The sequence below is a fragment of the Telmatherina bonti genome, assembly GCF_933228915.1.
Source record: "Telmatherina bonti genome assembly, chromosome: 16".
In the NCBI taxonomy this organism is placed as follows: Eukaryota; Metazoa; Chordata; class Actinopteri; order Atheriniformes; family Telmatherinidae; genus Telmatherina; species Telmatherina bonti.
Genome location: NC_136614.1, coordinates 27,518,817 through 27,590,905, shown reverse-complemented (window position 1 = coordinate 27,590,905; position 72,089 = coordinate 27,518,817). Strand labels below are relative to the sequence as shown.

The 72,089-nt window shown below is 38.2% G+C and overlaps 1 protein-coding gene across 1 annotated transcript; it reads left to right on the top strand.

The window, feature by feature from the left end:
• Window positions 1-40,340: 40,340 nt before the first annotated feature.
• opn8b (opsin 8, group member b) lies at window positions 40,341-69,883 on the top strand (the record flags this gene model as incomplete). Its single annotated transcript, XM_079254987.1, has 4 exons — window positions 40,341-40,410; window positions 61,087-61,380; window positions 67,510-67,835; window positions 69,539-69,883. 4 exons carry the CDS (start codon window positions 40,341-40,343, stop codon window positions 69,881-69,883), a joined length of 1,035 nt encoding a protein of 344 aa, XP_079111113.1.
• Window positions 69,884-72,089: the final 2,206 nt, after the last annotated feature.

Here is a 72,089-nt window from a genome sequence, read left to right as displayed (position 1 = left end):
TTTCATTTTGTTGTAACTTTGCTGCCATATTTAAGAGTCCAACCAAGTTTCAGCTGTCAGACAGGCAGCTCATAGTCAGAGACTCTGGAATACATTGATATATAGATGAGACCATGATCAACTCATTGATTTCTGATGATTGGGGAGGCTGGAATGAAATTAGGCATGCTGATGAAAAAAAGGTTGATAACATTAAACCCTGAATCAGCTGGTTATGGTAATTTAAAGACTTGCTAAACAAATGAAGATGATAAAAATGAATACTAACGATTAATGCAAACACGGGCACATAAATATAGTTTACCAGGCTCTTCTCCAGAAACAGTTCAGAAGTGCCAAAGCTGCACTGAGCGATAGTTAGCAGTACAGTTAGATAGCTGAGACACAAGGATGGGTTAGACAGCAGACCATCAAACTAATTACAGATGTAGAAAGTACTCACAGACCATCTGATCACTCACTTGTCTGTAACCACACATAAAATCTGAACACTAAAAAACAAAAGCATGCCTGGATCTGGGACATAACAGCAATGTTACAATAACTAGAGGAGAGAAGTGACTGCAGTTTATTAACGCTTTTCATGAGCAGGCCAACCATGTTGGGTTTTTAATTCAGCATTTGTGAAGGTCTCCAACTTTCCAGTTGGGAAATTAGATTTTGTTCCAATTCAATTTCCCAGCGGGGAACAGGGAAATTCCTTCCTCTGAGTTCAAATAGATTGCACAGTAAGAACTTTTTCATATAAATCTCCATATTAGATGTTTTCCTTCATCAAATATAATAAGGCAATCACAATAATTATAAGAAGCTATTGAAGTCCACAGTTGGTGTCTTTATCTGTAAAACAGTCAGGCGGCCACTAACTGGACTGGGTTCAGTCAAGGGATAATCACATTACAACCAGCACTGTCCCTGGGCTCCTATGGCTTCACCTCTTGACCTGCCAATGATGATTGTCTGCTTAAATCTGGTCCAGGCTATACTGTAGCAGATGCACACTGACATTATACAATACCAGATCTTAGAACATAGTCAGAGCAACATTTCTCCAATAATATTAATTCTCTGTTCCACCATCATCTTTTAGTGACAGAAGCCGAGATATGGAGGGGCCAGAGACACAACAATGCTAAAAATGACATATATGCCCAAATGGCTAAATGGTTGGTGTGTGAATGGCTTTTGCTGTATTTATCATGATTTATCGACCTTTAATTTTCTGACTTCTTACTAAAATCAAGGCAAAATACCTATATCATTTTTTTAACACTTTTCCACTTCAGAAGTCAACTTTTTCCTATCAAGACACATACAATTTAAAAATAGTGCCATACCCATGTATCCAAAGACATAACATCTAAAAGGTTACTTCTGAAATCTATGAAACAGCCTTAGACTAACCTGTAAAACACACTGTTTTTGAAGTTGTCCGTTCTTCACTGTGCTTCGGTTTTTCCTATTTATGAAAGTCTAGAAAAGATGGTCCATCATTTTTTTTTTTTTTTTTGCTCAATGAAAACTTTCCATTAAGTGTAGTTAGTCCAGGGTTTTGTTAGGGGACTGTAAACCAGACAAACATGCTGTGTAACAAAGTAAAGGGGCTAAATAAGTATATATATATATATATATATATATATATATATATATATATATATATATATATATATATATATATATATATGTGTGTGTGTGTGTGTGTGTGTGTGTGTGTGTGTGTGTGTGTGTGTGTGTGTGTATGTGTGTGTGCCATATTTAACTGCATAGAATAATTTCCATCCTCATTCTCCAGCGGGTTAAAGGGGTGCTATGATGGTATTTTAAGTTTTCTGAGCTTTCTACAGTGTTACAGTGTTGAATCCTCATCAGACATGTGAACGGCACCGTTTTTTATCACCTAAACGCATGTTTGAGTTTGAGTTTGAGTTTCAGCACGCTCTCCGTTCGGTATCCATGGCAACGAAAAACACGTCGTTTTAGAGAGTTTTTTTCTACTTGGAAATCCTTGTGATGTCCCGGGGGATAAGGTTCGGTGATTGGTTACCTTCTACTGGTTAACAAGGGCATGTACAAATACATCAGGCGGGTGGAAAATGTGGGATAAAGTTATTTCCAACGATGGCTGGTGAGTTTACCAAAGAGAGACATCCTGCTGCATTCGTTGCTGTGGGTTGCTGTTTTCCACTTTGTTTTCAGGCTCTGATTCAGGTTCCAACATGTAGGGCTGTATGCTATGTGTTGACATTGTATTTTTTTTTTTTTTTTTATTGAGTTCATATTAGCCTAATCCTTCTGTTTATGAGATGTTACAATGACAGCGAAAGCAGGTGTGGTGCGCGCTCCCGATGTAGTGCAGTGGCGGGAGGCGGGGCTTAATGCGGAAGAGTCTCAATCCACTCGTTTTGCCCACAGGCTGATCTGACAGCCTACAGAGAGGGTCCGTCTGAAGTAAATAAAGCGATTTGTGGCAATAACTCGATCAATCCCAGCCCTTCTGGTCTCATAAATAAAAATAAATTAGCCTGAAATGCACAGAATAGTTCCACTTTAAGCAGCCTTTTTTCTGAGGTTCTATTAAAGCGAAGCTCTTTCTTTGGGAAGGTACCTGGAACACACCAATAAAATGTTGCTTGAAACTTTGACGACCACTGAGTATATGGAAGAAATTTAATTGATATGTCATCCCTTGCCTTTTTAATACATGTTTTAAGTAGTAAAGAGACCCTGTGTCATCTAAAATCCATTTTTCATTATGGATCTCCCACCAGAACAAACCAAAAAGAGTTTGTTTTTTGGGGTTTTTTTTTTTTTTTTGCACATTTGCACATGGTGTTGATGACACAAAACAAGCTTGAAACATCCAGAACTTTCCTCACTTGCGCTACTGATCATTTCCTAGTATCACAAATTATAAATAAACTTAAGCAGTTAATCCTTTGTAACTTATTGTACATTTATAAATGTGTTGGATTTATGCCCTAAATAAAAGAAGCAGTACAAACTATTAGTATAAATTCTTCTTGGCTTCGCAAAGAGGAACAGACAGAGGCTCCTATGGCTTCACCTCTTGACCTGCCAATGATGATTGTCTGCTTAAATCTGGTCCAGGCTATACTGTAGCAGATGCAGACTGACATTATACAATACCAGATCTTAGAACATAGTCAGAGCAACATTTCTCCAATAATATTAATTCTCTGTTCCACCATCATCTTTTAGTGACAGAAGCCGAGATATGGAGGGGCCAGAGACACAACAATGCTAAAAATGACATATATGCCCAAATGGCTAAATGGTTGGTGTGTGAATGGCTTTTGCTGTATTTATCATGATTTATCGACCTTTAATTTTCTGACTTCTTACTAAAATCAAGGCAAAATACCTATATCATTTTTTTAACACTTTTCCACTTCAGAAGTCAACTTTTTCCTATCAAGACACATACAATTTAAAAATAGTGCCATACCCATGTATCCAAAGACATAACATCTAAAAGGTTACTTCTGAAATCTATGAAACAGCCTTAGACTAACCTGTAAAACACACTGTTTTTGAAGTTGTCCGTTCTTCACTGTGCTTCGGTTTTTCCTATTTATGAAAGTCTAGAAAAGATGGTCCATCATTTTTTTTTTTTTTTTTGCTCAATGAAAACTTTCCATTAAGTGTAGTTAGTCCAGGGTTTTGTTAGGGGACTGTAAACCAGACAAACATGCTGTGTAACAAAGTAAAGGGGCTAAATAAGTATATATATATATATATATATATATATATATATATATATATATATATATATATATATATATATATATATATATATATATATATGTGTGTGTGTGTGTGTGTGTGTGTGTGTGTGTGTGTGTGTGTGTGTGTATGTGTGTGTGCCATATTTAACTGCATAGAATAATTTCCATCCTCATTCTCCAGCGGGTTAAAGGGGTGCTATGATGGTATTTTAAGTTTTCTGAGCTTTCTACAGTGTTACAGTGTTGAATCCTCATCAGACATGTGAACGGCACCGTTTTTTATCACCTAAACGCATGTTTGAGTTTGAGTTTGAGTTTCAGCACGCTCTCCGTTCGGTATCCATGGCAACGAAAAACACGTCGTTTTAGAGAGTTTTTTTCTACTTGGAAATCCTTGTGATGTCCCGGGGGATAAGGTTCGGTGATTGGTTACCTTCTACTGGTTAACAAGGGCATGTACAAATACATCAGGCGGGTGGAAAATGTGGGATAAAGTTATTTCCAACGATGGCTGGTGAGTTTACCAAAGAGAGACATCCTGCTGCATTCGTTGCTGTGGGTTGCTGTTTTCCACTTTGTTTTCAGGCTCTGATTCAGGTTCCAACATGTAGGGCTGTATGCTATGTGTTGACATTGTATTTTTTTTTTTTTTTTTATTGAGTTCATATTAGCCTAATCCTTCTGTTTATGAGATGTTACAATGACAGCGAAAGCAGGTGTGGTGCGCGCTCCCGATGTAGTGCAGTGGCGGGAGGCGGGGCTTAATGCGGAAGAGTCTCAATCCACTCGTTTTGCCCACAGGCTGATCTGACAGCCTACAGAGAGGGTCCGTCTGAAGTAAATAAAGCGATTTGTGGCAATAACTCGATCAATCCCAGCCCTTCTGGTCTCATAAATAAAAATAAATTAGCCTGAAATGCACAGAATAGTTCCACTTTAAGCAGCCTTTTTTCTGAGGTTCTATTAAAGCGAAGCTCTTTCTTTGGGAAGGTACCTGGAACACACCAATAAAATGTTGCTTGAAACTTTGACGACCACTGAGTATATGGAAGAAATTTAATTGATATGTCATCCCTTGCCTTTTTAATACATGTTTTAAGTAGTAAAGAGACCCTGTGTCATCTAAAATCCATTTTTCATTATGGATCTCCCACCAGAACAAACCAAAAAGAGTTTGTTTTTTGGGGTTTTTTTTTTTTTTTTGCACATTTGCACATGGTGTTGATGACACAAAACAAGCTTGAAACATCCAGAACTTTCCTCACTTGCGCTACTGATCATTTCCTAGTATCACAAATTATAAATAAACTTAAGCAGTTAATCCTTTGTAACTTATTGTACATTTATAAATGTGTTGGATTTATGCCCTAAATAAAAGAAGCAGTACAAACTATTAGTATAAATTCTTCTTGGCTTCGCAAAGAGGAACAGACAGAGTCAAACTTCTGCACGCTTCCAACCTGTCTGTTCCCAAACTCAGCCTTTTTATTGATCGTTGATGCAGTTTCATTGGTTACATAGTCATGGGTCTTTTCTTCAGTTGTTATCAAGCAGGACCAAACACAATCATTCAGTCAAACGTCAAGATATTCCCAGTAAATAACGGTTTCCAGATAAGCAGAAGTGGCTGAGGGCGTTGCCTCCTTCTCCTTACTCTGAAATGTTGACTCTCTGCAGCTGAACTTCTGTCCCACACCAAGCAAAGGGCAAACATTATAAATCAATCCCATTATGTGATTAGATTAATTAACAAAATGATGGTAACGCATTTTTCCAACAAAATGCATAACACATAATATCATGTACTGTTTAAAAACACATGCAAGAAGTAGTATTTTACATTAATTTGGTCCATTCTTTGAGAAATTTTACCAAAAAATGTTCAGTTCTTCTGAGTTTACTCAGCAGTTATCTATTACTGACTGATTTCATAGTTTGTTTGTTTTTTTGCATTACTTTAATTCAAATAGTCTCCAGGTGCAAAATACACACTCATCACACTGTCTATTTGCTTTGTTTACAATTCAGTTTTGACACACTTCTGTCAAAGACTAATAGCTTCATGAGCTTTATATAAAAAGAATAGAAGCTGATCATCTTTATGAGGACAGTAGGATTTAAGCTCAAAAGTACAGAAGGATTTAGGCTTTAAGGGCTTTAGGATTTAGGCTTAAAACAACGGCAGGATTTGGACTTGAAACTATGGATAAGGAAAATATGTTTTATATTTAGTTGAAGCAGGTAAATTCCAGAGTATCTGACAAAGTCTGGACGCGATCTCAGGCTGAAACTAGCAAATTAAATGAAGTAAACCAGTGTTTCCATTTTTTGTCACAGGCATGTTTGTGTAAAAGGGCAAACACACACACACACACACACACCTCTCCTTGAAATTCCGAGAAGTCTTGAATAATTTTATAGAAAACATGTCCTTTGGGCAAATGCATCACTTACACACTGCTGTCACACATTATCTAGCCAGCTCTTTTTCTTTCATTGTAACTGCAGGATTGCTAGCCCATGGCAGGAACTGTTACTGCAAGGCAACCTTTTTGGTATTGATGCACAAGCTGAGGCAATTTATAAAGCAAGAGGCCTACGATTAGCCTGGAGTATTTATTTGTGAGAAGACTGTAGATGTTGTTGAAACGCTTTCCTCTCACAGCACAACAGTACGTGACTCCACTCTCATGAGTAACATGTCCATTGTAGCTGAAACTACATTTAAAACGTATGAAATCCATTAAGAAGCAGTCAGTATAAATAGAGATATGATCATCCCTGTTAGTGAATCATAAATAGTGATGATCCATTTTTTTATTTAGACCACATACATTTAAGATATTAATGTGATATTATGGGGTGTGTCACCCTAAAGCTGTGGATTTAGCACCCAAGACTGATCGACAAGTAAATATGTCAGTTCTGATATAATGCTAAACTATTAGCATGTTATAGCTGTCGCAAGGGCAAGATAGCAGACCCAAAGAGCAGACTCGGATCAAAAGCATTTATTTTGTAGGAAATAAAAAAAAAACAGTCCAGAGAACTGGTGGGTTCAGTAAGCAGGCAGACAGATGATCCAAGATTTGTTGGCTTGGTCTTAAAGAGGAAAGGTATCGCCAAAAGTTTTGGGACCAAAAGGATCAAGCGGGTTTCATGATATGTTGGTTCAACAATGTGGAATGACGAAAGGACTGTGGCAGGTATACTGCTGGTGTAATGAGCACATGATTGGCAGCTGTGCCCTAGGAACCTGCCAGCAGAGGAAACAGCCTCACCCACACAAACACACACACGAGGGAAAGGAAAGGGAAGAAACACAGAGTCCAGAGATCCATGACGAACAGATACGACTATCAACTTGAGGCAAAGGCATTGCAAGTTCCAAGAGGCTTTCCATTGTAATTTGATTCACTAATCAATGTCATATTCACCAAATATTAAATGTGTATAATAATAAATATATATTTGACATGCATGCTGGACTAATTGTGACTCATAAATAACCATCTGAAAAGAGGTTAATTTATTAAATGTTTTTTTTTTTTATTTAAATGGCAGGGATCCCCAATCCTGGTCCTCAAGGACAAGTGTCCTGCAAGTTTTCCAAATGACCCTGCTGCACCACACCTGATTCACATCAATGTGTATTTAGCAGACATGTGCAGAGCTTGTCTGAGTCTGAGTCAAGTGTGTTCCAGCAAGACCACTTGGACCACTTGCAGGACACTGGTCTTCATGGACCAGGGTTGGGTAACCCTGGTGTAGGGCACATGTGTCAAAGTCCAGTCCTCGAGGGCCATCCTGCAGGTTTTTGTTGTCGTCTTGCTCCAACACACCTGACTGAAATGAATGAATAGTTTGGCAAGAAGCATGTTTGATCTATGTGATTTGACTCAGGTGTGTTGGTGCAGGGGAACAACAAAAACATATCAGATACCGGCCCCTGTAGGACTGGAGTTTCCTACCCCTGGTGTAGTGGAACTATATGATTGATCAGGATTTTATCAGTTCCAGCCAAAGACACCACTTTTATCCCTCAGACGCACAACATTTACACACAAAACAAAATGAAGTTTGGTCGTATCAATGTGACCAAACTTGCTTGCATAAGTCATCCATGATGTATTTCCATGTATTTAATATTAGCTGCCATTTCTGTATGCTTGTTGTGTTGTGACAGTCTATGTCTGTTGGTAAGTTTTCTTGTAGTCCATCATGCGATGGCGCTGCCACCTTGGCTAGATCACTAAGAAAAGAATAGTTTTAATGCAATAAGGTTTTATCTGGTTAAATAAATTGAGAGATACAATTAAAATTAGTTGTTTGGTCAATCCTGCTGCGATGGACTGGCGACCCTGAATTGGATTAAGCGGTTCAGAAAATGAATGAATGAATGAATGGTCAATCCTGTAGCAAGAAAAGAGCTAACTTTTCCTCATTGTGGTATTTTAAAATATAACCAGGGTGTTGCTGTGTTGAAGTTGTAAATGAATAAATCATTAAAAGACTAAATGAGAGGATGAAAGCTCTTAATTAATATCAGCCTCGGTTGGGACGTCCACCGTTGTTAAGATCTTCTGATAGCTGCTGCATCAAACAAAATCCAAATCACAATCCCTGCAGGTCCTGAAGTCCACTGACAGAGGCCACTGGGAGCAGCTTACACTTCCACCTACATGGTTTCACATTGAAATGTCATGTCATTTGCTTCTCCATGGGAAACAATTCAGAAGCATTACCTCCTTCCCTGCAGTGTCAGATTCTCTAATAGTACCATGTCTTTAGGCCACCCTTTCAACAGTCCCCACAAACATAAGGGCAGTGCTTAAAATGTGAAGCATATGGGTACCATCTTAGTTTGTTTTTTTTTTTCTGTTGGTTTTTGCTCTGGCACAGATGAGAGAGAAAACACACCATGCAAAATGCCCTAAAGTCAGGTTTACAGTAAGAGAACGTTGTTACAGAAGATGCTTTTGTGCTAATAAGGGCAACATCCACGGCACTTTATCCCATTTATTATGAAACTGGTTGTCAGCTGGATTTAAGCCTGCCCAGCTTGAGTTGATGGTGAGAACTTCGCAAACAGATACATGAGTATAAATTGGCCCTAACACTGTAGTACTGGTAATAGGAGCAGTAGGCATAGAAGCACATTGCTTTAGTGTTGATAAGCAACAAAAGGTGCTTCATGACTGAACAATAAAAGAAAATACAAACAAATACAAACCATGTACAAACTAGACTATTTTTCTTCTAGCACAAAACAATATAAACAACTCAGACATGGTGCCCATAGAAAGAGTGGTTTCTGACCAAACTCACAAATAAAACAAAAAAACAAACAAATAACATACAAAGTTTTCTGTAATTTCAGTTGTAGTTTCATCTCCACCTGTTATCACAGTCAGTTCCCAGACAGACGGTAAGCTAATGACCTTTGTTTCCAGTTGCAGCTCAGGGCAATGCAGAGATAAATTAATAAATCATAGAAAAGCAGCCCAGGAATAAAAAAAAAAAAAAAAGACTGCACAACCAAACATGTCCTGACATAACACAAGGTTTTATGTACAGTGCCGGGAAAAACTTACACAAAAAAACAAAACATTACTGTCTGGATCCATTCATGTCTCTACTGTCTATACCTGCTTATTCCAGTGTAGGGTCACACGGGGTGGGGGTAAAACCCAGCAATCACATGGTCTAACTTGAAATATACTGGAATCATTAACATCTTTAGATGGCATTAATGTATTTAAATGATAAAGTAACTATCTTCTCATTCATCTAAAAAACCTGGTGAAAGACATGCTGTAACTGGTCAAGATTATTGGTCTGTATCAAGTAAAAGAAAAGCAACTGAGTTATCTAAATGTTCCTAAAACTGGCTTAAAAACTGTCCCTAACATGACTAAAACTTGAAAGGATTGTGGTGAATCATCAACTTCAAGGAAGAACTGTGGACAGAAGAAAGTCTTGCCTGTTTCAATATAAATGAAAAAAAAAGGAATTTAAGAGAGTTTCATAATAGAAGTGTTTATTTCTACTAACTGTCTGGATTAAACAGCCTTAAGGAATCCATAAGTGAGACTTTAGCTTCAGTTTGACTGTGAATAAAAAGACTGAACTCAACTGAAGTTGGCTGACTGGATTTTTCAATCAGTATGTATTTATTCGGCTCAGTGACACCAGCATATTCCAAGATTAATCTCGTCCAAACACCAGAACACTCTGTTTATGTTGCAGATAAGTGATATATGTCTTTTAATAAGATTAAATCTGTACCTTGTTATATTAGTGAGGCTCACCAAAAGCAGTCTTACAGCACTGTATCTTATTTTCTTGGTGTCATACATCAGAGAGGAGAGTTGTTTATTGTATTTATGCTTCCAGCACATTCACAGTAACTTCATTATTTAATTTTCTCGAAAAGGGACACATGGTTGATCTAATTGCAAATGACATTTCTGCACCAATAAACAAGTAATGCTGTCAGATAGCGATGTTTTACATAGTGGTCCTCAGGTTGAGTGCAGAGCTGCAGGATTGTTGTTTTTCTGTCGGTACAAGTACAAACTGTCACATATAATTTTCTGTTACATCAACTTTGTTATCTTCAGGATTTTCCAGTGTTACTGCCCGATAACAGTATTGGTATTATTTTCCCTGTAGATGCATTTGCCTATAGTTCCTCCCCCTCTCCAATCAAACAATGCAAATAATAAATGAGGCAAGAGGTAGTGAGAACAGATGTTCAGTCTCTCTATTGTGGGATGGGATGAAGAGAGATTACTCATCATCATGTACTACTACTTGCATTAAAAGTATTTCCGCTACTTATACAAATACTTACAAAAGACTTGAACCACTTTTTATCTCCCTCAACAGGTATGTGGATATGAAACTCAGTCCTGTTGCATTCGATGTACCTTCAACAGATGTTTAAATCCATGTTTTTCAGAATTAAGAGAGTTGAACCCCTTCAACATAATACTGAATAACAAGAACTTTATCATTTTTACATATATTTTAATCATTTTAAGAGAAAAATTAAAAAAAAATGTTAAAAAGAATATTAATAGTAACAATAAAAACATTTATAAAAACCTGCAACATGATCATTTCCACAGGGAAATCAAGGCGAGGTCATATGGCAATTAGTCTGGACTCCATTATATGACTGTGAAAAAGATTATAGACAAGTGGAAAACAGACTTTAGCCAGGCTCTCAGAAATGGACATCCTGGTGGGTTTACTGCAAGGTCAGTGCATGCAAGGTTCAAGGTTATTGCAAAAACTCAAGAACTGTATCTTAGAAGCCTCAGAGCTGTAAACATTAAAGCTCGTGTCAAAAAAGATTGCATGAAGAGGTATAGCTTGATAGGAAGGTTTGTTTGGAGAAAGTCTCTGCTCTATTCATCTGAATAAACAAAATTAACTTCAGAATAATTTTCTTTGCCCAAATAAGACTAAAGTCAAGTTGTTTGTTCAATGGAAAACACTCAGTTTAGTGTAACCCGAAGATTTATAAAGTCAAATGTGAGGCCATCTGTTTGCCATCTGAAGCTGGGTGGAAACAGACACAGAGGCAAATCTGCAACAACATTATGCTTAGTCATGGAGGAGACGAAGGTGTTGCAACGATCCTGATAAAGTTCAGACCTCAACTTGACTCAAATCCATAAGAGCCGTTCATGACCAAACTGACACAACTGTGAATGAATTCAAGCCGGCTAAAAAAGTAGAACAGGTAAAGATTCCTTCACAGCGGTGTAAGAGGCTGACGGCATCACAGAAAAAGATTACTTCAGGTTACTGTAGCTAAGAGTGATTCTACAAGCTGTTGTGGTATTAGACTTTTTTTTTCCACACTTATTCTGCCCTTGAGCTTATTTTTGTTAAATAAATAAGGATGTTGGACTCGTGTCTCAGCCATCCAGCTCATGGGGATCCTCCTAGATTGAACTGAAGGCAACTCAACTTCTTTTTTGTCCCGCATCTGAAAGGCTTCGCTTCACAACTGACTGGTGCGAATTTCCAGGTTTGTAAGCTGCAGGTTGTTCATTCAGGCTGGAGAACTGCTGAGTCTCATTGTTGCCAGTAAGCTGCTTACCTGCCCGACAGGTGAAACTGGAGGCACCTCCTCTGTTTCATGTAGGTTTGTCCTGATAAACATAGGTGGCTTCTTTATTCCTCTCTTTACTCCATAAAAGACACAAAAGACGGTCTGTCTTTGTCCTTAAGATGCAGTTTGACCCTGCTAAATCTTACCCTGAAGAGCAGGCCTGTCTGTGTCGTGTCAGACCTAAGTGAAGTGGTGGTTTAGTTAGCGGTCTGTGCACTTCTTACTGCACTGCACTGCAACTGTGCTCATCTTGTGTTTGGATGTTTTATCTTTTGTGTGGACCGGTTTTGTCCACAGAGTATTTCTAGCTTTAAAATGAACAGAAGATCTGTTCTTTGGATACTCCAGCCACGTGTGGAATGATGATGTTCTTGCACCGGTTGTACTTTTCTTCATTGTTTGATGCTCTGATTACTCTGCAGACTTGACAAAAGTGCAGCTCATAAATGCGCAGGTTTAAGTGCTTTCATGACATGTTGGTGTTTCCTGACTCCCACTTCTGTCTTAGTTCTGCCTGGTGGTGCAGACATCTGAAAAAGGAGGATTTATGTCTCAGTGGGTTGTGGGAGTCAGAGAACAGGTATTGGTCTGTGTGTTGGTTTCTGACTGACACCCTTATCAGATTATACTGCCATGTGCAGAAAAGGCAGCTTGCTGTTTTTCTCATCTTCCCTGTCATACTTTCTGTCCACTGAGCTGATATGTTTGGTGACAATTTCATCTTTAATTTTTTTTCTCGTTTGGATTTTGACCCAAGTGCCAGTTCACATACCCGAACCAGTAGCTTGGTGTTGAATGGTAACAGCACAGTGCTCTGGTTTCCACTTCCTCAATCCAAACAACCTACAGTGAAACTCACGTGACTTCCATGACCCTGAAGCATGCAGCTTATGAGCCTGAAACTCCTCACCAGTCAGTTGTTATAGAAGACTTTGGGATGGGAGGTGATATGTTTCCATGAGAAGAAAAAAAAAAAGAGTCCAAATGGATTGAAACTTTTAGACATGAATAAAGATATGCTTTAATATGCCATGTGATGTTTTCCGTATAAGGCTTATTACATCATTTAAGGAGAGGCAGATGATGATTTTATTGTGGTCTGATCAAGATTAATGAGGGTCTGCTCTCTTTTTCACATGACTCAATATTGTGAACATCAGATGTCACTGATGGAAGTATCATTTACTAAGCCTGCAGATGGGGAAAACCCACAGAGACTGAATCAGGAAAGTAGCTATGAATGCTAATTTAATTTTTTTTTTTTTTTTTTTTTTTTTTAAAGGTGGGGGGGGGGATCTTGTATTCGAACTGTATTCATGGAAAAAATACTGCAACCTAAAATCTCACAAGAAACTGAACCTCAAGCAAATAAGTTAAGACAACAGAATGGCAATCTATTTTTAATGTGTCTTCTCAAAATATAAATTATGTAACATCACGATGATCAGATGAATTAATACTGAGAGAGTATTTCGTAAGACTACTTACGTGTCTTATATCCTCTTTTTTTCATTGTCTCCTGCAGATGTTCTGTCTGTTGTCGAGAAGAAAGCAGTCCTGGCGAGTGCAGCCCGTCACCTCGTCCTGCTCAAGGCTGCCGAGCTTCTGACAGTGAACTTAGACGCTTCAGACGTGAACATGGCCATCAGCATGTAAAACCCACTTCAGCTGTTAACTAGGCCTGGATCAGAGGTGACACCTCTTGCCTCTGTTACAAATTGAGTGGCATGACTGTCAGCGTAATGAGCAATCGTAAATGTGCAAAAGGGAAGTTCAACAAAACCAAGAAAACAAATCTCAAATGGGATTTTTAAAAATGGAAGCTGGTATTTACGATAAGTAGCTTTACAGTTTGAGCTTTAGAGATTTCCTATCTTATAAAAAGCAACATTTCCTGTGTGTGATGAAATAAATAATTTTCTGTAAACTCTCCCTTACCATCCATCATAAACCTGACCAGTGTGTGGGAAAGGATTGTTGATGAACCTCAGATTACATGAGAGCAAAGTCGTATCCTGAACCTTGCAGCGTTGCTTTGCTGTTTTAGTGTCCAAGCTACTCACATCATCACAAAGCAAGTGCTACTAAATATTGATGTAACAGATGTCCCTAAAAGATATTTACACATCACAAAGACATGTCAGGCACAGTGCATGACAGAGTCACACAGGAGTCCTGAACATGACCGAACAACAACCCACCAAAGTATTCTCTCACAATGCTGGACTTTTTGCATTCAGCATTTCCTTTTATTTCAGTTTTCAAGACAGACAGATTTCCTTTAATGATAAACAGACTCACCCTGCGATGGACTGGCAAACTGTCCAGGGTGTACCCTGCCTTTCGCCCTAAGACTGCTGGGATAGGCTCCAGCTTCCCCGCGACCCTGAATTGGAATAAGCGGTTAGGATAATGAATGAATGATAAGCAGACTCACAATTTGGATGAGCAGAATGTAAACAAAACAGTCGTTCTGTGGACTCTAAAGACCAGGTACTGGTTCAGCTTAATGTCACACCACAATGTAAAAGATGTTTGTTTGTTTTTTAAAACTAAAGTGTTGCAGTTTCATAACAATGTGAGCTAAACCGTAGTAAGATTTTAAATGTTCCTAACTGCGTTCCCAACACAGATGCAGTGCATGATTTATTATTTAGGCAGGATGGCATCATTTTCAGACTCCATACATGTTCCTACATCATTTCATCCACTTTTCATTGGACAGATGGTGGAACTATAAATGTTCTTTCTGCATGTTAGCCTGTTTTCCACTGGTAACTACACAACTTTACACAACGCAACCCAGTTCTATTCAGCTTAGGTAGTGTCTGATATAACTGTTTTCCATTACACCACTTTTGTGATTGGGGCCATTACAGCAAGGTGGCCCAGATGTCCTGAGCATCATTTGTATCGGTGGAGGATGTAATGATGTTGTTCAGGCTCCACAGCTTTTTGTCTGATTTATTGCAAAAGAACAGAGAGAGAGAGAAGACTGCAGCTAATCAGTGGCCTGCAGTCTGTCAACGTCACATTTTGTCCTGGCTCATCTTCTGGGAACCCAGACTGAGAAGATGAAAAAAACAAGTTGGTTCTACCAGGTTCTAATACGAAGAAGAAAACATGAAATGGCAAAACTATGTGAATGTCATAGTCTTTAGGTTTTTGCTTGTTTGGGATTTTTTCTTTTCACTTTGTGGAATCATCTTCTGTTCATCCCTCAGTTTTTAGGTTTGTCAATGTCAATGTTATTTAGATAGCACATTTAAACAGCGACGGCGCCTATAGTGCTTTACAGAATCAAAACAGTAAAAAAAAAAAAAACTAAAAACACTAAATTACAAGGAGAAAATACGAGCACACATAAAAAGTCCAATGCTATGATCATGATCAGTCAAAGGTCAAAGCAAACATTTGTGTTTTCAGCCTGGATTTAAAGCTTAACAGACTCTCAGCAGACTGCAGAGTTACAGGCAGCACACTCCATCATTTCTGAGACACAGCTGCAAAGCTTCTGTCTCCTCTTCTTCTCAGATTTGAGCGTGGAACCTTCAAGACCATCCGACTGGCTGACCGGAGGGCTCTAGAGGGCTGATGCATTTCAATAAGCTCAGACAGATATTCCTGTGCCAGCCCATTCAGACACTTTACAACAAATAAAAGAATTTTAAAATCAATCCGTCTTGGTTTTATGATTATTCTTTGATTTTGCTCTTATTTTGGGAGTAGTTTGCTGATGTCCAACATTCAAGCCAGCTTTACGTTCCTTTTTTTTACTTTCTGTTTCTGATCGCCATACCAACAGATTCAGCCATTAGCTCCTTTTAAAATAACTACTTAGCTTCCTTTATTTATTGTTGTTGTTTGTATCTTTATCTTCTTCTTCTTAAAGTTTCTTAAAGATATTTGGCCTTCTGTGGAATTTAATGACAAATAGTTGTATTAATCCAAGGGGGAAACTTATACTGTTGAATTTTTGTAATTAAATGTCATGGATCATTATTTGTCACTTAACTTCTTGTTACACATGATTATTTCTGTACTGTTTATCATCACAGCAGCTCTAAAGAAGCTTCAGTGTGTTTGTGTTCTGTAGAAGCAGTAAAGAATCATCCGTCATGTTCAGCAACTTGTGCGTTCTTCTGCTCTCAATCAGCTCCAGAGAAGAGCCTTTAAAAAATCTAAACTTAATTGTTTGGCTGATTTTAAAATGCAGGAAATGGAACAAGTTTCAGCTTACATTAGCAGCATCTAGCTTTTTCATTCATGCTTCAAGATTGGCTCAGTTGTTTGCTCTTTTAAATCAGAAGTGACTTTTAATTTCCAGCCACATTAATGCAGAGCTGCAGTATAGTCACTGTAATTCTGCTTATTTCCCTTCCAAGCTAGATGATTTCTTTGTTCATGATTTAATACAGACCTCTGCATCCTCGGGCAAGCCTGCAAGCAGAAGCGTATAGACGCTTCCTGGAGATGTTTGTGTCTGTTGCATAAATGTCATCATAAGGCAAACTTTCTGATGGTTAAAAACGTCTTGGCATCAGAGATCAGAGGCAAATACTTTTACTGCACACATGACACATCCACAGAAAAAAAAATTCCTTTTCCCAGTATTTTACAGAATAAACTTTACCCTGTTAATGTTTACTTGCTGTACTGGAAAAAATTTTTTTTTAAAAAAACATCCATATTTTGGCTTCAATGACTAAACTTGAGGTGCTTTTTTAATTTACAGATGATTTGTTTCTGAGAAAGCATACCTTTTCCAGACATGTTGATATTATTAGATTAAAGGGATGTAATGAGGACTCCAAACACAACCGCCTAAAGCTTTGCAACTGAAACAAATATCAAATATTTTTATTTATTTATTTATCTATTTTTGTAAATTGCATTATGTAATTTGGAAACTTGGGTTATGTTAAAAACACAGATTGGCCAGAGAATGTTGTTAATTGCAGCAGAGAAGGTGGACTAGAACATTAACATGTTGAATCTCGTGGTATGACTAAGGGGGTCTTCTGCTTCGGAGCCATTATTTAAAGCATGATGCATCAGATCACTCCTGTTGTATCCCAATTCAGTATTTTATTATTTCTGCTAAATTATTAAATCTCGATGTGACAAAAGAATATAATTACCAATAAAGACACACTCTGTAACTTCCAACCTTCCAAAATTGCATTCTGGATGCATTTCATGCCAAAGTGATATCTGTTATGTGCATTTCTATCTTTCTAACAGCTTTTCTTCTACAATGCTGCATGATGTTGGACCAGAGTTTCACTTTACTCATCGCATGACACACGAGCAAGAGGATATGAATACACTCATTGTTTTGAATTTGTTTAGGTACAAGATAAAGAAAGGCAAGAAGACATTATTGGAGGAAGAAGGAAAAAAATACATAAAGAAACAGAAAAAGAGATGAGACAATAGTCAAGATAAGACCGTCTCTGAGGGCTGAGGGAGCTCACAGCACAGGAGGATGCAAGATGGATGCTGAATGAGCCATCGATGCAAGGCGTTTTCTTTTTGTTATGCCTCCATCATTCATCAAAGTTTCAAGTGAAATCATTTTTCATTTCATTTTTCTCTGTAGTGAAGTTGCTGAGTTGAGCAGAATTTAGAGGCTGTGACCTAAAATGACCCACCCACCCACCTACCCATCCATCCATCCATCCATCCATCCATCCATCCATCCCACTTAATCCAATTCAGGATGGTGGAAAGGCTGGAGACCATCCCAGCAATTCGCAGGTGAGAGGCAAGGTACACCCTGGCCAATCCATCACAAAGAGACAAACTGTTTACATTCACTCCTAGGGAAAATATAAAGTGACATAACGTACAAATTTGGACACAGGCAGGAAGCTGGCGTTTCTAGTGAGAACCCATGTGTACATTGGGAGAATACGCAAACTCTGCACAGGAAGGTCACTGTTTGAACCCACCCCAAGCCGAGGCTCAAACTAGCAACCTTGTTGCTGTAATGCAGCAGTTCTAACCACTATGTAGCTGCATAACATTTCACTTTATATTTGTAATTTTCTTTGTAAAAATGTTCATATTTGTAAAGAAATGTACTTTGGTGGGTTTTTTATTTTTTTAACATCACAACGCAGATGATGATGGAGACTTATTTTTTATACTTTGTTAGATATACATTGACCTAATATGCTTCCTACATGCATTGTTACCATCCACAACATCCCCTTTGTGGGCCTCCTGTATGGTGAAGAACAGGTGCCATCACAAGCTAACTCAAAGCATTCAGATCAATGAAATTCTCCAAGAGTAACAGTCAGCAAGTGAATAGGAGCCACTAATGTCAATTGTTCTCTTGCATAATTTACATTGCAGCTGGTTTTCACACATGCACAGTACAGTGTCACCCTAAAAGCTAAAGGTGCTCCATCTGGACAAGTGTTTGTTGCACATCTTAGTGACAGTGATCGACTTTTGTAGGACATGACTTAGCATTGCTGTCTTTCTCACCCAGGTGCTCTGATGACTGCTAGGCAGGGATGTCTCTGCTTCACATATAGCAATGGTTTTATCTGTGTTCATCAACAATCTTCACTGGTGCAAAGGTAGATTGAACCAAGCAAAAGGAGTCCTTAAGCCACGCCACTCAACATTCCTCAGTTCCCTGACATGTTTTCATTATCTGCATCTTATTTGTTCCTGTCTCAGCTCTTCAGAAGTGTCAGCTTCCTTAATAAAAATCAGAAATAGCTTCACTGTGAAGATGAGAAATACATAGTTTGAGTTTTGATGTTAAAGCAACACAATCGAAGTTTTCAAACTTAAAACTCATTTTAATTCACCATGACATGATTATCAGTCAGCTGTGTCTTGAGGTCTGCTCAATGCTGCACTACTGAACTTTGGCACCACATAATGAAGATTAATTTGACATTCATTTTGCATCCTTTCTCTACTCTGAGCTCTTTGGGACCAATAAAAGTCACTTAATGTCAACCCACCTCCTTTTATGATGTTCTCTTGCTTTTTTTTTGCTGAATCAATCATGGTGCTTTATATTTTGATGTTAAATGGATGGCATGTGACATGGTGCTGTGGAGCAAAACATATCTGGAATGTGTTGCACCAGACTGGTAAAAAAGTGTTGAAGTGTGGTTTCCCAGCAATGTTGCAGGGCTATGATAGATCAGGGAATGTTGCATAATGGATTTTAGTGTGCTAACAAAGCCAATTACAAAAACAGACTGGAACTCCCACAGTGTTGCTTTAAACTATTTCATACAATTACACTTACTACACAACTGATAAATACAAGAACAGGGGATAAGCGTGAGAAGCATTCCTATTTGTTAATGCATTTTACCTTTGTGGAGCTATTTTCTATTACTATAATCTAATATTCCCAACTTTGGTTATGATATAATAGTTTATGACTTTTCAACATACCTATCTGTCTGCATCTGCACTGACTGGACATGGTTTAGGAAGACTAATAACCATGTATATGAAACGGTGTAAAATTCATAGTAAATGTGGCATATGCTAAACCAGGACTTTTCAACTCCAGTCATCATAAACTACCTATCAGGTCATGGCATAACTCATCTCGAAAGCGTTGATGGTTCAATGGCTTAAAATATTTCTAAAGATTGAAACCATGATGACTCATTGTTGGCTGCCTGGAGAGAACAAACAAGAAAGCTCCTGGTCAGGCTGGTTACCACTGAAAATAGAGCTGTGGTGATGGGATAGCCTCTGGAAGGACAGCTATCTCAACAGCACTTTAATCAGGAATTCATGGTAGAGTGACTTGATAGAAGCCCCTTTTGAGTAAATGGCTTATGACAGCCCAGTAGGGGTCTGCAAAAATGGTATTTAAAGGACTCCGGGGGCATGACAAAAAAAGATTCAGTGATCTGATAATATAAGAATTGAGCTATTTTGGCAGAACGCCAAGAAGTATTTCAGTGAACATCATGCAAGACACAGGACCTGACTGAATCCTGAGTGACGTCATGCTGTTGCTGTGTTGTAGGGTCATTTGTACTGCTTAAGAAACACAAGGTGAAATGCTGCAAAATACAAAGAGATCACTGAAAAACCCTGGCTTTACAGGGCACAATAGCAGGGACTGGAGTTTCAAGACTTTGTTTTCTCTACCAGAAGAACATCTGCTCTATTCATTCAACATTGTGGAGTTGAAGGTCCTGCACAGAGTGGACGAATAGTTACCTCCAGTGAGATATGCAGAAATCCCTCTTGTATCATAGCACCACTCAGTTTGAGGTCATATGTAGACTTTTCTTTATGTAATCTGTAAGCCTCGATAGCCTCGCATAAATATTTTATGCTCACATGTGCATATTTATGATTTCCAATGGATTAGAGACGGTGGAAGAGAGTGGCCTCAGATGACATGTAGAAGCAGCAAGAATGCAAATGACATCCTCTTCAGATTGTTCTTATCCAGTTAAAGGTTGCTGCGATTTAATTGATTTCTAAAGTTTAATTTAAATTCCATGACTGTCTAAACAGAGTACTTAAAGTGAAAAATCTGGGGTTAAATTTGGGCTATAGACCACTGGAATGTGACGCTGCTGGCAGGGAAGAAGGGACTAAAAGAAAAAGGAAAAAAAACACAGAAAAGTGTCATTGACTGGTCACTACTCTGGGGGTTTTTACACATCAGGGTTTCTAAGAAGAGTTTTGTCTTCATAACAGCACAAACCATGTGGAGATTGACCTGTAGTGTCACATGTGCTTGTACGTGTTAGTGTGCATATTTTTTGTTTTTATCACAGTCATTCCCGCTGTACATAGCAGTTTCATTAGATCATGGAGACAGATTGTTGCCTGCTTACCAAACAGAAGCAGGCCTCTCAGTTCAGGTTAAATAGCTTCCATCTGTCATCTGTCAAGCTCTCATTCTCATTGGACAGTTGTAAGACCTCCCATCTGACCCCATCCACTCTCCCTGTTTTAAACAACTCTGCTTTGTATAAGAAGTTTAAGCTGAGTATGATATTATCTTCCTATTGTATGAAATTAAATCAATGGTAACTTACCATTAAAAATCACCTTCATGTGATGGTCACTGTTAATTTAATTAAATTAAAACACTGTAAGCTGTTCGAGTCACAATGTGCAGAGAGAATTGTTTTGGTTTTTTTTAGTGTGTTTGGTTGCTTTAATAAAGCCTGATTGATATATGCTTTTACATGGTTTATTTCTCGTTTTCACTCAGGAATGACTCCTTTGGTCTTTTCTGATTATTATTCGTGTAAGTCTTGGTGAGAAAATGAGCAATGGAAATGCTAAATTTCATCATGTTTTATGGGGAATGAGTCATTTTTTTAGGGAATAGTTTGATGAGTTGGAAGAAAAAATTAAAAACTAATTTGCCCTGAGCTACATGTGCAAATTGATATTTGACTCATGTCTATCATTAATTGAATGTGTTAAAGGGCCGTGAAGATGTGGCTGAAGCCTTATCAGGCTTTTCAGTGGTTTTTGTGGAAGAGTGGATGTCGACAAGCCATTTTAAAAGAAGAGAAACAGGCAGAAAAGGCTTAGAAAAGTATTGAAAAATAGAGGTGATCATCAAATATTGACTTTCCATCTTGCGAGAACTGTACAGACTCTGTTATTTCCTTGTATACTTTGCACATGTTTCAATACATGGCTGCACAGATTTCCTTTATCTGGCAATGTAAAGAAAGAGGTGGCAAAATACTTTTGGGCTGGAATTTACTGCATGTTGCTGTCAGCTTCCAGCAAAGGTTTTTCCGACAGCAGCAAGCCGGCATGACACCGTTCATCAGTCCTGCTTCTTTTCCAAGAGTCCCTCATACAAACCTGTCAACATATTTCTGTTTTCAGAGCCTCTCCATCCTTATTCATCTTTAGACAAATGTTGTCCTCATGGATTGGTTCGCCAGCTGACGGCGCAAAGCTGGAAGGCAAATTGTTGAAAAGTTGAGACAGTAATAACGGCGAATAAAAGTCAAGTACATTGATCAGTAATGTTGTTCCAGTCATGGGTTTGTTGGGGTAGCTGGATTCCTCTATGTACATGGGCAAAGCCAATTTGTTTGACTCAACAATGTACAGTTTAGTCCCAGTGGCACTAAACCATTACTGTAGATATACAACGAGAATAATTAATAATTAATTAACATTCACTCATCAAGCAACATCATTTCTCCTGATGATGCAGGTATATTGTAATGCTCCTCTGCAGGTCAGTTAGAATATTGTGAGATTTTACTGTCCAGCCACTTATGAGACTTGTACCAGACAAACTGGACCATAGAAATGTACGAGTACCCCTCAATACAACTAAAGATATTGCAACACCATTGCTCTCAGTCATGTTTTTCTTCCCTGATCTGCTGGCCCACATCGGTGGAAACTCTATCCACCTGTGGCTTCCTAATTGCATCTACTGCTCTCATCAGTTTCATTCAGTTCACCTGATTTTCATGTCTCACAACCTACTTAAACTCTCCAATCTCTTCCCCTCTGCAAGACTATCAGCAGATTCATGTCTAGTTGTTTTCCAGTTGCCGGTCCACTGCTTCACGTCCCAGGATTACCCACCTTGCCTTGCCCACGATGAATACCTCTAGTTTCTTGGATTTTCTGTTCACAGACCCTTGCTTTGTCTTTGGATCCCCGAGCCTTGTCTTTCGTCCTGGATAAGTACTTTGCCATACTCTTTACCTTCTGCCTCCATCCTGACCTTGTCTCTGGAGCCTGGACTCTGACAGCTGTTCATTCACCTGGATTAATCCTCTACTCAGTCTCACCTCACATTTATTCACCAATAAACTGGTTATTTGTTTACAGCTCCTTGTGTGTGGCTGAATTTCCAGGTCCTCACAGTAATTCATTACAGCTCTCATGCCAAGTAAACAAATAAAACCACTGACAATGAAAATGTAAGTCAACTTATTGAAGGTTGAGTCTCACAATTAGGAAAAACAATGTTGTGGGGGAGTTTGGTTGGGTTGTAATGTTTTTGGGTGCCATCTGAGTGACTGGTGCAGATGTATCATGATTCAGAGTGGCCAGTGGCGGTAAAGTACAGGGTGCGATAGTTCCCGTATCTAAAGAAGTGCCAGTTGTAGGTTTCCAGTTGAGAAGACGGCAGTTTCAGCACAGTAGTCCCAGTTTTAGGTTCCTCTTTTTCGAAGCTACTTTCAGCACTTTTTACATGGAACGTGTCTGTTTCCAATGCAGATTTCTCATTAATCATCAGTAGATGATTGATGGGTATTGTTGCAGAATCTTTGTATTTACCGCTGTCCAGTGAGACATTAAGGAAACAATGATAAAGCTGAACTGAATTAAAGTGTTTTAATCCTGCAAGGCAGAGAAATCACACACACACATCTGTTGTTTACACATGTGAAATTAAATTCTTTGCCTGTGCAGCATGAGATCAATATCTTATACCCTTATCTTACACTCCTTCACTGGGCAAATAAAACATAGAAAACTGATATCATCTTGTGTCTCTGCCTCTGAACAGTCTGACATTGCTCACTGTCTGCAGATGAGCTTTCTACAAACAAACTGTTGCATGAATACACACTGGATGAGTAAATGATATATTCCTGTTAACATAATGTGCTTGCAGAATGATAAAATGATTACTTCGTTAGCATACCGTTGTTAGTAATTTATTCATTTATGCACTTTTTGCTATTTTACTTTTTCAACTTAAGGTTTAAGGTTTAAGGTTAAAGAGGAAAAGCATCAATACATAATCATAAGCACTCAAAGGTGGGAGGTACAGAAACCGGTGCTTTATGAAGTAAACACGGAAGCGATGATGACTTACATGGTCAACGTCATGTCTGGAGATTATTTAGTTAAATTTAATCAAAATTCTCTGAGGAAAATCACCCAGAAAAAGCCAAACACCAAAGTAGAGCACAGACTGCTTTGCATTGAAACACAACCAATTTGCTTGCAAGCAAAGGTTTGTGAGTGGTGTGATAATTCAGCTTTAAAACAAGGAATGGGGCTCGGAAATAAAAAGCTTTGTTCTAGAGCAAAGTCACGAATATAGCCATAAAAACTTGTCATCAAAAAACACTCGGAAACATTGGTAAATGTTCCTTTTATGAGTTCTTTGTGCTGATCTTCCTTCTGTCTGCAGTGTATCACTTTGCTAGCATGGATAAATTGAATGAATGACTTGCAAGAGATCCAGAGTAGGAAATATTCTTCGACAAACTGTAGATTACAGAAGCATTTGCTGATATGTTTGGTATGTGTCCACAGTGTACATACTGCTTGCTCTTACTCTCATTATTAAGTTATTAATGTTGATTCATGTCCGCATTTGCATTTACATTACAGTCCTCCAAAACTGCACTAATAATCCCATAAGAGCCAAATCCATGAGAGTCAGGTGGAGTCGAGTATTTTGCCATCTTCTACTCCCTAAAACCATCTGAAACGATCAAAGCTGTAAAGACATGTTTTAGAAGAGTGCAGCGATACTTCATCCCTGTGGTGTTTTGACCAAAGAATGACCCGGACATCCCCAGATCCTCCAGCTTGTGAAAAGAGGCCATAATATGTCTGTTAATATATTTTCTTTTCAGCCCTACATTTAGTCTGTATACTCTACAGTACTGCATGGCCTAAATGAACAATGTGAAGTCCACTAAATAGATGGCTGAAAGAATTGTGATGGTAACTTCAGTAGCTCTAGGGTCTAATCTGTCTGAAGACATGGCACCAGGTTTGACATATTGAACACTAGACTGTGCTCAATTGTCAGACTCTATTAAAATGAGGGCAAAACAGTCTGCTGTAGGATTCATGTTTTTGCTTTGGGAAGGTGGTGAAGGACTAAGATTTAACATCTTAAAGTTTTGTTTTTTTATTGCTCTGAACAGCCAATGGAAAGAAGAAGAAAACATGGAGTAAATCAGAGACATTTTAAAATGCAGGACTGGTGTGGAATATTTCCCTGAAGATATTCAGCGTGTATATTTGGAAATAAATTATACAGAGGCTGGATGAAGTAATGTGGATGTTTTACTGCTCATGTTTTTATAGAGAGGCTCAAGAGCAACCTGCCAAGCTCCCCTTTTAACTGAATATATCTTTTCTTGAAGTGTTTACTCAATTTTTATCCTATAAATTTGATCATATTTATAGATTTTATAAAAACCTTTATTTCAATTTTACACTTTTTCTGTTTGTTTAAAATACCACCAACTTAAGTATTTGTTTTTTTATTGTTTTCTTCAAGTACATTGTTTTTATTGATTCCTTTATTTATGTTTTATGTGACCTTTAGTTGCTTTTTTTGTTTAACCTCTCTAACACTAGAGTTTTCCTCATGGAGATCCTTCATGCCGAGGGCGATGCTTACTCACAACAGCCTCAAGCCAGATGTTTATTTTCATACTAATATTCAGCTAAAGAAAGAGAAAGATGGGGGCTGAGCACATGTGTGTGGATGAGGAAATAGGTGTGTGTTTTTAAAATTGTTAGCTGTTGTGTGTTTTCTCTGTAGAGCACTTTGCGCTACTTTGTGTGAAAAGGGCTTTATGAATAAAGTTTGATTTGATTTGACTTGATCAACTTGGTGTTGTAGTTCAAGTTAAAAATGGAGACAAAGTGCCCTGCACAGAATATTAACCAGGAGGGAATTGTTCTAGTAGACAGTTTTTTGGCCAGAGGATCCTGCATTGTGAACCTGTACAAATGCATATCTCACCTCTGACAGCTGAGAAAATTTGTGACAGCCTGTTACTAAACCACATCATTATGTCAACCCTGAAAGCTTTTCCATGTATGAAAAGTGACAGGAGAAAAACACGCTAACATCCCAGTTCAGCCACCCCACTGTCGCACTTCGCACCTCGGCTGTGATGAGAACACACATTAAAAGTGACTTTTCCCATTTATCCCACTGATCAAATGCTTTAAGAAACACTCAAAAATTCCTCAGCATGTATTAATTATTACAAGGGAGCATGAACCTGGCTTGTAAAATAATACAACACAGGGGAAAATATATTAAAAAATAATTAAAAGTAATGAAAATGAGAAAATAGATGTAGAAAAATAAACAAATTGCAAGGATGCCAAATAACATGATGAAAGGTCAATGTTGTGCGCTACAAAACCACAGGCAAACAAAAACCACAAGAAACAAAGTCATAGAGTGAAAGGTAAGACAACCAGCTCCAAGTCTGCTCCCAGTCTGCTTCCAATCTGCTCCCAATCTACTCCTAATTATCCAATCACATCAACTCCTGCCAAATCTAAAAGATACCATTACCAGACGAAATGCATAAGAGGTCAGACACAGTATGTACAAATACCAGCACTGAGATCACAAACATCTACTGAAGTAACTGAAATCATTTGGAAAGTATTTAATAAAAAAGGATTGACACTTTTTGGTTCATTGTTACATTTATTTAGGATAAGAAGGCACAAAACTAATGTATCTTAACCTGACCTGGTCCCAACAACCAGTTTGGCAGACAGGCTCAATGAACCTCCAACAAAGGTTAAATTGTTTCCCAACATCACTACCAAGTGGCAATCATTAAAAGGAAGTAAGATTTTCCATAATTTGCCTTTTCTTATTTGCTCATATAATCATAACAACTTGTGACTTTTCATGCTCTTTTGAGACGATTGATATTCAAATTTTTATGTCGACTCCACAGATCTTGTAATATGCTTGTTTACCAAGCCCGTAGTCAGTACTGTGAGATATCAGTGTGCTATGTGCAAACACTGGACTGCCTTTTTAAAATATGTTTACAGGTCTGTACTTTTTTCTTTGAAGTCTGAATAAAATACCAAAAATGCCCTTCAGAATGCTAAATGACAAAAAAGAAAACTGTAATATAGACAGAATAAATGGTCTCATAAGGTATTCAGCTTTGCCTGCCTATACATCCTTGCTATTGGTGTACTATAATTGAAATCTACAAAATAAACAGTGAACCTGAATCATTTAGAAATTACCCTGAGGAAGTAAAACAATGTAAGCATTACAGTTTTGACTGATATTGCTAAAGCACATTCCTTGTGTATGAAACTTTCCATAAGCTAATCCGAACTGAAGAGAACGTCCACTGCCAGCAGCGATTGCTTAGATAAAAATATAAGAGGTTCTCTTGGATTGCAGCAATATCTCATAGTTCTTCAAGCTATTAGTGGAATTTACTCTATACAGCAGATGGTCAGAGTTCAGACAAATACAAATTGTAAGCTTTTTTTTTCTGTGAACCAACTGTATGATGATTGACTGAATACATTTCTCTAGGGATTAATGCAAATTAAAAGATTTGCAGGGAAACAGTATACATGCCTGAGAAAATAGTTGTTTAAAAATATGTTTAAAAGCTCAAAGTTGTGATTTAAAGTTTCCTACTGATTTTATTTTCAGGATTCTTTAAGGCAGGTCTTAAATCAACGCTCCATGTCACAACTGAATTGACTATACAGGTCCAGTAAAAACAAATCCATGAAGGGATGAGTATTTATAATGTAAATGTAATGTAAAATAGTAAAACATTAGGAGTAGGCTTACAGCACACAAACATCGGGCAAGCTTCTAGAGGGCCAATAAATAAAGCAAGGGAAAACAAATCATATATATCACATAAATAGATACATTTTTTTTTTTTTAAATGAAAATGGTGGCACAGTGGTTAGCACTGTGGCCTCACAGCAAGAAGGTCACTGGTTCAATCCTTGGCTGTGGAGGGGTCTTTCTGTGTGGAGTTTGCATGTTCTTCCTGTGTATGCGTGGGATATATATATATATATATACATATGTTATTTTATCATATTGGTTTGGTTTTTAAAAAATATTTCTATCGAACCAGAATTGAAAAATAATGTCATGGTTTTCATAAGACTTTTATTTATTATTACTATTGTCAATTTCAGCTTATTTCCCAGGCAGCTGTTTTCTCCTTCTTTAATGGGAGGGTTTGAATACATATGAGGACGACTGTAAATGTGTCTAACAAGGATTATTTTCCACTGAAGTTAACGTCAGCTTGACAGGATGAGCTGTCAGCCAGAGGAGAGCTCGTCTAAACCGCCTCGTGTTGGTCATTTACACACAAAGGAAAATGACAATAAATCAAAGTTAAATTACTGGCACCATTTTCTGTCATTTTAAAACTATTTTTGTGTCTTTTTTGTGGAAGAATGAGATCAGTAATTAGATAAACTTGTCATATGTAGTTGCCATGCAACGGAGGACCGGAGCAGTATGGGTAATTCTCGTCCACTGGAGAGGCCGTCTCATTTTACTGGCAGTAAGCGCACTTCGGTCTGTGCAGACCACGAAGAACACTTCGTAGCCTACGCAGTCTGCACACTTGGAAGTGTGCAGACCCTGAATTGAGAAACACCCTGTGTTACGATCAAGGCCACACCCTCTAATGAAGGTGGTGGTGCTCTGTCTTTTCCTCTCATATCATTGTAAAGATGCGTATTTGCGCATGTGCAGTCAGTTTCCCCATATAAAAATAATTTACGTACCATGGCAGATCACTACACTGCCTTTTTACATTACTATACTGAAACTAGCTGACAGGTTCACTGGCAGGATGACCCCGCTAGAGAGGTTTAACCAAGCAGCAGCCACCAGTGGTTAAAGGTGGAGCATATGCAGAAGTGCCAAAAACTGCAGTTCCTCCTCCTCTACTAGGGGCTCCAAAACAACGCAAATCCCCATAGAGTCACATGTTAAAAAGACCAACTTCACAGCAGAATAAACATGTTTACAGCCTGGTACAAAAAAAACCTTTTAAGTTTAATAGGTCAGGTTTACATTCAGGACTACTGTGTGGGGAGTCTAACTTTTTTTGTTTACAAGTAATTTAGTATTGAAATTTGGCAAATTTAAGGGCCACAGGTGGATGTGATTCTACTAGTATGGAACAAGGCAAAATATTTTCACTACACATTAACTTTTCTCTGACTCTGTTAATGTTGTAGAATCATTGTTGTCTTGCATGCGCTGTTGACCTGACACCATCTGGACCTGCAGCTTTGTTCCTGTTCAGTCAGACACAGTCTGGCTGGAGGAGGAAACAGATGAGGTCTCAGTGTGTTCTGATGTGGATGGAGATGTGGCTTAAGGTCAGTGACTGAGCTGCAGGGTGAGTGGAGGTGTGACAGGAAAGCTGTGGGTTCTTAAAGGCTGTGAGGTCTGACAGCCTCTTCACCTCCACTGTATTGGGTTGAAAACCAAAATCTCATGGTATTGTGTTTTTATTTAAGTTTAATACAGTGTCATAGCTTTCTCAAAGGTAGATCTGCCAAACCTTTAAATTATATAAAGCTAAAATCATTAAGTACTTTTGCACGAATAATGAAAATCTCCTACACTTCTAGATATGAGAATCCTTATTTGACTCTTTAGCACAGAGTGAATTAATTGACTTGTGACTTTGACCAAAATTAATAAATGTGACCATGCAGACAGAACTGGAGAAAAGATACAGTCATATGCAGCTTTTCTTTTTTTAAATAAATCTGCACTCCCTCCAGGCAGTCAGCTAATTAAACATGCTATGTCATTTCAGTTAGACCATTTACTGTGTCCTATCCTCTCTTATTAGGCCATTTACAGACATGAGATATGTAGCAATAATGGCTGCATCAGTCTGTTAGTCATGCCATTTAGTCGTCTGGACAGTGTTCACTTTTACATTACCGTTTCTCACAGTTTCCTCATACTGACAGCAAGAATGAGAGCCAGGACAGCATGCAATCTTATAGTCATGCTCAACTCTCATATATTGAGTTAGGCATGATACTAAGTTGTTTTGGGCTACAGTTTTGTCTTATCAAGAAGTTTTTTGGCTTTTAATATTTTTTCAGTTCAACAAGAGCACTGCATTAGTCAAAAAACACAACCATGTAGTGCTACGTGGATGCAGAAAAGAATTTTCCTCTTTCTGCTCTTCAATTAAGAGATCCAAGTAGAACTTATAGAAAGATATGTGAGGCACTCAAGAGGGTAATGATTGAAACTCCTTTGTTTTAACATGGATAGTCTAATAAAAGCATACCTATGCGTTTCAGACAAAAAGGCTTTCTTCAAAGGGAGGGGCAAAATTCTTGTCAGTCACCTCAGTTCACTGTTAAATTGGCAATCAAAGACAGCTGCTCAGTGTGAGCAGATAGGTGGTCACATGATCACAAGACTCCTGCAATGAGACAAAATAACTGTGAATGAGGAGCAACTAAAACAACATGATCAAAATGAAAGTAGAGCCTTTAAGCAAAATTTTCTTCATTTCATTTGGTTCAGACGCTGTTTTGCTTCTGCACAAAATCATCGTAAGCGCATTGCAGCTGTCAGATTCTACACGAGCCCAAATTGTGCTCCACATTGTCCACATTGACCTACTGCCACGGCTAATCTTCATATTAGTGTTGTGTAGTACATGAGCACTTTCATGTTCACAGCGTTGACAACGTACTGCTTCCCCCCTCCTGAAATGGTGGACCAGAATCGCCTCAAAGCCAAATGGAAGTCGTTCACCATGGCTTCACCGAATTCCTCCCACGCCCGAGTTTTTGCCTTGGCGACAGCCGAAGCCACATCCCGCTTAGCTTGTCGGTACCTATCAGCTGCCTCCAGAGTCCCACAGGCCAAGAACGCCTGAAAGGACTCTTCAGCTTGACGGCATACCTCGCTGCTGGTGTCCACCAACGAGTCCTGGGATTACCGCCACGACAGGCACTAACGACCTTACGGCCACAGCTCCAGTTGGCCGCCTCAACAATAGAGGCACGGAACACAAGCTGCGGGAATGTCCTAATGCCAGGTGTACATATGAACACTCTTATGCTCGAACATGGTGTTCGTTATGGACAATCCATGACGAGTACAGAAGTCCAACAACAAAACACCATTTGGGTGCAACCCCTCCCCTCCAGGTCTCACAGTCATTGCCCACGTGAGCATTGAAGTCCCCTCCAGGATCCTCCAGCACTCCCTCCAAGGACTCCAGAAAGGGTGGGTACTATGAATTGCTGTTCGGATCATCGGCACAGACCACAGTCAGGACCTGTCCCCCCACCCAAAGGCGGAGGGAGGCTACTCTCTTGTTCACCAGGGTAAACCCTAACGTACAAGCACCAAACCAGGGGCCAATGAGAATGCCCACACCCGTTTGGCGCCTCTCACCATGAGCAACTCCAGAGTGGAATATGGTCCAGCCCCTCTTGAGGGAACTGGTTCCAGAGCCCAAGCCATGCGTCAAGGTGAGTCCAACTTTATCTAGCCAGAACCGCTCAACCTCGCGCACAAGCTCAGGCTCCTTCCCCACCAGAGAGGTGACGTTTCAAGTCCCTAGAGCCAGCTTCTGTAGCTGAGGATCGGACCGCCAGGGTCCCCGCCTCTTTCCGCCGCCCAGCTCACAATGCACCCGATCTCAACGGTTCCTCCTGCATATGGTGAGACCACAGGAGGTGGGACCCATGTAACCCTTTCAGGCTGAGCCAGACCAGGGCCCCAGGGGTGAAGGCCCGGCCTGGAGACGCTTGCTCTCATGTCTCAACCCCGGGCCTGGCTCCAGAGGGGGCCCTGGTGACCCACATCCAGGCAAGGGAACATTTCTGCCAATGGTTGTCAACATCATGTTGTCCCTGAGTCGCACTTGGTCTGATCCCTCCCCTAGACACTTGTTTGCTATGGATGACCCCACCAGGGGCATAAAGCCCTCGAGAACATAGCTGCCAGGATCTTCCAGACACACAACCCCTCCACCACAATAAGGTCCTGGCTCAGGGAGATGTACAGCTGCAGCTGCAGCTGCAACATGCCTACTTTTTTTCTCATTTTAAAAATATTTTTGAATCTTATTTTTTATTATTTACACATTGATTTAATTTCTTATAATTTTAAAAGAATTTCTTTCAAGTATCTATGTTCTCAAGTTTTTTTTGTTTTTTTTTTTCCATATTGACCTTGTGTAAAGAATTACTGCACACCAAACAACTGGGATTTCCTTTAAGGGGCAAGAAGTGTCAACATTGTTGATGAAATGTCAATGAAAAAGTATCATTAACTAATGGTATCATAATCACAGGGAGTTTTTGTGGTATCACCCCTCCCTGATGAATGGTAAGATTTTGAAAATCCATATGAACTCGAGGAGGAAGCCAGCACAGGAAGGAAGGCAGGAAGCATGTGCATGTAATGCGCTGGATAAATGTGATGTCCCAAGTCTGATATCTCAGTTTGCACGAACATCTTAGACCCTCCCAGCTGAGATGTGAGTAGAGGAGGCGAGGGACAAGAGGAGAGGAGCAGTGGCAGCAACAAGACATTTAACAGACTGAGACATCTTTGCCTCAAAGCTGTCACTTTAAAGAAACGTCAGTTAAATATGACGTGTTGCACAGCCGCTTCATCCAGCCATTGTTTTGGAACAGTTTATCACTGTACTTCATTACCATTTTAGTGAACACCATAATGTCTTTGACAGCTTATTAATAATTTATGTTCGGCTCCTCAGTTGCATGTTAAAATGATGTTTCAAATAGCTAATCAGCCAATCCCGTGACAGCAACTTCATGCATTTAGTCTTGCAGAAATGCACATAATCCGTTGCTAAAGTTCAAACTGAGATGAAGTGACATTGAATGTGGCATGGTTGCTGCTCTGAGTATTTCAGAAACTTCTGATCTACTGGCATTTTCACAGATAATCTTCTCCAGGATTTACAGGGAATGGTCTGGAAAAAGCAAAACCATCCAGAATTTGTTTTTTAAATTAAGACAATAGAAAGTCAACAGTAAGCAAGGCATGCAGAATAGTGTCTCTGTACACACAACACATTCGACCTTGAAGCATTGGCTACAGCAGCAGAAGACCCACACCAGGTTTCCTTCCTGTCAGCTAAAAACAGGTAACTAAGGCTACAATATCTGCCTGGTCTGATGAGTTTAGATGTAAGTTGCTTCATTCAAGTCAGAATTGGTGCAACCAACATGAAACCATGTATCTATCCTGCCTCATATTAACGCTTTTAGGCTGCTGTCGGTATAATAATCTAAAAATTGTTTCTTGAACATTATAAAGGTTTATTGATGCTCTAAAGAGGAGTAAAACATATACAGTCACGTTAAAAACTTAAACATAAATGTATCATTTGGCTGCTCATCTGATTCATTTGAAATGCAGCTGTAGGCTAAAAGGAAGAAAAAACGGTTGATGCAGCTGTGCCGCACGTCAGATTTGACTGACATTAGTTTAAAATGACAGCTCCACAGTTCTCATTTTAAACTAATGTTTAAAATGTGAGACATTCAAAGCTAAGATGTCTCACTTTGCACCGTAATTTTTCACGTTGCCACAACTTGTGTCTCTTCCTTGCTTTTTCATTCCTTTTTTTTTTTTAGAAAAGGGAACTTGATTTTCTGTAATGTCTTTGTATACTAATATATCTTTGTCTGATTGTTGGGACTATTCCCTCGTTTATGTTTTAATAATCAAGTCCCTCCTTTATTAATTTATCAGTCCATCAGTTTTCCAATGTGCTCCAACATTTATGACTGCCATCAAAACATGTTTCTCAAAGTCTCAGATCTCAGCATCACATAAAAGTGTGTTTAATTTTGACGTGAAATCTCAATTTGTAATGGTTGCAGTGACCTGTCCACTGGAAAACTTTGTCATTTCTCTATAAAAAAAAAAAAAGCTTTCTCCTGGCTGTGGGGCTATAAAACACAAAACTGCAGGTTTGATAAAACACTATCTTTCAGCTGTTTTTCTTACGTAAAGTTTGACCAACAGCAAATTCAACTCTTCATACTAAGGAAAAACTCAGAGTTTGAAAAAAGTAAAGAGGCTGTTTTTATTTTTTGTCTTCCTAATGGCTGTAGTCTATGCTACAAACTCTGTAGCTATCACAACCTAACTACAGTATTCTCTCTGGAATAGTTGGAATATCATGGGTCAGTGCATGCTTCTGTACATGAGGGAATAAAGCTGGTTCAGCCAGCATCATGTCAAATCCTGCTGCAATCTGCAAGAAATATGATCAAAGATACAAGAGAACAAGGAGATAGAAAGGCCAGTGAAATGCCTGTTCTTTAGTATGATTTCTGATTACACATTTCTAGAGTTGGATGTTCTATTTATTCTCTTTTACGCAGCATTTGACTTCAGATTTTCTTTTTTCTTCATGTAGTTTACCAATGAACCATAATCAACATGGTTACAGTCTAAGACCTTTACACACACTCAGACTGGTAGTGCACATGGTTTTGTACATTTAATGGGGCTTTCACATCATTTTCATATTTGACATTTTATGCTCATTTACTTTAAAGAATTTAAAAATTCTGGCACCTAACAGGTTGAGTGCTTTTGCTGACATGACTGACTCCACTGGACAAATTCAGTGTTATTTCTTAACCCAGTGAAGCATCGACCAACTTGTTTCAGACTTCAGGACAGCATGGACAGGACTAATAAGCAACTGCCAAAGTCTTGCAAAGATGCAAAACTTTGCGATATCTTTTTAATGACAGTTCAGAGTGCAGAACCAGAGTGCTGCACATCTACAAATGACAACTGCTAGATGGAGCTGCATCCTGGTTTCATCCCTTTGTGTTAAAGGAAGGTGGTGCAGGATGTTAGAAAATCCACTTGTACTAGCATCATAGCATTTACTGCTCTCCACCAGCAACATAATGCAACCTATACTATTAACTTCAAACCAGTTTATTTACATATACATTTTTTTTCTATAGCTTTTCAAAATGTTGCTTCAAATTTGCTTCCGTGGAGCTAAAAAGACAAATCCTTTGCTTAGACAAAAAAAAATCATAAGAAAATACAATTTAAAGCTCTGCAAAAATAAATGACCGTTGAGGAAAAAAAACTGTATGTAAAAATGAAAATGTGGTTCATAGAAATATGAAAAACAAGAAAAAATAGAATAGACTCCCACATTTTTCACAAATTTTCATCAGCTGCAATCAGCACCATTTAAAGTTTACCCAGCCAGCTCCACTAATAAGTCTGGGGGGAAAAAAACAAAAAACAAATGAGCTCATATGTGAGTAGCGAGTAATTTGCTGACTTATCTACAGCAAACTTATGTGCATGCATCATATCTTCTGACTTCCATACAACATGCTTTACATCCTGCAAACAAAGACACATTCGGTCTTCCACCTTGTACAACATTAGATATCCAGCGCAAGCAGACCCAGACCATTAAAAATTACTTTAAAGAATTCTGGCATGTTCAGATTTCATCATATATGTTGCATAACCTGATGATGTGTCGTTGACTTCACTTGTGTCTGGTTTGTGAGGAATCAGAAATTTGGAAAGGAGTTAACTTCATTCTGTGTGCAGGACTGTGGACAAATCATCAACACAAATGGGGACCATTGTGCAGTTACTGGGCAGATTATAGGTTGCAGCTGAGCATCATACCAGTTGATGTTATTTCAGGAGCCTCTTTTTGAGTGAAACCAAAGTGTACGAAGGTTCAGTAAGATGTGTATGTCTGAGCAGACTTTTAATGTTTCAGGATTCTACAGTTGGAACCACAGAAGAGCTTGAAGAGGTGATATAGATGTTATCTTGTCCTCATTTTACAACACTTGTGCTGTCAAACACAGCAATAAACTAAGGTATGAAAGTGCATGAGGACTTCTGAGGTCACTTTCATGGCAAAAGCTTTTGGCATGTTTCTAAACTACCAAATAAAACATACCAAGAAAAACAAAAGCAATCTATGAAACCAGTCAGACCTGCTCAAGCACATTCATGTGACAGCTGAACACGCTGATCCCCCTCAGACGGCAGAGACATTGAGGTCTGGGGTTTTAAAATGTAACAAAAGGAACATTTGCTGCGGGGTTGCTGGGCTCAGGGGCAATGTTCATAAATGCAATTAAATAAAAAGAAAAGTCAGACAATCTAAAAACAAAGTCCAAGTTTTCTGGCTGTCAAACATATTCATTTATATCCAATCCATATCCAATTAGGGTCATGGGAAGCTGGAGCCTATCCCAGCAAGGACAAGAGGCAGGGGACACACTGGACAGGTCGCCAGTCCATCACAGGGCCTCACAGAGAGACAAACATCTTTCTCCTCAATCACTCAATCACTCACAATCACTCCTCAAGACAATTAGAGTAGCAGCACCCAGATTGAACCCACACATACACAGGGAGAACATACAGACTACACAGAAAGGCCACCATATGTCCCCAAGCCCAGGCTTAAATGAGCAACATATATATATATATATATATATATATATATATATATATATATATATATATATATATATATATATATATATATATATATATATATATATATATATATGTATATATATATATATATATATATATATATATATATATATATATATATGTATATATGTATATATATATATATATATATATGTATATATATATATATATATATATATATATATATATATATATATATATATATGTATATATGTATATATATATATATACATATATATATATATATATATATATATATGTATATATATATATATATATATATATATATATGTATATATGTATGTATATATATATATATATATATATATATATATATATATATATATATATATATATATATATATGTATATATGTATATATATATATATATATTACACATATATATATTACACACACACATATATATATATATATTACACATATATATATTACACACACACATATATATATATATATATATATATATATATATATATATATATATATATATATATATATATATATATATATATATATATATATATATATATATATATATATATATATATATATATATATATATATTTCAACTGAAGAAACAAACGACATGACAAAGTAAACATTAAAGGAGAAAATGTGCTAACAAATGAAGATAAACAATACAGCCGTTATTCTCTCAGGAGAAAATGATTTAAATGCTTCATGACCTATGCTTTCAACAGAGACCCTGAGGATATGAGGACCCTCAATGTGTTTTTCTGTGATAAACATCAAGTGCAACAGAAAAGCAATTTACCGAAGGGAAAATTCTGCAGGGTTCTTGGTTTGAGGTCAGATTCTCACAACTGCTTTAACAATTGTGGGGTTATTTCAAAGCTCTGAGTTATTACTTATTTATTTCCTAAGACACATTAACTGAACACTGGATAAAGTATTTTGTCATGTGGTTTGACAACACTTGTAACCTGAAGGTAAATATGTAGATATTTTTGTCAGTGACAGTATAATCTGAGCACATTTAAAGGAGATGACATGGATTAAAACATGTGCAGAACCAGTATTTCTGAGAACAATGGCTCATGATTAATTGATGAAGTACTAAAACTGCCAAAATCCTAAATAATACGAAATAATAAATACATAATTTGATAGAAAACAAGTCAATAAATTTTATTAAAACAACAGAAAATTAATTGGGTCAAAAACTATTCAATGATTCATTCATTCATTATCCTAACCACTTAATCCAAGAAGGGTGGCGGGGAAGCTGGACTTTATCCCAGCAGTCTTTGGGCGAAAGGCAGGGTACACCCTGGACAGCTCGCAAGTCCATCGCAGGGCGGGTCAAAAGCTATTATAATTAAATAAACTTTATTGATCAAGGTTCTTAGTTTATCTGTACATCTGTTTTTGATACATTTTATATAAACATATGTCCTTAATTATGTATATATTTTGTTTTCCTTTTATTTTATTTGTATATTTTGGGGGAGGGGGGTTAACTAACTCTACACAGGTTTCTGACCTTAAAACTTTGCAACTGGATATTTACATTGGGTATTTTCAATGCCTACCATGGCAGCCCTAAGGGACATTATTGGAGAAAGTGAGAAAAAGAAAGAACAAGCAGCAGAGCAAGAGATAAAAGTAGTGTTAACATTAGAACATTTTTTGTAGCATGAATGACATTTTTATTCATCAACATATTTATGGATTTCTGCTTTTTTTTTTTTTCTTTTTTTTTTTTATTGTGGTCCTCTATAGAAGGTCACAATTTTTCCAAAGCTCAACTGTTTAGTTGAGTTAGTCCCAATATCCCTGACTGCTGTGATGAGTGCAATGCCTCATTGTTATCGTTCCCACATGTTTAATGGATGTTCACCAGTTTACAGTTTTGTGCAGTTTTTGTACCACAAGTTTAAAAACATTTATAGTCATAACTAACCTTCCACACAAATACAAGCAACTGTGTTAATCAGCTTAAAAGTCTAGTGTGTATAGTTACTGGTGTCTAGTGGTAAAAGTGGGAATTGCATGTTGGACGGTAACCATCAGTTGGCAAAATTTTTGCAGACGTAAACATGTTTTCATCTGTGAGTGGATCCACTGGTCTCAGGTGATGACTGCACTACTGGTAACTCTTTCAACATTATGCTCTGTCTTCTTCACTAGTGGCAAAACAAATATTTACTTTCCATTCATTGCCTTAGTAGGCAAACCCAGACCTCTCTCTCCCGAGCTGCATTTGCAAGCTCACTTGGGGGGGGATCCTGATGCGTTTCAAGGCCAGCCAATAAATATAATCTTAACCAGATGCCCGAACCACCTTATCTGACTCCTCTTGATGTGGGGGATCAGTGGCTCTACTCTGAGCCCCTCCTGGATGACCCACTTTGTTTCTAAGGGAGAGTCCACATTACTCCAGACACCAACCCTCAAGGTTTGGAGCTGGAGATATCGACTGTACTCTATTCCTTCTTTGCTTTTAACTCTGTTTCTTTTCTTAAATAACTGGGAAAAGAACATTTAATCATGACTTGTTATAATGTTGCTGTGACAAGCTGTGGGAAACTGAGCCTGTTAGCGACTTGCTCCAATAAAGAAAAATGAAGTGGAAAAACGGTTCGAGATCTTCCCTGTTCCAACATGTGATTCAAATTAAATTCATCTCCACAACAGCTTGTTCTCAAATCCTTCAGAAAAAATTATCTTTTCATTTCTGTCAGATGTGTGAAGTCGGTCAATTTAAAAGCAACCACACTGCCTTCAAGTGTCTCTAAGAAAAAATGCCATTTTACAGGTGTGCTGTTCATTATCACACCAACAAGCAGCACTGAAACTTTTTTTTTGTCTGTGCTCTTTCTGGCAGCTTGCTGTTAATCATGGACATCCTCTCTGACAGACTGTGTAGACAGGGTAGGCACTAAGTCTCCATAATTAATTCCCAGAAAGTTATCTGCTGTAGGGCAGCTGCAGTGATGTGGCGACTCAAAGGATAAAAGAAGCTCAAGTGAGAACTGATAATTGAGCTTCACATTCTTGGGTTGATAATTTCCTTGGTCTTCCTGACATTTGTCTGAATATATTCCACGGTGTTTCACCTCGTATCATTCTTCTGGTCAATTTACTGCCAAAGCAAGAGAGTTATCTGGATTTCATCCATTACTTGTGTTGATGCAAAGTCTACTTGAAATACCTGTTGATGTAATTAATATAGACTCCGATGTACTGTGACAGCGATGAACTGGCTTGATCCACCTACGCTGCCATGAAGAAAGAGTGGAACACAATTCTGAAGCCCCTGAGCTGCAAAAGCCCTACAATGTGCTGTGACCCATAGTGATGTATTTTGTCACGGCACCTGAAAATGACAGATTACGCTGCACATTTAAGCCAGCAGCGTCCTGCTCTTCAGGCAGTCTTATCATGTGCAGACAAAGGTTTTCTGTTTCCCTTTTTTTGGCCTCAATGACAGTTTTGATGTCAAACTGAAATCATACTTATTTGAGACAAGGTTACATATAAAACCTAGAAGAGAAGCAGCTCAAACACAGCAGATAAATATTTACTCGGCCAAATTTGATCATTTCCCTTCATAAGGAATTTAAGATTAGTCTATGTACTCTTTATAGTGGCAGCTTTTACATAACATACAGGAAATAATGTGAGATGATTATCCATCATACAAACCATGTAGGAACATAATCCAAAGAACTGCTTCGAACTCAAAGATCACTCAGTGCTGTCAGGATTATGTTTTGAGATGTACTATGTCCTGTAATCGTTTAACGCTGATGACTTATAGGTGTATTGATCTCAGTAATACACAAGATGATCCTTGTCCTAATTCCAATTCTTGCTGGTAGTTACTGTGGAGAGACAAAAGCTTGTCCAGGGGTCTGTGCCTCCTCCTGAAGGCTGGAATCAGGCGTAAACGCACACGGCAGCTCTGGAGACGTAGCACTGCCCTTTACGCATGATCTCCCTGACAACGGACCGCTGGCTATAGGCGCAAGGCTGCAGCCTCTTGCGTCTCTGCTCCGTCTTGGAGAGCGGATGGACGTGATAGTGGAGCGCATCTGCAGAGACACCTTTTGACTTTTTCTCTGCTCCGCGAAGATCGCATGAGGATCCATCTATTCTCCTTTGCAGCCTGCTTGTCGTCGCTCCCATGGATGTGTACGCCTCTGCTCTGTCACCAGCGCTGGATATTGGCACAGGCTGCTTCCTGCTGGTTGTAAGTAAGTTGAATGACGCGCGCAAAGAGCACAGAATCGGTTGCTTTTCTCTGCGTTCCTGTTTGTTTAAAAGATTCGCATGTTTTAATTCAGTTCCACGCTTAAGGACTTATAGACATGACAGGACAAATGCTTTTTTTTTTCTTTCTTTTTTATTGTTCCATTTACGCACAGAAATGGATGGAACTGTACAGACTAACGCAGCTAAAATGGAAGTAACTGGATATCTTAAACTAATCTGAAGTCTTCTCTATTTTCATTTACTGAGACATGTTTTAAGGGAAGCTGCGTGCACATGCAAGTTGTGCGGTTGTGTGTGTGTATACTTACCCCCAAAGACTATCAATAACTAAGAAGGGGTAGGGGGTAGAAATCCATTTACAGTTGGACACAGCTGGCTAACTAAAAGTACTTTTCAGTCGAGTTTCGGGTAATTCGTGTTGGCATGTGGTCGGAGGTCAAGAGAGGAGCATCCTCGAGAGAAACAAGCTGACCACTGCGCGCGTTTTATGCCTTAGTGGGGAGTGGAAACTGCAGTTATCATGGATGCCATATGAGATCTTTGGTCCAGATAAATGTGGCGTTTATTTTCTTGTTAAAGGTTAAAAATTTTGGATGTTGGGATTGTCAGAATAAATTTGGGCAGGCCGAGTAGGAATTTTTTGTGTCATTCTAGTATTGGTATTGGTTTTGATCTTCATAATGATTTTTTTTTCCAATATGTGTTTCATTTTATTTAAATTAAAAAAAAAAAAAATCTTACTGAAGGCATCACATTATTACCACCTTCCTAAAAGTAAGTAGCCTACATTGATTTCTTTTACCAAAAACAGCTTTGAATAATCACCAGTAGTGAACATTTGAGGTTCTGAAGTGTCTGAGAAGCTTGTAAAATATTCTTTGGCCCATGTACATCATGGGTGGGGCTTGGCTTCATATAGATCCAATCAGATTTGTTTCATGGGAAATTGAAGGCTAGGTGAGTCCTTCTTTAGTAGCTTTTAGGGGCCGCTAACATCCTCCCTGTTACTGATGAAATCCTGCTATCAAACATGAGGTGTGGAGGTGGCAAGTAAAAAATCCACCATTATGTGTAGTTGTAATGTTACACTGGATGGTTGAAAACTGAAATCACTAGAAATGTGTTGAGTCAGTAACACACAGTAAAATAGCTGTCTGAAATTGTGTGTGTACATGTTGTGCATAAGGTTGTTGTTAATTCTTGTGAGTAAAATCCTAAACTGTGAGTGTGTGTGTGTTATCTGTAAAAGTACAGTTCGAAAAGCTAGAACATAAATTGTGCAATTGAGGTCATTTATTTAAATATCTACTCATGTACAACTTTAGATGAGTATGCATCCATTACTTTACTGCTAAATATGAGCGGTGGAAAATGGTTACAGTTATTAACCCTGTTACTCACATGTTTTCCATTTAGCTCAGGGGTGAGCAACCCCGGGCTGCTAAAGTCGCAGTCCTGCACGTGTCAGGAGTTTCCCTGCTGTAACACACCTGACGCAAATCAGACTTATTCAGCAGACTTGTGCAGAGTTTGAAGTCAAACTCTGCACAAGTCTGCTGATTACCCATCGATCTGAGTCAGGGCTGTTGCAGCAGGGAAACTACTAGGGGTGGGAAAATCAAATAAAAAATCAGGATTTTTTTGCTTCACAATTTGAAATCGATTTTTTTTTTTCAAATAAATAAAAATAATTCATTATGAAATTTTGTCATTTTTATTGTTTTTATTGATCTTTTTGTTTGTCTTCTTGGGCAATATAGCAGCAGAATGATGGTCTTGCTAATGTGTCGTTTTTTTCTGAACTGAAAACAAGAAAAATGACTAGCAAAAAAAAACTTTTGTACATTTTTTTTGTTTTTAATACACAAAAATCAACCATGTTGAAGAATTGTGAGAATCGCAATTAAAATCCATTGGCACCCAAAAAATCGGAATCGAATCGGGACAAAAGCATTTCGTCACATACCAAGAAACTACTAACAGGACTGCAGCTCTCAAGGACCAAGTTGGCCACCTGCTTTAGCAACTCACTGAGTCAATATTGTGTGAATAATCCATTTGGATGTTTATTTGTTCATATTTTTTTAGATTGTAATCTGATTACATTGGGCCCAGTAAGACATGCTTAATTTTTACCAAGTGTGAACTGCAGTCACAAACAGACAGATACATCAGCAGATCTGATTTATGAAAATCTGCCTTTTTACAAACACCTGTTGCGTTTCTTTAAATAAAAGTTTTTTTCTACCATTTGTCCCTGAAGACTTAGTTTCCTCAGTATCCGAGATGAATGAGGAGACAAAACTGATTGCTTCCATCAATCACCTTTTTTTCCACACAATGCTCCTTTTTCATTAGCTTGACACCACAAGGACCTTTAGAACTGTGTGATGATGCAGCTCCACAACCCAGGGACAGTGTTGTTTTCCTCAAGCTGATGACTCCTATGATGTTATAGTGCAATGAAACTTTGTAAGAATATTGGTGACTTTTCACTGAGTACAAATGCACAGCAGTCGTATTTTTACGCATTTCATCCTCTACCTCGATGTTTTACACAACCACTGCACACCTACACTGATATGCATTATGTTGATTTGTCATAAAACAATGGAGGACTGTTATATAACAGCCTTATCACCATAACCCAAATGCTTGATGTGCAGTCTAATCTTATACACGCTGCAAATATCTCAGTCATAATTCTTTTTCCTTCACTTTCCGAGAAAAGTCTGAACGAAGCGTGAAGTGTGAAATATGTAGATTACAAATGGCTTTTGCTTTGAGAGACTGATGAAGTTACAAAACTCGTGTGTGAAAGGAATTCAGGTATTTTCCATTACAGGTTTTAAGCAGATTAGCATTAGAACAGCGGTATGAGAGGGAGTGTTTAACTAAAGAAAATGGCTAATCTTAAAAGTAAACAAAACAAACAAGGCAAACAAGCAGCTGGCAGAATAAAAAGACAAAGAACATACTGGCTTAGTATTTCTCAATTAAAAATTGTTTTTTCCCCACTCCTCACAAACACAAAGGTTAGAGTGAATGTAAAGAGATTTTATTATTATAAATAAACAAAAGTTGTCAAAATTTGGTGGAGTTGTAAATCTTGGTCTCACAGGTCCAGATGGGACTACATTATGTAAATGGAGTGTTATCGCCAGTGCCACTTCAGACTTTTACCAGTGTAATCACTGACCTTGTCAAGACGTGTTAGACTCTTTTACACCAAATCAGGATAAAGAACCGGCAGGGACCAAAGGCTCCTTGCTGAGTCACCTCATGTCACCTGTGCTTGACCAAACAAAATAGCATTTGAACGCACCACACAATCTGCACAGGAAGACATAGCTCAGCAGTGAAGAAGAGCTTGGTGGTATGACATCATACATTAAATGAAACCAAACTATTAGATTAAAAGAAATTGTAAATATGGCAGTGTGAAAGAAGTGAGGATCAAATGAGAAGTAAATATATGGTTATAACTGCCTGCTTTCTGTCATCACTGCTGTCAGTCTTATCATGACCAGTGAATCCAAGTGATCTTGAATGGGGATTGTTCTTATGGGAACCAAAGCCCACACTCATTAAACCCAAGCAGCACTTCTTGGGTCCAGGTTAGGTTTGAGGCTGTGCAGCAGCATGGAACTACAGCAGCATGTGTACCAGGACAAACAAAAAGTACAACTAAAAATAATATTTTGATGAAAAGAAACTTGTTTCAAGGAATAAATCAAGGTAACGTTTAAGTTGGGGTTGGGCACGAACCAGTAATGATGAATGTTTTGGACATTACTGATTTGAACATGAATCAGCTTTTCCGTCCTGAAACCTGATGGCAGCCTGGGTTGTTGTTTTTTTTTTGTTTTTTTTTTTTATAATGGAGGAATGGGGTGGGCACGCTCAGTCGAGATTTGCTGGAACGTCGGACACCACATTCATCTTCTGAATGTGCGTGGGACAATTGCAAGAGGATCCATGTGGGATGTTTATCATGTTGTGGAACATAGAAGGTCAGATGGAGTCTGGGGAATTAGGGTGATGCAAGATGAGAGGTTAATGTTAGAAAAATGGAAGGGGACAGGGGGTTAAGAGACTGGACACAATGAAGTATTTTAAGAATTATATGTTCATAAGCTTTCATGTATTTGCTCTTAACCTTTAATTCATTCACCATTGCATGATAAAATGTCCTTTAGCGGTCTTGCAATTATAGCTGAAAGGTCTAAATCTGTCTATAGAGTCAAGTAAGAGATCAGCTATTACTCAGGCTGCTGATATTGACTTAATACCCATGCTGTAAGACACACTACTACTACTAAAACAAATATTGCATGTTGCAATGCAATGTATCTGATTGCAAAGCCAAACTTAATCTTGGGAGGGTCTGAGCTGCACAGCATGATCTGCACAGTCACATCCTCTCTCTACTGGAGTCCTGTCATCTGACAAAGCTTCAGCAGTCATAGTAATCTGCTGGCGTGACACACGCAGCATCACTGCCCCTGCTGTTTCACACATTACATCTGCCTAGAGTCTTGTCAGAACAATCAAAGGCAGATTGACGGATGTACAGCGCATAGCTGAAGATGGACAATAGCTGCATGGCCGAAGGAATACGCCTAAACTGGGCAAAGCAGACACACAGACAAAGTCTCCGATGAAGTATCACTGCTGCAAAGCAATTAGGGCAAAACATTTAATTTTAAGCTTCAAATTGTGAAAAGATTCAGTTGTCCTCATGGAGAAATAAAAATGACATTCTGAATGAGTGTTAAAGTTTGATCTCCATGTGTTGTTTGTAGTAATTTCCAGCAGAAATGTGTGACAGATCTTATCTATATGCTGCATTTTACATCAAACCAGTCATGATGTCTCACTGCGGCTGGTTTACGCGACATGATGTCTGGGAGGGAAACTAACATCAGGTATGCATTGAGATTGCCATGGTGTTGAATAAAATGTGTCATATGCATGGATGCATCATATTATCAGCAGGACATCAGCATTGGCCAATAGATGCTTTATGATTAATATGTGCATCAGAAAAGTTTAGTATGTTTGGTTTTTCACAAATTATGGAATCACCACTCGCAGATGGATCATTCAGTATTAGGATAAAGTTTACACTTTTCCTTAAAAATACTGTATCATGTAAACACATGCATAATCTATCAGTTTATTTAGCAAATTCACCTCAGAAGAGTCTGACATTTCTTTCAGTATACAGACTGGAAATCAAAATATGAAATTAAATAAACATATGGTTCAGTACATTACATTCCAAAAACACAACTTTGTATTAATAATTATAAATAAATTTAGTACACTTCATTTATTTGCTAATTCAAATAAATCTTGTTCCTCCTGCATGTAGCTGCAAAAGGGAGTCATTAAAACTGTTGAAAAGCCTGTTCATTTTCTTCTGCATTTCTGCAAACGCTATATTGAAACTATGCTGATAGGATAACAGCTTTTGGTGAAGGCAGTAGGATAAAGAGAGATCTCTCTCACTGGAAAAACAAGGTTTGCCATCACTGAAGCCAGTCTCAATGCAGAAAGATACCAAGATAAGACTCTGCAACCAGTGGCAATCCCATGTTTCCACATTCTCCCCTCTAAGATGACAACCTTCACCCCACAAAGCATTTATTAGAAGCTACCTGCAGACGTTGCCAGTGGAGAAGGAGGAATAGCCTCCCTGCAGCCCTGACCTCGATCCCATCAAACATTTTTGGTGTCAGCTTAGGAGGTGCTGTTTGTTCCAGACTGACCAACACAACCACAGTGACTGACGGGATGCCATACCACAGCAGCATGTCACCGAGCTGATAACCATCGTGACGAGATGGCAGGCTGTTGTGGCTGTATGGTCCTTAAGCTACAGAGAATCCTACTTGGTTCAAAGAATAAAATATTGAATTTTCACTGATGCCCTGCCCAATACTCACACACTTTTGTGCCACTGGAATGCCCCTTTGTGTTACAGGGTGTGCAATGTGTCTGAATTCTCCAGAGTGGATGTTAGCCCCGCCCCCTTTGCACCCTCAGCCCATACTTTTACTAAATCCTAACCTGGTACACCAGACTGGAGTGCTCTATATAATCAGTACAGAGTGACTCAGTCTGGAGTCCCTCCCCTTAACAATTCACTCTGATTGGTTGATCTGAGAAGACGCTTGCTTCTTGCTTTGGGTCACCACATATTCTTCGAAACATTCAAGATGGCACACGGACGTAGCGGGAGTTCGTTTCTTTTTGCTGTAGTTTCTGACTTACAGTTAGGTTCAAAAAGCAACACCGAGTTGCCAATAACGCCATGTAGCCTCAGGTTTTTACTGCAAAAACAACACAGGTCATTTATGTCTTCTGTACTGCACTCCATGTTTATTTTTATCTATTGCGTTCGCTCTACTGAACATAAACATAGTCTGCCACTTTACCAATGTTGCGTCCGCCATTTTTCTTATTGCTTTACTCTGCGCTTGTTTGTCCCGCCCTAGAAATCCATTGAGGCGAGTGAGTCCCTTGACTCTACGCTGGTACAGCAAGAGAGTCTGGTTTGCCTGGCTAGCTAAATCTGCATCCATGCAGATTTTCCTGAAGCACATTACCCACAATTCATTGTCTCATCTGGCATTTTGAACTCAGCAAAGGATTTTTGGCGATCAAGCTTCTTTGCCTGTGGTGAAAAAGAAAAAAAATAATTTCAAATACATCCCAGCAGCCAGTAGCCCATAGCATCAAACTTGCCATTGGAACGAACTCCACCGCATGCGGATAGTCTGCTGTATGAGCCTCCTTTGGTGCCGCCGCTTTTTATTTCTCAAAATGGTTGTTTGTTGCAGTTTAACCATTTTCAGCAGCAAAAAAGCTGCACAAATGATGTAATGGCGCAAGTAACCATCACAGGCCCAATTCTGCTGTTTTCCCATGCTTGTAACCTGTGCACTTCAACCAGATGCACACTTCAGAGAGGACCACAGGGTGCAATGTGGGTATTAGGGCAGTCATGATGTCTCACTGTGGCTGTTTTAAACTACGTGATGTCTGGGAGGGAAGGCAAGATCAACTGACTGCTGCTTCAGACTTCAGTCATACAATCCAAGAAAAAGCTGTTTGGCAACTTTTTCATGGGCACAAATGCATTTTAATCCAAATGTGGCAATATTTAAATGAAATAAACAGGCTTCAATAATGCATTGGACATATTTGGCACTTTTAAGGCACCCCAAGTATTTTACAATGAATCTGTTATTCAGTCATCTCCATTCATGCATGGTGGTGGTAAGCTGTGCGCACTATGATGTCAGAATGAACATGAAATTTACCATAACCTGTAAAGATTACTTAATTTGAACTTCTGAATAAATATGTACAACTGTTCACTGTTCAAGTATTTATTGCCAAACATACTGTTCTCTGACTAGATGATTAACTACAAACAATACTAAAATAAGTGTCTGAACCATGAATCAACCATTAAATGTTCCAGTTCAATGCCGGCCTGTATCTAAGCAGTCCTCTTCATCATACTGTTCACATAATGGCACTGAACACGCCACAAGTTATTGAGATGTTTAACATTTTTATGTTGGTGGTACACACAGCTGCTAGTAGATTTTGTTTCGACGAACTGTGGGAGATGAAGGAATCGTCATATTAATATTAAATGTCCTACATTCATGATTTAACGTCAGTGTGGCATAACTCTTTCACATTTTTTGTAAATTCCACCAGAAAGTTGAGGATTCTTGTAACATTTTATGAGTGTATGTATCCATATCTGCCCTGAAACAGACTGAGAGAAACATGGCAGTCAGTTTACATCAACAGCCTCTCCGACCACCACTAAATATTTATAAACCAGTAATGCTGACAGTGGAGGCAAGGGGAATCAGGGGCCTCACACTAGGACACAATAACAAGTTGATTCGGACCACCAACCTTTTGGTTATTGGACTATTGGCTCTACTGCCTGAACTGGAACCACTATGACCTTATTGGTCTGAGATTTTTTTTTTTTTCTTGTTTTTTCCTTAAAACAAAGAAATAACCATGAAAAACTAATTTGCTTACATCTTGATGAGTTTATAGCTTGTGTCTCTGTGAGTATTGGGAGAGAGGATGCTGGGAGGAAGATTAATTTCAGCTAAAAGGAATTCAGTAATATATAAGCCATGCTCTGTATTATCTAAAATAAAATTATATGATTCCAAATGCTTTAATTCAGCAGCACTCGTCCACTGTGACATATGACTCTCTTTTGCAGCTACATGCAGAAGGAAATTGTAGAACACTGTTTATCATTAAAACTGATTTTTATCACTAAAATTGAGTAGGATTTTTGTGCTCATATGACTACTTTGATTTGGGAAAACTGATGAAGTTTTTTTAAGGTCAAAGAGTTTTACATGTGATATAACTCTTTTTACATCATGGCAGTGTTTTTCAGTTGGGCAAGTATCCTGTGTAATGAGTGCAGTTTTGGAAATATGCACATAAAAAACAGGCCACATCATTAATGCTAACGAAGCATCAACCATCAGTCTGGTCCACATTGGGAATTTTTACTCCTTCAGCTTAAATGCAATTATTCAGTTTCATATTATATGCAAAGAAATTGATTTTATGCATCCTTTTGTGTTTTATTTTAATATACATTATTGAAAGGTAGATACTTAAAATAACATTACATAACTAATGGGTGCACTTAAAATTACCCACAATGCATCTTAAAAAGTAGTGAGCCTCGATGGTCACTAGACAGGTCAATGTAGACCACAATGCATTGCAGGCAGGAGCTTGAAGTGGCGCAAGTGACATGAACATCAAAGCAGGTTAAGAAAAAACTGTTGATAAATCATTTTATATTCTCATTTATTGAATAAATATGCAACAAAGAAAGAATAAAATACAACATGAGTTCACATGAGTTTGGAATAAATTTGGAATGATGCATGGTGGTTGCTGTGGTGACAGTCGGTAGTCACGTGATCTGTGACGAAGCGAAAATAGTCCACTTAAATAGTCCGAATCGCCAACAGAATAAGTGCACTATGTAGTGTACTGTATAGTGTGGCCCTATGTATTGAATGAGGGGTTATGAATTATGGTGGACATTTGGACACAGCCTAGGACGCAGGTAAAGTAGCTCCAAAATGCTAAGCAAGGGTCTATACCTAGATATCCAAAAGGCAGAAGAAGTGCATCATAGGGAAAGCAAGAAAAGCAAACCAGGGACGTGAATAAGTATGTGGGCAACCTAAGATGACCTGTACACACCACTACAACAATGCACAGAGCTGCTGATAATCTGGCAGAGAGGGAGCAACTGGAGCGATTTTAAGAGAATGAGAATGAGAATCTATGTAGCAATGGGCAAAAACCAGGTGGACTGAATCAGATTAATGAGGACAATACAAAGTAGCAACCAATGGCAGAGACAGTCAGGAAGTCCCCGGTTGGCTGAGTTCCACCGATGGGAACAGTCAGGACAGAGAAGGAAACTTTATAACTTTGTGTGTTTCTGACGTGTTTTATCGCCACACCAGGTACATACATCCCTGCAGCCATCGTTGCCCAGCCAAGGCCACATCACCTGCTAGCATCTGGATAGCAACACACTGGCCATTTTGAATGCACAGAGTGGTTGATTCAGCAAAGAGACACAAGTTTTTAGAAATTATTGTAAAAAATAATGAGGAAATGACAGAAAGGGATTAAACATGCAATTAGACAAGAGTTGACATCAAACTAACTTTTACTCACAGGAGAGAGCTCAGAGAAGAGACAGAATGCAAAACAGATGCAGAATTAGCCGTGTTAATTATACCCAATCTTAATAGTCTACCAAAGTTCAGCTGTGCAGCTTTAAAGAGATGCTTTGACAAGCTCTGAAATAATGTTTTTACATTAAACCAAACAAGCAGTGATAAAGATGTTTAATTAGAGCACATTTCTGCCACAGATTAATTGTATTTTGGTCTCGATTTTATGCCTCGTAAAAGGTTTGTGGTTGAAAGCTGCTCCAATGTATTTTGGTCTCAATTTTATGCCTCGTAAAAGGTTCATGGTTGAAAGCTGCTTCAATTATTCCTTCTCCCTCCCCCTGATGGATAACTTTTGGTTTATTTAATAATAAAACTTGGCAATGACAATGCTCCAATCTGGAAATGATTAGCAGGCACGCGTTTCCCTCAGGCCACTTATAGAGTGAGTACACAGGACAGCATTATCAGTTGTTTAGGGTTTGGAAAAACTACATATGAGAGTTCAGTTAGAAGATCTTTATAAAGATGAGTCATGCTGCAGCACTGCAGCCCTTACAGGAGAAAGAAATTGCAACTATAAAACCTGTCAGTGCCCAGTAAAACACAGTTAGTTATTAAGATGTTCCTTCAACTGACATGTTAAACCACCTGCTTTGCTGTCCATCTACACAGCAAGCTAATATTGTGAATTCAAGACAAATCATAATAGCAACATGTCTTAGAGTGGCAGGTTCTGCAATCCCACCATGACGAAGCATAGGACAAGGATTTTTCCAGCTCTGGTACAACCTGCCATGCCACCGTGGATGTAGCGGATCAACCTCGGATTCCACATCTGTACCATAGACTGTATATAAAAAGATGGACGTAGCCTCCGTGACGACACCCATAGGTTTCTGAAGAGCTGAATTAAAGCTCGGTGGGCGGTTCCTACCATCACCATCTTGGCAGAGGCATGCGTGTGGTCTTGCCCGGAAAATACATATATGGGCAAAGAGGTGGAGCTGAGAGGGGGGCTGTGAGCGTCATGGTGGATGATTGACATCGAGCGAACTCCGAGCTTTCTGTAGCTAAGAGCTAACCGAGCTAACCTAGAGATAACGGGAGATAACCAGCTAACGGAGGTAAGCGGGCTAAAACTAAGTCACATTGTTAACCGGCTAAAAACCGCGGTTGTTCTACGTTCTTCTGACTTGAAGTGGGAGATCTGGTACCTGTCAATCAAAAGGACATGCCCCTAAATATGCCAAACTTTGAGATTAAATTACTTTTAAACGGGCGAGTTAGAGAAAAATTCACTCCCCCCACAGTTGTCATGAAGGTAAACCTGAACTATTAAACCAAAAATAGATATTTGTATCAGGCTGTAAACATGTTTATTTTTGCTGTGAAGTTGGCCTTTTTAACATGGGAGTCTATAAAGATTTGCTCTGTTTTGGAGCCAGCCCCTAGTGGATGAAGGGGAAACTGCAGTTTTATGCACTTCCGCATAGGCTTCACTTTTAACTGCCGGAGGCTCCATCCATCTTCCATATACGGTCTATGCTCTGTACTTTGTGCTTTGTGTAAAAGTATGTGCTGGCACCTCAGTAAAAATATCACCTGTGATTTGGTTTGAGGTTTAGTTGTAGTTGACATTCAAAGAGCCGATCCCATCTGTTGTGGTCCTAAACTTCAGTTTTTAAAGAATAAGATTCTCCTTTTCTTTTGCGGACAAATGGTTATTGGGTATCTAGTAGGGATAAACAAGAAATTGTTTTTATCTAGAAGTGGTTGATATAGGATGTTACTGTTAGCAAATCACAAACAGCAGGATTGGTTTACATGGTAAATGGTGCCTGATCCAAGTTTCAAACCTGCAGCATCCACATGTTTTTCCACCCCCTTAAACTCATTTTTATCTGCTTTCTCACAACCGGTGAGAGAGAGGAAGAGGAGGCAGCTGCGGCACAAAGTAACTGGGCGGTTTGTTTTTACACCACTGCCAAGTAATCCCATTACAGTTGACTCCTCCTTTTTGCAAAAAACAGCTTTTTCTGTTTTATAATAACAACCCTTTCATCCTGAGTTAATCTGATCGAGTCTAGTCCAAAACTGATAGCATTAGTGTAGCAACAATCTCCATACATCTTCTCTTCAGTTAAGATGACAAGTAACTGCATATTAAGACCATGTGTAGGTTAAAGAATCCTGTTACTAATGTCACTATGTCGCCAGAGACAGCCACTGCCATGCAAAGAGAGAAGCTAATTGTGAATGGTGTCAAATCAAGCCACACAGATAATGGAACATAATCTGAATTAGAAAGCCAATAACACTGAATTTCATGCCAACTAAAGAAATTGTATTCAGTTTGTTAAAAAAAAAAAAAATCTCCATTTTGAAGGTTCCTAAAAGCAACATTTGCTAATGACTGAAAGGCAAAAACACAGAGGAAAAGTTGTGCTTTTCAAAATGCCTGAACCCTGTGCCAGAAACTGGCTGTTCAAGGCTGTCCAAAGTCGGTCCTCAAGGGCCGATGTCCTGCAGGTTTTAAATGTATTCTTTTTCCAAAACTCCTGGCTCACATTGATCGGATCCAGCAGCCAAAGAAGTTCTGCACAGTGACTGATTCATTTTAGTCAGGTGTGTTGGAACAGGAATACATGGAAAACCTGCAGAATTGGGGCCCTTCAGGACCAGAACTGGACACTTCTGGCTTAAATACTTAGATTTGCAGATCTATGTGATTGTCACATTAACAATTAACAACGCATTCACACTTAAATAACGTGAAAGCTCACAAGTACACAATTTTAAACCAAAGTATGCGTCTACATAATTGACCTTATGTAGACAAGTCCCAGGGTTTGAACAGCTAAAAACTTTCCCTCGTGGATCAAATCTGATATGAAAAAAAAAAAAGGGTGACCACCCACAGCTAATTAAATAAACAATAACTGATACATGCAGAGATGGAAGATGGATGTCAGTGTCTTCACACTGCCTGGGTTGGTCAAGCAGCTTCATGACTTTTCAGACAGATGCAGTTTGAGAACTTCCATTGGAACAGTGGATCACATGTATATCGTATGACCATTGTAAAAAAAGTCACACAAGCGTGCTCTGGCATCTTCAGAAGACTGTGTGAGTCTAGATATAGAGGTGAACCTTCTATATGGTGTCACAGCTAACAAAAAAAACACTAAGTAAGGAATAAACTTTCAAAAGAGCCTTTCAAATTAAAATGTTAAACATTTTCTCTTTTCTTTTGTAATTTGAAACAGCGATACGTTTCCATGGATTCAGTCAGCTAAGGGTAAGTAAAGTGCGCTCTACAAGTGTTTTATAAATAACAGATTTTTCTTTTGCTTATTTCGGCCTAATACCTGTCAATCCTCCAATGTGTTCACCTTTCCCCTACCATTGCCTCCACTAACTCCTCTCACATAATCCCCTTTCAGTCAGTATTGCACCATTAGACCATTATTGAGCTCTGTTAGGATTAGGACGACGAAAGCATTCCCAGTTTTTTTAGATCTGTATAAATCTGCTACAAAGGTCCGGTGCGTTGGGCAGTTACAAATCTCACACTCAGCAATTGGTAAAGTGAATCTCTGAATATTTTACATCCAGATAATCTAGATGCATTCCCATCCAGCTATAATTAAATTTGTTTGATATTCGTAGAATTTTTGGGTTGCATCTGGATTTCATACATGTTGCTACGCATATAGCACATACACAGCCTGGGAAACGTTTGTTACACCTTCCTTCTCTGTTTAGTATATGGAATAGGAAGGAAGCTTTCGCATAACCTAAATGGAAATGTGACTGCAGGTTTTGAATTTTAAAAACTTTCTCCGCATACAATGAGCTTTTAAAGTGTAGTTTCTGGAACTCTCTTGTGTTTTATAAGACGTTGGTGGTAAAGCTGATAAAGACCCAAACAGCGACCAAAACAGCGAAGGTAACGTTCTGTGTCTCCATTGATTCCTTTTTGTTCTTGCGCAGTGAGTGGTTTGAGTTGACGGCTTGAGTGCTCTTCCTTGAAAGTAATTTTCAGTGGGCTGGAAGTTGTTCGGGTCACTGGGCTTTGTGCTTCAACAGTCTCACAGAGGATCCTGTGGGAGGTCCAGGGTTCAAAGTTAACTTTGGGAGGTAGCGAGTCAAAAGAAGGGATGACATGTTGAGGCAGTCTCTGTCAGTGTTTAGCTTTGATTTAATCCCATTGGGAGCTGGATTGTGTTATGAATTGGTCAAATTTGGTCACTTCTTGCTTGATTTTCCTGTTTAATCATCATTACTAATGAAGCATGAAAGTGTCAACCGATGATTTTCTTCATTTCCCCAAAAAAGGACATAACTGCAGAGTGCTGTAAAAGAGTGATCTCATGTTGTACCTGTTAGCTGTCTGAACGTACCTGGTAAAGTAATGTTTCCTTTTACTTGCTAAATGGAAAAATAATCACAGTAACAAGAGTGAGTGTTAGGAACCAAGCAGTAGGACATAATCTGTGGAAGCTGTTACACCAGAAAACCAGGACTGAACAGGATCAAGTTTACATGAAAATGCAAAAATTGGCCATTATATGTTATCTTTACCTCAAAAGGCTAAAAGGTACTGACACTTTTTGTGTTTCATGTTGTGAAATGTTTTTATTAATCTTTTTCATGCATTAGTTAAATGTGAGTGCTCGAATTTCGCAGATTTTGAGTTGAGACCGGGAAATGAACTGAATATATACAAAAGCTGAAAAGATGTTAAAAAGCAATAAAGTCACCAGGTTAAGGATGCTGGCATTTGGTGTGAAAGTACAAGATTTTAGTTTAACTTCATGAAAATGTGTCAGCATGTCTAACCATGTAAGGAACCCTACCCTATTAATATTCAGTTCTACAAAGCAAATTTGCCAGTTTTGGAGAAAAAAATATGCCAGTTTGAAGGTGTCTGAACCTCTTGAGAACTTGAGAAAGCTGTAAGCGATTCTTTTTAAAAGACCATTCATTCCAAACATCTCCTCCTCCTCTTTGTGTGGTGGGCTGATCGATTCACAGGAAGATGAACATGTTGTTTAGGAACAAGTTCTCATCTGCACAGTCCCAACTGAACATAGAAGCCATCTACTGGCACCATTCTGTATATCAGGGGTCTCCAACTCCAACTCCAACTCCAACTGTTTCCTTGGTAAAACCCTTATGATTTAAATTAAAAGGGCTTCCAACATCTTGTCATCATCCTCTGCACCTGCTGGTTAATGACCCATTGATTTGGGTCAGGGGTGTTGTAGCGGGTAACACTGAAACCTGTGGGATGGTAGCTCAAGAGGGCCGAAGTTGGAGACTCCTGCTCTAAATCATCCCGTTTTCTGCTAGAAGTTAACATCAACATTAAAGTTGACGCTAACTTGCTAAGGAGACTTCTATAGTAAATGTGTGGACAGCGTTACTGCAGGTTTTGACCTTCCTTTAGCAAAATTCAGTGCAAAATCACATCATTGTTCTGCATAGTTAAACAATCCGTCTTCAGATGAACCAACTCAATGAAAAACATCCTAAACAGCATTTAATGGGCTGACCTGGCAAGTGAACATGAAGTGTTGCAAATATCAGTATATTTCAAAAGATAAAAACTAAACTTACTGGTTTAAAAACGTAATTAATACAACAGGAATCAAAGGTGTGGATAAATATGAAAGTTCTCTAGTTTGGCTCATCTGTGGGTGTGGGAGACTGTGGGTTCTGGCTCTGATGGTCTAAACTGACTGCGGATGCCTTATAAGATACCTACAAAAGAGAGAAGTAGGAAAGAAGAGTGGATAAGTGGATATGAGGAGGGATTATCAGAGTAGAAAAAGGGAAGAGGTGGGATGGTGGATGAAAGAAAGGAAAGCGTGATAAGGAACGATGGAGTAGTAAGAGGGTTTTGGTGAGAGAGGGAGAAGTGATGGATGATGCTTTAAAAGGGGTGTTGTATTCATTAGATGGTGTCGTCTTCTCTGTCAGACACTCCAGTAGTGTAAACAAAGTTTTATTTGATCATTTTAACCCTGTTTACTGGAGCTGGACAAGAACAAATGAACACAGTGTGAGCTTAACTGCTTCTGGTGCCATTGCAGCATTTATTAATTTAGTTCACAAGAAGAGAGGGGTGTTTTGATTATGTATGTATGTATTAAAGTTACATAACCAGTGTGATGTGGTAATGATTTTTAGGTGTCAGAAATGGAAAAAAAAAATTCAATCAAAAGGCCCCTTGTATCACCAAGTGGAGTGGGCAAACAAGACAAGTGTTCTCATTCAATGTGTAAGATCAATAATTCAACATTTAAAGAAAAAAAAAAAATCCCCCAACTGGCATCTCTTCAGGCGTGTCCAGAGTAGCTGGCTGGTTTTGGAGATGTTTTAAAATGCCAGGATCACTCAAGCATCGCACAAACTGAGTCACATCTGAAAATTTACTCCCAAAAAAATAATTTTTAATTATGTATGTACAGATGCCAAAAAGAGGACAGTGGCTGGAGGGAAGTGACAGAAATATTTGCAGCTCTGGTTGAGTTATAAAATCTATCATTAGTTATATTCCTCGGGTTTTTTCCTTACAGTTGGAGCATTGGCCATAAAAACACTAATTCTACTCTGCGTGTTCTGGAAGCACACAAGCTGCTCACACACAGATTTGTTCTGTTGTTTCCAGTCAAAGTTAGTCAGAAAACCTGTTTTCTTATTTTCAGTTTCTACACTAAACAATAGTCACATTGAGAACTTCAGCTGTTTCCTTCAGTGAAAGTCGCAGCGCAGCAGTGTGGAAACACGATTAGAAGTAAAGGTCATGCATGTAGCACTTTGCAGCTTAGACTTTCTCTCACCCTATACACATCACACACTTGACTGATCAGTGGTCTCATAACACAGGTTGTTATTATGTTTGGGCTGTGATAATGTGTGCTCAAACTGTGTTCAGTCAGTGTAGGAACATCACACAGTCCAGCACTGCGCAGAATATTAGGGATCTGGTAACAACAAAAGGAATAAGATAATACCAAAAAGAGATGTTACATAATGCTCCTGTAAACTCAGATGATTACGCTGTGTCTTTTCCAGACACAACAGATTATCGTAGGAGAATTAAAAGCTTGGTTTCCGCAGGGATGCATTTAAGGTCACGTGATTTCATATTTGTTGCAATTAAATTAGCAGCAACATTTGACTGGGACAAGATAGTCGTTTACCACCAAGTCTGGATGTAGTAAACAGCCTGTATTTAAGGCCGGGCACGGCTAATGGGACCTTATTCCTGATTTCTTCTTTTTTTTCTGGCTTAGTCCCTCTTGACTTTCTTTTTTTTTTCTGATCATGCTACATTGGTACAAAAACTCAAACATCCTCATGTTTGTTTCTTTTGTTTCAATCACCAACACAACGTGTAATGTCCTTTTTTCTCCCAAACTAATTGAATTTCCTGAGGTTTAATGAAAAGTCTGATACACTATTGTCAAAATGACTTGGTGAGACAGTACATATTCTCCAATTAACACACCGATGTCTTTCAACCCCCTCCTCTCATCCTCTTATGCTTTTAAGGACTCATGCTGTGCAGGGTTTGGAGGGTCAAAGATTAATTTATTCGCAACAGGTCTGGCTCATAGGCAGGATTTGGGAACACAAACTCCCAGTTCACCACCAGCCTGCTGCCCCCGGGGTCGACAGATCAGGCTTATACCTGTGTAGGTGATGAGGGACAGGTGTGTTTCAATCCCGTCAGGCGCAGCTGCAGGTGGAGAGGGAGAAGAAGCTGAGCAAGAGCAGGAAGTGTGGGTGAAGCCAGGGAGACGGGGCGTGACATCCTCAACCTTGGGGTCTGCCTCTTTTAAAATCTTTTGTCCTCAATAACCCCTAACCCTAAACACACACACAGAGAAGTGAGAGAAAAGTACTTAAATTCAAATTTATTGTCAAATGCTGTAATTTTTCTCATCTGCAGTTGAATTGTGGGCAGCTGGTAGGCTACTGACTCCTCTTTCAGCTACAACCTGGTTGAGGCATGCAAAGAACCGACCCAAGTTGTTAAAAAGCTTAAAAACCTTTAGCCTCTAAAGCAGGGGTCTCCAACTCCAGTCCTCCCGCAGGTTTTAGTGTTTCCCTGCTGCAACACACTTGGCCCAAATCAATGGCTCATTACCACACAGGTGCAGAAGATGACAACAAGATGTTGGAGAATCTTTTCATTTAAATAGGTTGTACCAGGGAAACACTAAAACCTGCAGGATGGTAGCTCATGAGGACCGGAGTTGGAGATCCCTGCTCTAAAGTTTTTACTGGCTCAGTAGAGCTAAAATTTCAGCAGTGTTGGTTTTTGTAACGGAAATCACTGGAGCTTTATTGATGTGGTTTTCAAAGACAAATTGTAAATATACCTTTTTTTATCTTCTAACTTGTAAATATTAAAGGGTGTCAACCAAGTTGCCTTATGTAGGATATGAGACGTAGTAGCTACTGGTACGGGATTATTAGTTCATTTAGAAGGTAGCTTTGCTTCCACGTGGACATTTACACCTTCCTCTGCCTCAGTAAGACACACAGTACCATCAAGGACAAATCACATCCTGGATTTCTCTTGTTGGACCTGTTGGCCTCTGGCAGATGTTACAGGTGCGTGAAAGCCAGAACAAACAGACTTAAAAATAGTTTCTTCCCTGAAGCCATCAGCTTTCTGAATTTACATTTGCACTGACATGTGCTGACCCCTTCACCACACAGGCTGTGCAATACTCATGAATGTCTGTGCAAAATCTTTTTTTAAAATATATTTTGTGTGGCTTTGTTGAGGGTTTTTTTTTATCATTTAAAACTGCTATTCTACATTATCTAATGACAATGCTGCGTTACATTTTAGTGCTGGGAACGCAGAACATCTTTTAATTGTGATTTATTACATTACTGTTTGTGACAAATTAAATGAGTTGATGCACCTAAAATAAATAAATAAATAAATGCATACAAAGAACAGAAAAAATATCCAAATATCAGAATGGGAAAAAAACCAGAAACTTCTACATGTTATAAGTAGAAGTTTCTACTTCTACTATTGTATAACTATTTTAAAATAGTTATACAATAGTAGTAGTAGAAACTATTTAAAATAGTTTCTATTAAAATAGTATAACTATTTTAAAATAGTTATACAATACCAACAAAACCACATTAGAAGCATGGATTATAAGAATATAACCAGAAATTCCAATGAAGATGGGATGTTACACCAAAACGCAAATACCAACAGACTACAGTGATTTGAAAATCCTTTTTTAAGCTAAAGTCATTCAATACGCTCCAAAAACAAAAACATTTCAGGTTCAAACTGATAAACTTTATTGTTTTGGTTGAGTTTTGTTTGTTTGTTTGTTTTTGTTTTGTTGTTTGGCTTCTTTGTTTCTTTGTTTATTTAAAGCATTTTGAATTTAGTGCCTGCAACATGTTTCAAAGAAGCTGGAACAGGTCAACAAAAGTTGAGGATTGCCCCAAAACCCCCATTTGGAACATATAACAGCTGAACAAGTTAAAATTGGAAACAGGTGGGTGTCATGATGGGGTATAAAAGGAGCATCCCTAAAAGGCTCACCGGTTCACAACCAAGAATGGAGTGAGGTTCATTACTTTGCAAACAACTCTGTGAACAAACAGTCCAGCAGTTTAAGAACAATGTTTCTCAACATACAACTGCAAGGAATTTAAGGATTTCATCATGTACGCTCCATAATATCATCAAAAGATTAATAGAATCCTGTGATGGCCTGGCGAGCTGTCCAGGGTGTACCCTGCCTTTCACCCGAAGACTCCCTGGATAGGCTCCAGCTTCCCTGCGACCCTAAATCAGACTAAGCGGTTAGGACAATGAATGGATTTAAAGAATCTTTGTACTGAAAGTAAAAGTATTTCTTGTCAATCTCAAATAGCTTGTTAATATAAATTTCACTGCTGTGTGATGCTGCTTTCCTTCTAAATACAAAGACAACCATAAGTGATGTGCTTCCGGCCATCAGTGTGTTTCCCTTGTTGGAACAGACAGACAGGGAGCAGGACTAGAGCAGCTACAGTGAGGGGAAATTAGTATTTCCAGTTGTTTTTCACTATAATAAAGAACATTTTGGCTTTACACTTTCCAAAGAAAAAAACTCAGAGCTTCATGCTTGTGCTTGTTTCTCACATGAGGACAAAGTGGAGATCCAGCAGGACAGAAATGGCCACACATAACACTGTTCATCGCAGCACAGCTCTCCCCAAATGATGTCCGTCTCAGTCACAAACCCTTAACCCCCCTGCCCTCAAGTCGGTCCTTTAGGGCTCATGTCCTGCAGGAGTTCCATTGTTCCTGTTCCAACACACCTGGTTTCCATTAAATGGATCCAACAGCAAATGAAGTTGAGTAATACAGTTGATTAATTTGGGTCGGGTGTACAGGAATACATGGAAAATCTGCAGGTATGTGGCCAGATCTGGACATCCCTGCAATAAATGAAGCGGTGATGATCAAACACTGAAACTGACTCCAGTCTTTTGTTTATGAAATTGTGATCTTTGTTTTCAGTCATAGTTTCTGTCAAGTTGGACAAATTACTTTTAGATGCTCTTTTAAATGAGTTGCTCCACAATGGTCCGATGTTGGATTCAGGTATCACATTTAGACATTAAACCATTTTTTTTAAAATCATTTTTATTGATTTCCTGGTATTGTATTGCATACAACTGAGGATTTGAAAAGTTTGAAACTGAGCTGTAGCATAAACAAAGAACATTTTAATATCTTATTCACATTAAATATTTTTGTTGTATTTGTAATTCACTTCCTGACAATTGTCCAACTTTTTTTGTTGTTTTTGTGTCTCTCCCTCTTGTCTGTCTCAGCTGTGCTCTCCATAGTTGGAAACCTGCTGGTCCTCGTCATGGCCTTCAAAAGGTCATCGAGGATGAAGCCACCGGAGCTGCTGAGTGTCAATCTGGCCGTAACAGACCTGGCAGCAGCTGTCACCATGTATCCCCTGGCTGTTGCCTCTGCCTGGAGCCACCACTGGCTTGGGGGAGACGTTTCCTGCATCTACTACGGCCTGGCAGGCTTCTTCTTTGGTAGCGCCAGCGTCATGAACCTCACTGTCCTGGCTGTTGTACGTTTCATTGTGTCTCTCAATCTGAACTCTCCCAGTAAGTAATACTTGGCTTCAAAAACCTGGTAGAAAAAAAAAAAATAATGATTGAACTGAGATGTTAAGATTTTGGAGTTGAAGGTTCAGTGTGTAAATATATTCAGTACATTTCACATACTTTCTGGCAACTACAATCTCATTCTAGATAGTAACTGCGATTTCATTACACCTATAATTGCGCAAAAACTAAATATCACAATAAAATTGCTAATGGAAACGCCTACATTTCGAAAAGTCAATTATGGCTAAAATATTTGTAGGCTGATGACTTGGTTTTTTAGAGTTTTCGCTATAGAAATATATCACAAAAGTGTAATGGAAACACTTGCGCATTTACGGACATGATGTGAGGTCGTGACCAGTTCTTCTCCAGTAAAGATGGCACAATGTTGAACAAACAACCCAAATTTCAGATTTAGACAGGGAAATGAGAGGAAAAAAAGCTTTTCCACTTGGAGAAATTCTCCACCGCAAGTTGAAAACCCCAAAATAACCTTACATGGCTTCGTCGTATTCTGGTAAAAATCTCGTCAGCCAGATGAGATTTTACAAGAACTGAGGCTTATGTGCTGAACACTGTTCAATGGAAACACCTGCAAATTGCAATTTGTTTGTCAAAACTTACAAGTATTGCTTTTATTTTGTGGGGGGAAAAAAAATGTAATGAAAATGCAGCTAGTTGATTCCATCTTCAGTCACAGCAACCTGGAAAGAGGAAAGTTCAAAATATTTCACCATGATATTACAGATCCAGCATCAAAGATTTTTTAAAGGGTCTTTATTGAAATGTCACCTCCACTTTTTTTTTTTTTTAATTTAAAATGAGCAAAGTAACATCAACATTACATTTTCTTTTTTAAACAAACTTTTACTGAGTTCTGTCAGTGCTGTGTATGTGAATCATTTATTTTCTTCTTTAACATCAGTGATTCTAAACCTTTTTTCAGCCTTGCTTGGATGTTGTGGCTACATCTCCTCGAGCAAGCGCTTCACATTTCCAACATGAAGAAACACTGTGTCTGGCCATTAAGAGGAGTTTAACGTTGTCGTTTTTTCTCTCTTTTTTTACTCTCTCTTTGAGTGGAAAGTAATGTGATTTCAGTTCAAAGACTCTTCCTTTGTTTGCTATGGATTTCTCGTTGCTGCATTGGTGTCCTGATCATTTGTGTGTGTGTGTGTGGATGAGTGTGTGGGTTTGGCTGTATAAAATGAGTCCAAGTCTGCCATGACATTTTACTCTTCCTCAGTCAACCATGATCACTTATGCTGTTGTTTGTCAGCTAAGTGTGCTGAATAACAATGATAGTAATAATAATGAACCACATCTTATCTTCGTTATCCTCGTTTGTTGGATTACCTGTTACCAGAAAAAGTTCAAATCATCAGTAACTGTTTATTTCTAATGCTCTTATTCTGGAAACTAGGAAAAGCAGACTGAATCAGAGCTGAAAAAGAAAAAGCTGTGCTGTTATCAGATATAGATTACATGTGGGCAAAAAAGGCAGTTTTGTCTGCAGTATGATCTCAGCATAAATGTCCTCCCTGCATTTCAAACTCAATGTTGATTTATTCTGTGTTGCATCATAAAATAATACTGCAGTGGAAGTAAAACAACATGAATAAAATTTATATATTCACAACTTAGAAATATGAAATTCAAACTTTGTTTATGACTTATTTATAAAAAAGCCATAAAACATCCCAGAACAAGCAGTAATGCTGCTACACATGATCTCATTAAGGTAGAGCTGTGCTTCTAATGATTCACTGCAGGTTGCAGAGAAGTTCATGTCAGCCATAGGGTGCTGGAGATGAAATGTAAATGTGGGATGTTTTTCTATAAAGGAAAAAAAAAAGAGAATAGAAAAGAAATTGTAAGTCTGGTGACCTTTAATGACCCGAGGAAGTCATGCAGTAAGGCGGCGTCGAAGAGCCTCCTCTGTGTATAGAGGTCGTGATCTACCAGGTGAGCTAAACACAGCCCCACAACAACAGCACTTGGATTGAATGTCAGGGGTCTCGCTGAATCCCAATGCCGACAGTGTGTGCACGACAAGAACTGATCTTAACATGCAGCATACCAATGACTGGAAGACATTCAGCAAAAAACCTACACTGAGCATTGCCAGCCAAATGAAATAATTAAAACCGTTAAAACTTACTGCTGCTACTGATAAATCAAAAGTTACATATAAAAATGCTGTTAAAAAGAAGCTCTAGGTTATTTTCAATAACAATTTGTGTGGCAGCTATTTTTGTGTTTCCTGACTTTGCTGGTCAACTATTCATCAATACTGAACATTGAATTCCCAAGAACTTTTTAAAATGCCTCCTTATATTCTCTGAACACCAAGAGGCTGGGAAAGTACACCCCTGTTGAGGAATGCTACTATAAAACCAAATCAGAATAAGGAAAAGCTAGTTTATTTCGATCGCGTTTCATGTTCAAGTCTATTCAAGTGGTTAACATAAGACATTAAAAGCATTACAGATGATGTAAAGAAAGCACAAAAGGCGGCAAGACATAAATTAAAATTATTAAAAGCAAGATCAATTTAAAGCTATCATGTAGATTTTATGCATAGGCGCATGAGAAAAGAAATGTTTTAAACATGGATTTAAAAGCATCTACATGTGGTGAGAGTTTAATCTCCACTGGTAGTTTGTTCCACTTGTTTGCAGCGTAAATGTGGCCTCTCCGTGTTTAGTCTGGACTCTGGTCTGGACTAGTTGACCAGAGTCAAAAAATGACAAGTGTGTTTTGAAAATTGGCTTGATAAATAAGAAATACTTGGTTATATTTAAAGAGCATGATCGCTTCTATGAGGATGTCAAGTAAAAAAAAAACATTCTGATTGAAATAAGATCAAACCAGTGAAAGATTTTTATTCCCATCTGTGAAACACGGTGGCGGTAGTATCATGGTTTGGGTATCTTTAGGTGTTTGTCTTTCTGTAAACTGACAGCCTTTCTCAGAGAATTTCCTTGTACAACCTTATTTTTCTAGAATATTCTTAATTAATAAAAGTTTGAAGGGCAAAAGCAATCTTTTTTTTCCAACCAAAGAGGGTAAAATGTAGAATGAAAACAAACCTTTTTGCCAACACTATAGCTCTCATTCAGATGTTACAAGGTGATGCTTTGTCTGACACTCTAAAATGGCTTATTTATCAATCTGACAAGTGTTAGACCATCTCTAACACAGAGTTGCCATGGCAGCTGTCGGCAGACAGATATAGAAATTTCACAACGTATTAAATTTGAACACTTAGATTATAGGTTAGTGAATCAGACAGTTATATAAACACTTGTGTCGTTTAATTATAAATAAGGAGCAGTTACAAATCAGCAGTGACAACAACAATATGGAGAACATTTGGCAAATTTACCAGGCAGGATGCTTCAGCAGCACAAAGCTCTGGGAAGGAAATGAGAATAAATCACAAATGATAAGCAAATCAATTTGCATCTCATCTGCATTATTCAGCAAATGGTTTGAAGACGGAGAGGCTGTTTCATTAGCCCCCAAGAAACTGCTCAAAAGATAGATTTGAAAAATAAAAATGTAATAAGCAGGAACAAATGTAGGTCATAAAAATACATCAATCCTCAAACCAATCTAATAGATTACTGAGTCATTGTGATGGAGTGGTATTAGAGTAGATCAAAATGTTATGGATCTTCATTTTTCTATATGACAATAATGAATTCGTATCTACTGTATGTTGCTGTTTACGTCTTTGAAATACCTTGTTTCAGCTTAAAGGCATATTTGGTGGATTTATTTATTCATTTTGTGGAATGCTCTCCCTGCTACAGTGTTTTTTCCTGCATGTTAAGATTAGTCGGCCCAGACTACATAAGTAATCCCTCCATGTGAGGCAAGTTTGACATACATGTGGACGTCATCACAAATTACTGTTTGTGCTTGTCTGAATATATTTAGCATATATTTATAGACATGTTTCTATGTATGTGTGGCCAAATACACTTCACAAAGTCTGTCAGTTTATTCAGACATCTCTGTGGCCTGTTTTCATCACGTCCATGGTATGGATTCATGCAGAACATTTGCCTCTTATTGCCTCAAGTGCCCTGCAGCAGATAAACCTGCAGGGTTACATGGTTACACTGATGTTGTTCTTTTGACCAAAATAATCATTTGTCTTAAATGATTTTGATATAATGTTTTTGTTTTTTTAATTAACCTATAGAATTACATTTTATGTACACATATTAACTAAATGTTCATTTTCACAAAACCCAGTTATTTCATATAAATATCAGTTTAACTTAATATAAAGTAAAATATTTTCTCAAGTATTTTGACCTTACATCAGTTATTGGGTTTAAAATGTGATTATTGCAAGTTAGCAAGTCCCCCTCTTTGTCATGAGCATGTCTGATTGTATCATGGAGTACATCTCCGTCAGACATGCTCATTTGTTGAAGTGCAATCATTTGAAAATGCAACAGAGTCGTTTCTCAGACATTCTTGCATTTGTGTAAGCAAAATCTATTTCATCTCTTGTGACTCATCCCCATAACGCTTTTTCCTTTAATCAAAAATGGGAATTTAACAAAATTTAGACATTTCTTATATAACGTCAGCTGCATTCCCTCGTCTTGTCCTTTAATCAAAACAATAAGTCAACAGTGCAAATAACAATGATGGGATAATTCATTTCATGCTATAGTCAGTGAGAATACTAATGCCAATTGGTCTGCATTATTTTGGTATAAAGGCACATGTAGTTCGGCAAGTTAAACCATTGTTACATCACTCCGTCACGGGCATCACCATGGCAACGTGCTGGTTCAGATCAGCTGGTTTTTGACAGGTGAGAGAAACGCGCTGTAGCTTGACAACGGTTGTTTAGTATAAAAAGTACATCAAGGCCAACATAAAATTGTTCCTGTACTTTAGCATATTTAGCAAGTTTTATTAAAAAGAGAAACATTTGTTATAAAATGTCAACCGTGAAGTTCCATGTTATAAGCAGATTAAACAACTCGGATCTGTGCATCACACAATTTTAATTCACTTCACAGAGGAACGATCAGTGGAAGGATTTTAAGACTACGTGTTGTGCATAAAAAAAACGTTTAATGCACACCACCTTGTTGTCCCTACTTAAGTTATTTCAAATTTGAAGGGTTTTTTTTCTAAAAGGGTGAAGATTGTTGTCAGAAAAAAATTCCCGTTGAAGCAAACCTGAAAAAGCCCCTTACTGAACATGCACTTTTATTTCCTTACTGTGTTGTGTAGATACTAGTGGAAGGAATTGTCTTTGTGTAGGATTCCTCAATCTGCTCCAGGAATTGGATCTACATACATTATATATGTAATATGTTTCATCATCAGGAGTACAATACAGGAGGTCAATTTAAACCCAAACCCTAATCTAAACATAAACTTGACCTGGTAGTGTTGGTGCCTACACTCATTTGATTCATCATCTTTTTGTTTTTCCTTAATATTTTAACTTTTATTTGATAAGACAGAGTGTCAAAAAAGCAAACAGACACAGAAAAAAAGGATAAAGGTCTAAAAATAAAAGCAACACACAGCTTCAAAATAATGGAAACAAATTAGTGACTTGACAAAACTAGTTAAAAAACAAACAAAATGGTACAATCAGTAAAAACTGAGACCAACCCTGAATTGCTGGGGATGGTGCTACTACTTAATATTCTTTATTTGATATTATTTCCTTTTTTTCATCGCTCTCTGGTTTTTATTTGAAATTATGCTTCTTTTATAATGTTTTATTGTCTCTGCAAAGCGCTTAGAATCACCCTGCTGTGGAATTGTGCTATATAAATAAACTTGACTTGCCTAAATATGGTATACCTCACCCTCCCCATAGATGGGATTTAATTTTTTTATTTTACATCTGAACAGACGTAAATTTGATAGCCACTTGCTTTCTTGAAAACAATATGCCAAAGATGTTTAGATATTTTACAATTGTATAATTTTTCTGATGATATGAATACATTTTGTTTAATGGATCAGTTTAGATATTCCATGTTTCACCATGAAACACACAAATGTACGAATAAATACATTTATGGTGTACAGATTATTCAGGAGGACAGTGACAGTTTTTTTTTCTCTCTGCAGAGGAAAAGATCAGCTGGAAGAAGGTGAAGATATTGTGCGTTTGGACCTGGCTGTATGGTCTGATATGGGCGCTGTTCCCTATTCTGGGCTGGGGCCGATATGGTCCGGAGCCCTTCGGCCTGTCATGTTCACTTGCCTGGGGACACATGATACATGAAGGCTTCTTTTTTGTCATCTTTATATTTATCTTCAACCTGTTCTTGCCTGCTGTCATCATCATCATCTGCTACTTCAGCATCACTATGAAGCTTTATTTAACCTACAAAAAGTCAGGAAACAGCAACCACATCCCAAATATTGTCAAGCTGCATCGGAGGCTGTTAATAGTAAGTTAACATTTTATGTTTTGATAAACCACTGTTGTTGAAATTTTTTCATGGTTACAGCATTGAATAACATGAATGAACAGGTGTTGTGTTTGTCTTTGAAAAATTTGTGACTCTTACTGAAGTTGTTTTTACCAGAATTTCTTAAAGTCATAAAACAATGATAGTAAAGTCTAGAGAGCAATTACAAAATTAAAAGATGATCCAGTCACCTTTAGACATCATTCATTCATTCATTTTCTGAACCGCTTAATCCAATTCTGGGTCGCGGGGAAGCTGGAGCCTATCCCAGCTGGCTTTGGGCGACAGGCAGGGTACACCCTGGACAGCTCGCCAGTCCATTGCAGGGCCACACAGAGAGATGAACAGGGGCTATTTAGAGTAACCAATTAACCTAACATGCATTTCTTTGGACGGTGGGAGGAAGCCGGAGTACCCGGAGAGAACCCACGCATACACGGGGAGAACATGCAAACTCCACACAGAAAGGCCACTGACTGAACCCCCCACCCAGCCAAGGATCGAACCAGTGATCTTCTTGCTGTGAGGCCACAGTGCTAACCACTGTGCCACCATGCAGCCCCCTTTAGACATCATAAATTGTTAAATGTTTTGGTCAGAAAAAAAAGGTTTGTCTCTGACTAATTTAGTAATATTCCCTATCAGTTTGAATAATCAGAGTGCATATGAGAGAAATGCTATACATAAATCACTGATTCATTCATTATCCGAACCATATAGTCTGATTAAGGGTTGCAGGGAAGCTGGAGCCTATTCCAGCAGTCTTTGGGCGAAAGGCAGGGTACACCCTGGACAGCTTGCCATAAAAAGGGATAAATCACTTCTTATTAAAATAAATAAAATGCCCTGGTGGCTAGATTTTCCTCAGATAATGAGATCAGCTAAAATAAATCATAATAAAAACTAATGTGAAGTTTTAATTATAAGTTGTTTTAAAAGCAAATTTAGAAGTAAATGGGTTTTTTTCTAAAAAAAAAAAAAAAAAAAAAAAATATCTGTCATTATTCCATGTATGAAACAATTTCATTAAAACTGTCCAAAAAATACTAATGTGAATTTGTTAAAAATGGTAAAATGAAGCGGTTGGAAATAGGATAAAGTCACAGAAACATTGTCACTGGAAGCAGATAAAACACTTTTTCCAAAACATATTGATTTATATTTACATGATGTATTTTCTCAAATGTAAAACTAGTGTTTTCTTGACTTTGGGAATATATAGAGGTAAAAATAATTTCCTTTAAAGGACATATCTTAGCATGCTAATAGTGCATATTTTAATAGTAAAGAGAGCGGCTGATCTCAAGTGTCAGATGTTTGAATATGACAATCATCACCTGTCAGTCCATAAGGACTTCCTAATCAGTGCCGTCCTCCATAATTATTCTGATTTAACCCATAAGAACCCAGTATGACATATATGACACGTCCAGTTTTTGAGACATTTGTTATCACTTTAATAATTTCTTGTTATTGTATGTCAAAAGCTCAACATTTACATGGGAGCTGATGCTCATACTAAATCATAAATTTGAAATACTTTTATTATCCTAATCATTCCAGTTATATTGCAATTATTTATCATTAATCCAATAAAAAAAAATGTAAAAAGCGGAAAAAGTTAAAAATGTTAAAGACATTAAAAACTTTGGGCTTTTTAGTAACTCTTTATTCTTTTGCAGATTGCTGTTTTAATCAGCGCAGGATTCATCGGCTGCTGGACTCCCTATGGTTTGGTGAGCCTGTGGTCTATTTTCTACGACAGCAGCCAAATCCCACCCGAGATCAGTCTGCTTCCATGCATGTTTGCAAAGAGCTCAACTGTATACAATCCTCTGATCTACTACTTCTTCAGCCAGAGCTTCAAAAGGGAGGTAAAGCAGCTGCCGTGGCTGTGCCTCGGCTCTAATCCGTGCCACGTTTCCAGCAACGTCAATGACAACAACATTTATATGGTCAGTGCAAATCTGAAGACTAAAGACGCCTCACGGGAAACCCTCCAGGAGATAACAGAGACGAGACAGTGACTTTGGCTGCAAAGACTCGGTTGTTTTTTTGGAACATGCTTCAGAAGAAAGACAGAGGTGGTATGTAAGCTGCGGGGATATTTGGAGCATCATAATGTTTTGTATATTAGAAACATTATCGGAATAGAAAGCTTTCTGACTGATGTGCTTTTATAACATTGCAGGGTGATGCTGGCCCCGTGTGTATGTGGCCAGTGATGAGAGTAGTGATTGCACAATGTTAAATCCAATGAATGTTCAGCCAACGAGAACTACTGAATTAAGTTAGCTTGAGTTTGGAGATGGGAAAACTCTTTTGCATCACTGTAACCCAAACAAATAAACAGGAATAAACTGAGTAAATCTTCTGTACCAGACAAAAGTTTAGACATATACTCCATTTGAATCTAATGGGAAAATGTGTTCAGACTTATGACTGGTGTTGTACGTTGTTGAACTTCCCACACAATCATGCAGAAAGATAAGCACAGGGATAAGAAGTGGCAGCCACACAAAATCATGGAAAAACATAAATATCAGCTTCCACAAATCAACATTTTACAAAATAAAAAAACAACAAAAAAAAATGTTACATTAAGCACAAGTAGAGGAAGTGTTTACTTCATTGCATCAGTTTGATGTTGGGAAAGAATCTCTCTGTCCTCAGGCAAAAATTCCTCTCGCATCGTCCATTCCAGCCATGGCTGTGCTTGTCCCTAAAGGTCAACCTCATCCTGTCCCCAATGGCAGTCTACGCAAGGAAACAAAATTGTAAAGATAAATAAGGTACCAAGCGTCCATTGTTCTAGCTTAACAATGTATAATGATGTAAAGAAAATTACCTTCAAATTCTGATTGGTACTATTTAGTGTTGATTAGTGCTGCTTTGCTTTGTTCTTTAAACATATTCCTGCTTCCAGTATAATACCCTCTGAAAAGTTCTTCCAGTGCATGTAGACATGTTTTCCAGTGCATGTAGACATGTTTTAGCATGTTTTAAAAGACACCACGTTATTATTTTTCAGGACAAATAGACCATTTGCATTCAGGAATGACATCTACCTACTGTAGGTGTTTTTAATGACGTGCTGTATTCTGTAAAATCAGTATATTTTCCCAGCATGTAGAGACTAAAATCCCAAGATAAAGCTGTTCCCTTGTTTAGTTTACCTTTCAATAAAAAAGCCTTTACATGAGTCAAAAACATTAATGGGCAGCAATTTTGTAGTCCATCAATTGTATCTTCCCTGTGGAGCCTTTTCTCCAAACTTTGAGCTGGCTCGGCTACAAGTGAATAACAGCAAACATTATTTTATTGACAGCAGGTGCGGGTCTTCATGCACTCATCACCTGGGGACCCCTTGCTTTACTTTTATGTTTGATGGCTATTTACCCAAAATAATAGGCAAATTGTACAACGCATTATTACTATGCTGGAGTGATATACTTGCTTCAGTTGTTTGGCCACAGCTCCAAGCTGTGATCCTGAGAAAAAAATCAGAAGTAAAAAAAAAAAAAAAAAAAAAAAGCATTGATGTTGATTTAAACCAAATAGCAAGAACTGCTGTGTTACCGTGGGGTAATGTTGCATTTTGGGCTTCAGTGCAACCTAAACTGTTAGGTCTTGGCTTAAACTGGCTTCTGTGGAGGCGTTTCCTGATGGTTCATGTAAAAATGAAATGGTATGGATGTTAGATCAATTTTTAAATGGAAGTGCAAATGTATTTTAATCCCTTTTGTTTTTGATACCAGTCATTTTGGTTCTGCCATGTATATTAAGGTACCAGTGGCATCATGTTTAAGAGATACACCCCACTTTTGGAAGCAAATGTGGGTTTTCAGGAGCAGCAGTATGTAATACAACAAACTGATTTATATTAAGATAGTAAGGGCTAAAATTACTGAATGATGTATGGATTATTTTGAAATTTAATGATATGTGACATCTACAAGATAAAATTGGGTTGTATATTTATCAGTTATGTTACAAAACATCTGACTCACTCTTTACAAAAAATACTGTATTGTATTTTTATTTGAATTATTTTGTATTAATTATTGCATTTTTCAGTAAGAAAGATAATACATTGCAGAATTATAATATAAAGGTTATATTGTTTTATTCTGTCAGACATAGAGTCGTAAATATAAATAATCTATAAATATTACTATATATTTAAAATGTATCAATTTATAGATAAAATTTAATGCAAGTTATTCAGAAATG